At 25.1% G+C, this 72,089-nt stretch overlaps 2 pseudogenes; both read left to right on the top strand.

Moving 5' to 3' along the window:
* The first annotated feature begins 19,099 nt into the window (after positions 1 to 19,099).
* Positions 19,100 to 32,644, top strand: LOC131170306 (protein DOG1-like 4; annotated as a pseudogene).
* Positions 32,645 to 46,448: 13,804 nt separating this feature from the next.
* Positions 46,449 to 47,995, top strand: LOC110650401 (protein DOG1-like 4; annotated as a pseudogene).
* Positions 47,996 to 72,089: the final 24,094 nt, after the last annotated feature.

Below are 72,089 nucleotides of genomic sequence, written 5' to 3'. Positions count from 1 at the left end.
TGTATATTCTAATTAAAATTGAATTATATATATATATATATAGAGAGAGAGAGAGAGAGAGGAGAGGTCTACTTCAAAATTAAAAATTATAACAAAATTTCTGTAAAATGAATTTTAAAAAATAAATTTAAAAGGGAAAAAATAAATTTATATTATTAATATTTATAATAATAATTTTATTAGTTTAAAAAGTTTGTCTCTTATTCGTACCAATATATATATTCTAATGCATAGTCTATTATTATAAATGCACTATATTTATTACTTATTTAAGTTTTTATTATATTAAAATTATATTATATTTATAAAAACATCATAAAAAAATATTTTTATAAAATTAATTTCATTTTTAATTATTTCTTTATTTGGTATTTAGTATAATTAGGTATAATATTATTCTTGATTCAATTATTAATAGAAAATTAGAATTATATTAACACAATAAAACAAATTTAGTCAAATACAGTTTAGCTTCTCCAATATTTTTTTTATTTCAATTCTTCTTTTCATTCAAAAGAATAAGGATTATAAATAGTACTATTTTTAACACTAAAAAGAATAAAAACAAAAAAATATTAATATCATAATAATATAAATATAAATCTAATTAATATATTATCAATATTATCTTTTATTTATTATTACTGCAAGAGATAATATTTTATATAGGTGGTATAATGCTAGCTTTATAATAATAATTTTTAAGAAATTATACCTGTAATAATATAAATATGTATATGAATAAATTAATTAGGTTTAAATTTAATTATCTTTAATTTTTTTGTTAGTATTGATCATCAATTAAAATTAAATAATTCCTTTTAAGTTCTTCATTTAACAAATTTTAAAATTATTAATAATCTTCTAATGATTTATATTATTTTTGTTTTCATTTTTATAAATTATAGTCATTAAATATTTAATTTTAATTAATATTGATAATTTTATAAATATTAATATATTGTTTTATTGAAATTAAAATATACTTCCAATAATAAAGATTTACATAATGAATAAATTAATTAGGTTTAAATTTAATTATTTTTAATTTCTTTTGTTAGTATTAGTCTTCAATTATGATTAAATAATTTTTTTAAGTTGTTCATTTAACAAATTTTAAAATTAGAAATAATGTTTGGATGATTTATATTATTTTTATTTTCATTTTTAAAAATTATAGTAATTAATATATAATTTTAATTAATATTCATAATTTTATAAATATTAATATATTGTTTTATTAAAAAAAATATTAGATGGAAATTAACTAAAAAATAATATGTAACTAATAAATATTTTAAAACATATATAAAAAATAATTAATTGTAAATAAAAATTAAAAAAAAAATAGATACTAATAAACTATTTTACTTAATTTTGTAATACGATCAAATTATATTTTTTATTTTAGTTAATTAATTCTTGTAAAATTTTATAATTAATTAAAGTTATGTATAAATAGATTAAGAATTTTAAGTTCTTATTAATTGTAAAATTAAGAATTTTAAATTTATACAAACTTTAAAAATAATTTAAATATTAAAAATATAATTATAATTAATGTTAAGAATAAATGGCAATTTGAGTGAAGTCAATGTTTCCCCTTCCCCCTTCATATATATATATATATATATATATATATATAAGAATAAATTAATTAAGTTTAAATTTAATTATCTTTAATATTTTTTTATTAGTATTGGAAATAAATAAAATTAAATAAAATTCCTTTTAAGTTGTTTATTTAATAAATTTTAAAATTAATAATAATCTTTAGATGATTTATATTATTTTTATTGTTTTTATAAATTATAATCATAAAAATATTTAATTTTAATTAATATTTTTAATTTTATAAATATTAATATATTATTTATTGAAATAAAAAATTATTATATGAAAATTAACTTATAAAAATAATATGCAACTAATAAAATATCTTTAAATTTATATAATAAATAACTAATTATAAATAAAAATTTAAAAATTAGATAATAATAAACTATTTTACTCAATATTGTAATACGATCAAATTATATTTTTTTATTTATTAATTTCTTATTTTAATTAATTACTTCATATAAAATTTTATATTTAATTAAAATTAAATATAAATAGGACTAATAATTTTAACTTTATATTAACTCTAAAATTAAGAATTTTAATTTTATAGAAACTTTAAAATTTATTTAAATAATTAAAATATAATTATAATTAATTTTAAAAATAAAAGGCAACTGGGCGAAACAAAGCTTTTATTCTCCATTCTTCATATATTTATATATAATATAGATATATCGATATAAATTAATTATTTTTTTTTTATTTTTCACTTATTAGTTTCTTACTTTAATTACTTCGTATAATATTTTATATTTAATTGAAGTTAATTATAAGTATTATTAATAATTTTAAATTTATATAATCTCTAAAATTAATAATTTTAAATTTATACAAACATTAAAATTAATTTAAATAATAAAAATATAATTACAATTAATTAGAGGAATAAATGGCATTTTTGGCAAAACTAATATTCTCCCTTTTCACATTTATATATAATATAGACTATGTGAAAATATAAATAAACCTATTTTTTAGATTAAAACAAAAATTTAAATCTTAAACATTAATTAAAAAATTAGTTATATCCCTATATTTTTATTTGAATCCACTAAATTCTTTACCTATACAAATTGCACAATTTTAAAATTATGAAAATAATATTTCCTAAAAATTTCTAAAATGAAACAGGTGGAGACTATTTTTATTGTGGTAAAATAATAATTTTATAACATTATTAAGCACATAAAAAAAAGAAGATTTTTTTAAATGTCTAAATTATAGAATAAATTTAATTAAATTTATTGATAAAATTAATTGAAATTATTAAAATTGAAAGCGATTGGATAAATTGATTGAAATTACCAAAATTAAAATTATTGAAATAATTTCAATTTAATATATATATACATACACTTATTTAATTTAATGTTATTGTAATGAAATCATTAATTTTCCTTGAGAATGTCAAAGTAAAGATAATTTCTTCTGTCCATTTTTTTTATTTTTATTTAAATCAAATATTTTAATTAAAATTTGTTTATGAAATTCAATATTTTTTTCAAATATTACTATGAATTGGTGTTAGAATAATTATTGTCATTAAAAATTTATATTGCAATATTAGAAAAAAACTTTATAATATATTTTTGGTATTTGTCAATGTGATAATCTTTTTTTTTTATTTGAGTTACTAAAACATTTTAATTTTTATTTTTTAATTAACTCGATTAATAATATATAGATTTTGACAAAATAAAATTGAAAATTTTTTGATATAAATTATTTTTAACTATTATTTATAGGTTCTACTTTTTAGTTGAATTGAATAATTATTTAATAAAAATCATGAAAATTAAAATAGAATCTATCACCTATATAACATTATTTTTATTAATCAAATATATAATTAAAAAAATTAAAAAAATTTATTTACATAGAAAGATTAGTGATATGTTAAAATAATTGATTGAGATTTGTTAAATAAAGACTTATTTTCATTCTCTCTAACTTTTTTATAAAACTTTTATTATATTAAATTATTTTATCATCAATATTTACATGACTCTTTTTTTCAATTATTTTATTAATTTTTTATAATATAAATTTAAAGGAAGTAATAATTATGGACCATCAAAATCACAAATTTTATATTATAAATATCTAACTAACTCAAAGTCATAAATTTTATATTGTTGTCGCAAGGAGTTTTGCGGTCGCCTGAACGAACCCTCACCGAAGTAGGAAAGAGTGAGGAGTCGTCATCTTAGTTTTGAGGGAAACTAAAGAAAACCATTTGTGAAAATAAATTGGAACGAAACCACTTCAAGGCAAAGATTCTAGGTTCGGGGTCCGTAAACGGGTGGGGAAGGTGTTAGGCACCCCACCTCGTCCCTTAATAAGGGTAAGTAGATTTAATTTTGCATTAGTTAGGAGGGCTTGAATGGACATGTTGATCCTTTTGACTAAAGGAGCATTTGATTTTTCACTAAATTTGGATCCCCCAGATACATGAGTAAATGAGATAACCTTAGTGAATTGACGTCGCATATCATTTTGGTTGTTGGTTAAAATTAGGTGTGAGAATCGGATAAGAACTCTCCTCCGATCTCTCTTAAATTCTGAGAGGAGATCGGATAAGAACTCTCCTCCGATCTCTTTTGGGGTATTGAAAATTTAGGATCGAGGATCGGATAAGAACTCTCCTCCGATCTCTTTTAAGTATTCATAAAAATTTTAGCTTAGGGATCGGATAAGAATTTTCCTTCGATCTTTATTTAATGTTTAAAATTTTGAGTTGAGACCGGATAAGAACTCTCATCCGATCTCTATTTAATGTATTTAAATTTTGATTTGAAGACGGATAAGAACTCTCCTCCGATTCCTATTTAATTAAAGTTTTGAGTTGAGAATCGGATAAGAAACCTCTTCCGATCTCTTTTTAAATTAACAGGAACCTTAATGGGATCTTTCCGATCTCCTAAATTTTAATTCCAGCTACATGTCATAAGGTCCTAAAGCTAAAGATTCTGGCGCTCTAAGGTGCTGGGGATAAGGCTTCTTTTAACTAATTGATATTTGGTGACTAAATAAGAAAAGCTGGAATAAATTTTGCTGACCTCCCCTAAGGTCACTTTACCAGTACCTATGAATGTCCGATCTATTCTGTTTCGTTTACTTTGATTTTATCCCACTTTATGGTATCTTGCCGAATTGCCATTTACGTCAGCCTAATATTGTGGCTATTTTCCTGACGTATTATTCAGGCTCTCTCTCTTAAGAGAGACCCGCAAGTTGCAGTTATCTATATTTTACCCAACCACTTACACTCTACTAGGAACTAGAAAATTTGCGTTCAGAAACGACGAGGGTTAATAAAACGATACTAAAGAAATAAACTCGAGAGTAACATTTTTAAGGTTCTTTGGCACTAAATGAACTTGGAGAAAATCACATGCATAAAAAGGACAAAGAGAATGCGGAAAGTAAACGTAAACGCTTAACAAAATGGCGATATGAGCTCTTACCTGTAAGGAGCCAAATCTATTGAAATGACTACGGGGTGACAAATAGTAATAAGACAGCAGACTGATTAGCTTGAGGGCTAATGTTCTTTGTGAACTGAAGGGTGCTTAGCTAAAATGCCGTAAGATTGAGATAAAAACCGAATGAAATGAAGTTGAGCTTGGATAATGGGAATGAAGACAGATATGATAAAAGGCTGAGAGTGAGAGTGTGACCGGATGATGAACAAGCTGAAAATGCAGAGTTTCAGTATTCAGAATCCTTTTCAAGAAAACACTTCAGAAAACTAGTTTCAAAAGTCTTTCTAATCAAAACTTCAAAGTAGCAGAGTAACAAACTGAATCAAATTTCAGAGTTCTTCCGCTATAATAACCACCTCTCTTTTTTGCCCGTCCCTTGAACAGTTTTTCATGCAGGTTTTTATAGGAATCGGGTGCTCCCCATGAAGGGTCAGGATTTATTTTGAGGGAGATGGAGAGTCAAGATTTCGAAGGACATGATCGGATGTTCAGGAATTAAAGAGAATCAAAATGAATGGCTGAGATCACTCTTCAGAATATTTGTCCTTTTCTTCTTTCAATCTGACGGTCCCAAATCTTCTCGTCCGGAACGATCTGAGGGCTAAGAGCGAAAGACGCTGGTATTGTCGTCTTCTCTCTTGATCCAAGGGTTCCGGGTTTGTCCTTACCAGTGAGATCAACGGTGGGGATTGGGATGTACAGGACTGTCATGACATACCCTGGCACCTGTCAGCATTGCGGGCGATTCTTAGGCGTGCGGTGGAGATCTCGTCTGCCACGCTTTAACTACCTCGGCTCTGATTCTGACGACGGTTATTTGGGATTTGTCTTATTCTTTTTGCCTTCCGATCCCTCCCACGCTCTTATTCCGATCTCTCATGATGATCTCCCATCTTCCGATCTCTTATTCCGATCTTTCCCTTTCTCTGGTCCGGTCTGGTCAAAGCATTAATTTCCCCTCGATTCCCGAGGCGTTCGCTTCGTTTTCTGCTCAGCAATAAATGCCCGTTTTCCCCTATATATACCCCTGACGACAGAGACATTTCCTTCATCTGATTTTTCTCTCTTCCTTCTTTCTTTTCGATTCTATTTGCTCGTGATCGTTAAGCCATGATTGTGGTTTTTGATCCCCCTCCGATGGACTTCCTCATTCCTCAACTGAAAATTTACGACCCCGGTGATTGCATAACCTTGCTCGATGCTCGTGGCGGCAGCGGTTGCTTCCTCAAGTTCATTCGGCTTCTCACCACATTGAGTGTTCCGACAGCGGTTTCCTCCCACATTGGGTGTTCCGACAGCGGATTAAGCTCCGATCGGCGACACCCTTGGGATCAGTTATAAACCTGGGACTCTTTAGATAGGATGTCCCGCCGGTCTCTAGAGATCGCCCAAATGATGTAATCCTTCAATGTAATCAGATCTGTAGAGATCGCCCAAATGATGTAGTTAGACCTTTATTGTAATCCGATCCCTAGAGATCGCCCAAATGATGTACTCCGATCTTTTGGAAATAAAAATCTTGTTTCTCCAATTATTATCTTATTGATTATTTTCCGATCTCTGATATATTTGTCCGATCTGGTTTCTAACAAAACAACTCTTAACTAATCCTTCATTCAAAATATTCAACTTATTATGCCAATCTCCATTTAACCGATCTCCTTGGAATGTTCGAGAGACGTGTCAGAACAGCTGGCGAATCTCGTTAACCGATGCACTGCCTAGAACCTTGCGAGCATTAAATGCTCGGACAAGTATAAATAGGGGTGAGGGGTTAGCCATTTGCTCCTGTATGTCATTTTCAATCTTTCGCTCACAACCTCAAAGTTCTCTCGTCTGCTCAAGTTCTTCCGACGCCGATCAGACTCTGGTAAGGGCTTTGATCTTCTTTTTAGTTTAAGTTCTTTGTTTTCTTTGAAAATGAGCGGTGCCGAGGGTCAAAGAGCGGCGAGTCCTCCTTCCATTCAGTTCTCGTGGTCGTCTGACGAAGAAGAGGTGGTTGGGTTAAACGCGCAAACAGAACCTCCTAGGGCCTCTGTTCCAGCTCGAGGGTGGATCGGACCATCAAGGCACGTACCTTCTTCAGGGAGGGAGAATCTCCCTATGGACGAGCTGCCATCGATCTTACAAGAGTCCGATCTACAATCATTTAGCCAGGAGTACAATATTCGCCCGATTAAATGCGAACTTATCCGGTGCCACGGCGATCACCGAGCCGATCACTTCTTTGAAGAGAATGACCTGGTTATGGTATACGAGGAACAGTTAAAGGCCGGTCTTCGGTTCCCTCTGGACGACTTCTTCAAGGAGGTCCTAAAACTTCACCGGGTGTGCATTGCTCAAATTCACCCTAACTCGTGGCGGATCTTAGTAGCCTTCCGAGGTCTATGCCGATCTAAGGGAATCAGACCTACGGCTAAGGTGTTCGCCAATCGCGACAGCTAACTTCGCGAAGGGCGGCGATCACTGGTTCTTTCAGGCGAAGCCTCATTGCGGGCTCTTCACCGACCTGCCCTCCTCCCTTAAAAATTGGAAGAACCGCTTCTTCATTCTGAGGAGCAAAAATCCGACCTGCTTTGAGGACTTCCCTCGTAGCTGGTGGCACCAGGGGCCCTTGCTTTCGAAGCGCGTTAACCTAAATCAGGAGGAAAGCTTAATAGTGATGGATCTGAAAAATCAGGCTGCCACTCAAAAGTATTCCTGTTTAGATGCGGTGACTGCCGAGCTGCACCATTGGACCATACAGCTGCTCACCGGCCAAGATCGCGAACTTCCGCTCTCTGACCTCGGCACTGGTATTTTCTAAATCTCAGATCTCAGGACCTTAGCGATCTCACTGACCTCTTCTTTGTGCAGGTATGGCGGGTGATGAGGGTTCTAGGAAGCGGAAGAAAGAAAGAGATCTCCCGGAAAGTAAAGGAGATGAAGCGTTCGGAAATGCTTCGAACTCCCGGCCATGAACCAGGGGAGACGCAAGGAGGCCCGTCCCGACCTTCGGGGCCGCCGATCACTGAAGCTGTCCGATCTCCTCCTCAACAGGAAGAGCCGGCTCCACCTCCTCCAGCTGCTCCAAGCACAGAAAGGGGGCCTTCTCAATCTTCTGTGAGAGCCTCTTCTCGTGGCGCTCAAACGTTGATCGAGTCCCTGAAGAATAACCGGACTGTTCGGGAGAACCCCGGTTTTGCCAAAGTCTTGGGGTCTTCCATCTGCCTTCGAGAGGATCGGGACAGGCTATCCCCGGACAGTCTTGACGATATCTTGACTCGCGCCATGAGCCTGAACGTGGAGTGCCTGGTGAACCAGACCATAGTTCGGGAAAAGGCTCATCGCCTGGGCAAGGAGGTCGAGAAGAAGAATCAGGAAATGGCTTCCCTCCGATCCCAACTCGCATCCGCTCAGGATTACATATCTCAAGTTGAGGGGCGGGCGAAGTTCTATGAAGACAGAGTGGCCGAACAGAATCATGTTCTGGCTGAAAGGGATCATGCTCTCAGGGAAGTCGAGGCGCTCCGGGCCAACGATGCTTCTCAGGTCGCCCAACTTATCGAGGAGCTTAAGGCGAAAGACGAAGAAATGGTGACAGGGATAGCTGGTGCCTATGTGAATGCTCACAAGGACCTCTTGGCTGAACTCCAGAAGCGTTACCCAGAAGAGGACTTCTCTTGGATGGCGACGGCTCCGAGGCGGGTGAGGATAGTGAAGAGGAAGGAGAGGATGAGCAAAATGTAGATCAGGCTGGGGGATCACCCCCAGCCGAATAACTTGTACAAATTTGTGATGAAATGAAATGAAATGACTCTTTTGTTCAATGAATGGTTGTGATCGGAAAATTTCTAAACACTGGATTGTCTGAGTATATTGAAATAACTGAAAGCGATTATTATCCTAAGTGTGAGAGATCGGAAAACATGACATGCATGAAACTGGTAAGGAACCAACGCTAAACGGAACTTAATTGAAAATTTGAACATCTAAGATCGGGATCTTCATTAAACCGGATTAGAACCTTGGCTTGGTTATTTCTAAACTTTTAAAAGAGAGGTCGATTATAAATATTGGCAGCAAGGTTCTGGTGTTAATTCAATCTTGTCTGACAAGAGAGATCGGGAATACAGTTAACTGGTCAGGATATTTGACAATTGGCTTGAGAGATCGGTGAATGATTTGAGAGACCGATAAAGCTTAGCATTGACTCAATTCTTGTGAAGAGAGATCGGAACTGTAGTTAAATGGCAAGGAGAGACTTAGTGCTAGGGATCGGTTTCAAGGTTTATTGATTCTGGGGATCGGCCAAAATATGGTGTCGACAATTGTAAATATCTAAATAACTCAAAATTACAAATTTTATATTATAAATATCTAACATATCATATATACGTGATATATTCATTTTACTCACCTATATATTAGAAGAAACTTATTAATTTGTTAAATAAATTAATTAATAAGATACTAGAGAAAATTAATTATTATCTAATATATTTGTCATATATATAAAAGTGAGAAGGGAATAATGGGATTATCAAAAACATCTTTAATTTTTAAAATTATTTATAATTATTTTTTTATTATTTAAAAAATGTATTTTAAGTAAAATAAAAATTAAATATTATTAGTTATAAAATTCTTATTGTATTAGGTCTCAAAATTAACTATCATAATTTTCATTAAAAATAATTTAAAAAAATTAAAATAGAAGGGATATTACGATTGAAGGCTACCTAAACTATTCAGATATTTCAAGAGGCTAATTGTCCCAGTATTTTTTCTCATTTTATTGTCACTTGCATATTCATTTTTGTATAATTTTCTAAACTTATTTATTTAATTTTATTTATTTCATAGATATTTTTGGAATCGCTGAGATTAATTCTGGTAAGATTTTGTATTCACCTATTATGTTTATAGTATTTTATTTATATTATTTTAATTGATTAATTTAATATTTCTTATTAACTTTATTTTCTTATAATTTTTTGAACTAACATTAATTAAAAATAAAATATCATGATGGTAATTTAATATTAATAAAATAAAAAAAATTAAATTTAACTAGATATTAAAAATAATTAAATTATGACAATATAATATTATATAAAAAATTATTTATTAAAAATTTAAATAACAAATATTTAAAATAAATACAAACAACATACAATGCACGTTTTAAAAAAAATAGTTATTTTAAAATTTTAAAACACAAATTATATTTTTTTAATTATTTTCTCACTTTCATTAATAAAAAAATATATTTTTTTAACAGTGACACTATATTGTAGATAGATTTAAAATTAAGTAAATAATTTTAATAAAATAAAAATAAAGATATTTTATTATAATTTTGTCAAACTTTGAATCAAATTATATTTTATGCTAAAATTTTATTGAAATTAATCCATTTTGGACTCTATATTGGCTAACCAAAGCACAATTGAAAATAAATTTTAATTTATGAAAATTTATTTTTAATTTTATTATTTTAAATCTTTATATATATATATATATATATATATATATATATATATATAATTTTTAAAAAAGCATACGTTGCACATGAATTAAATAATTTATAACTAGTAATTAATTTTGTCTTTATAAATAAATAAAATCTAATCATAATAAATTTTAAATTTTTATGTAGTTAAATTAGACTTTATTTTAATATATTAAATGATAATTCTAAAAAAATAATTTTATAAAAAATAAAATAATAGTAAAAATACTCATAATTATTTAAAATTTTTTAGTTAAAAAATTTGTTCACCTTATAACATACTTATTTTTCAAATAATTTCATTTAATCTATTATTCATTATAATACTAACAATTATATTTCAAACATTTGTAAACATTTATGATTTACAAAAAAGAAATTAATCTCAAGTAATAAAAGCCATGCTCTTTATTTTAAAAATTGATTAAAAATAGTTGTAAAAAACTATCATAATTTTAAAATAATCTTAAATTTTGCAGTTGTTCATATATATAATATGAATAAGAAAATCCAATAGCAAACATATTTAATATCAATTAAATAAATTTTTGCTAAAAATTTTATTCTCGATATCATTTTTTACATATACTAATAATAATATAAATTAAATAACCAAAAAAGAGAAGAAAAACTCCAAATAAACAATTTGTATAATATGTAATATTTTTTTAAACCATTTAATAAGAAAGAAATTTTGAAAAAAAAAGTTAAAAAACCTAAGTTTTTATATTTTTTCGTGAATTTTTTCAAATATAATACACTTTTATTATTTTTAATTTATAATTATTTTTGAAAAATTTAAAATTTTTTTATCTAAAATGTAAATATGTTCAATTTATTTGATTTTATTATGTAATTATAAAAAATATTAAAGAATTTAATAATATTTAAATTATAGGGGGGTGGAAGCTGAGCATTGATGGTATTCACTAATGTAGGGGAAGCACAAATACAAAAGCTAAATTTTAGATTTTTGGCATGAAGTCTAAGAGAGACTTGACTTACAATACATAAAAGAAGAGAGTGAGACAAAACTTATGTCGCCTTGACAAATAATATTTCAAGTTTAGCCCACCATAGTGGAGAAAGTCTTGGAGTTGCTTGATCAGGTGATATAGCAATCACTTCCCTCAACTTGGAAGTGATATCCTTCATTGTTGGTCTTTGCCTTGGATCTGGTTGTATGCACTCTTGGATAATCTTGCATATGAGGTCAAGCTCATTCTTTTTGAAAGACTTGAGGGTTGGGTCAATCAGGTAATTGATACTACGTTTGTCATTTAAATATTCAGCAGCCTGCAAATTTATAGTTAAATTATATGCTTGTCAACCAGCTATGCATGCAGCTAGAACACAAATGTTATTTAGCCATAAAGCAATTTCCAGAGATATGAGAGTATAGGATTTCATAAAAGATTTACCAATTTTTCAAGGGGCCCTTGTTCTTCCAAGTATTGGAGCTTTCCAGAAATGCTTGTCGAGCTTTTCTTAAAGTATTGAAGTGTGCCTTTGAGGCAACTTCTTAGTATGCCTGAACCAATTGCCACACACTCTCCTCCGAGTATAATGCAATGTAATTAATTGAAATTAAAGTTATATATTATATTATTTTATTTAGAAAAATAAAAGTGTAATATAATTATTAATACAATCTCGTATATATATATATATATATTGATAAAATATAATTAAATTAATAATAAAATTTTAATATATAATATTATTTTATTAAAAATTATTTTAATTTGAAATTATTAATATTTTTATTACTAGTGATGGTGGCAGCAACAATAATGATCAAATAGTGGTGGTGGTAATAGAGTATGAGTGATGATAATAGTAATGGTGGTAGCTAAGTGGTGATGAAAACGATCAAGTAGTAGTAGTGGTGTTGATAGTGGTGATGGCTGTGTGGTGATAATAATAGAGGTGATGACAATAGCGGACCTTGGATGATAATATTGGGGATCAACTACTTGCTATTTGCACAATAATTATATGATGATGCATTTTAAAAGTTATTAAAGTGCATATTCATTTTCAAATTTCATAAAGGGTGTTCAAATATAAAATAATTTTAAAGAAATAAACACCAATAACACTAGTAGAATGATATACCTCTTCTAGAGTGCTCTTGACATCTTTTTTTTAAATCTCAAAATTCATCAATAATGAAACCCGAATTAAAAAGTTCAACAATTTCTCTTTCAATATTTATAACTAAATTATTTTTATATTTTCATCCAATTTATCATGCTTTGAGTAGAAAACCAAGCAAGTATCATATTTAGTAAGAGCTGAATGCATTCATTTTACAAAACTTCAATTGAGCACCCATTTTCTAGTTTTGCTTGTGGTGCTTCAATGCCTTGGGGCACAGTCTCTCTCTCTATATGCATACTCCTAAAATACTTTTTGCACATAACCCAGAAAATGTCCATATTGAACGTAACATTTTGGATTTTAAAGCTTTTATGTATGCTTGAATTGTTGATTGAAAAAAAAAATGGCTATTATTATTTTTAGGGGCTTTTTGTGAGTTAGAATTGATGTTCATTGGTCTTCATAACCATAACCATTTTTAGCAATACATAAATTAATAATTACTCAAATGATAAATTCGCCGATTGAAGCAACTACAAGCAACGAGAAATGATCAAACTCAAATCAATAAAATCAAAAGCTTAAAGCAAGTTGTTGGCTTGTAGCCATTGAAACATGTTAGCAAAAGAAGGAAGTTGCATGGAATTGTATATTACCTCAGAGGAGGGTTAAGTTGAGAGAGACAATGAAGGAAGAGGAAGATATCTGGGTTCCACGTTGAACTCAACATAGTTTATTTTACTGGCACGTTCTCCAACATAAGAAACATAAAACACCAGGTGGTGGGGTGCATGAGTAACTCATCAACATGGTCAAAGCCAAACCCAAACCCAAATCCATCAGGCTCATGTCGTTCTTCGAGAGAGGCTCTCCCTATTTGCAAAGCATCACTCGTCCCTTGACACCCACCACTGACTCATTGCTGCACGTAAGCCAAGCACAAGCATACCTTTTCTTATATATAAAAACATATAACTGTATTCATCTCTCTCTATCTCCCACCTAGTCCTAGTTAGATAGCTATCCCTCTTTTTTCTCCATCTCTTTACTTAAACAAAAGGGGAAAGATATGAAAACTAAAGTTAAAGAAAGGTTCTCTAAGTTTTTTGAGGATGAGAATCTGCAACACATGCAAAGGGCTTCTAAAGATTATTGAGCTAAAACTGGGTGTGAGTGTGAGCAAGAGCTACAAGCTTTACTGTCCAAAGTCACACAACATTACAAAGACTACTACACTATAAAATGGGCCTTAGCCCATGAAGATTGTGCTTACTTTCTTTTGTCCAATTTCGATTTCCCCTTTAAAGAATGCGTATTCTTGGGTTACTGGGTGGAAACCTTGAGCAATGTTTAAACTGGTTAACTCAATAAGGACAAATGGTGTTCCCAGTTCGAGTCTAGTTGAATTGACACAAGAACATATGAGAAAGATTGAGGCTTTGAGGGTGAAAATAAGGTAAGAAGAGGATAAGGTAGAGAGGGAAATGGAGAGGCAACAAGTGGCTGTAGCAGACAGGAAGATGGCGAAATTGGTAAGGTTGGTGGTTCGAGTGAAGAATGGGGAGCAAGTGAGGCAGGTGGAGGGACTGGTGCAGGTGGCACTGAAAGGAGTAATGGCGGGACAAGAGAAGGTGATGAAAGCGACAGACTGTGTAAGGCTTAGGACTTTGAAGGGAGTTTTGGATGTTTTGAACCCACTACAATGTGCGGAGTTCTTGGCTGGGATTAGCATGCTTCAAATTCAGTTAAGACAATGAGGAAAGAAAAGGGCTTGCACCATTAATTAGAAACTTCTAGTTGCAGAGTTTTAGGGGTTTCGATTTTCCCTTTTAGACTTGTTTTCTTTTGTCTTAATTTGGTTTTATCTTAATTAATATGCATGTACTATTCAGTGGTAATTTAACTTTTTTTTTCATACTTAATATAAAAACTCATAATTTAATTTTTTTATATAATTTTTTATTAATTTTATATTATATAATATTATCATTATATTACAAATATTATATTTAATTATTTAAATAAAATATTAATTTTAATGTCATTTTAATTAATTATATAAATAAAAATATTTATCAATTTCAAATTATTTTTTATTCGATCATATTTTTAAAAAAATTATGTGTTGTAATATTAATATAATAAAAATAATAATAAATTTTTAAAATTAAATAGGTAAAAATATTTAAAAATTAAAATAAATTAATAATAACTATAAATAAGCCCATGAATTTAATTCATTTAAATTCTATTATTTTATTTTTTTTAAGAAAAATTGATTTGCATATATTTTATTTTAATTTTTTATAATTTAAAATCACATTAACTTGCATAATAAAATTGTATACCTAAATTAATGTGAAAGAGAATTACTTATAAAATTAGAAAATAAAATAATTTTTAAAATAAATTTTTATTAGTTTGGTGCATTATTGTTACAAAATTTTTATTTTTATTATATTGATATTTTGAAATTTTATATTGTCATATTATTTAATAGAAAAAATTTAAAATCTACTTAATATATTTATAGATTATATTATATATGTTATAAATACATTATTAACATATAAATTTAATCATGTATAGTCTAATTAAAATTGAATTATATATATATATATATATATAGAGAGAGAGAGAGAGAGAGAGAGAGAGAGAGAGAGAGAGAGAGAGAGAGAGAGAGAGAGAGAGAGAGAGTTAAATAATTTTTAAAAAATAAAATTTAAAAGGAAAAAATTAATTTATATTATTAATATTTATAATAATAATAATTTATTAGTTCAAAAAGTTTGTTCCTCATTTATACCCATATATATATATATATTATGGTGCATAGTCTATTATTATAAATGCACTGTATTTATTACTTATTTATATTTTAATAATATCAAAATTATATTATATTTCTAAAAACATTATAAAAAATATTTTTATAAAATTGACTTCAGCTTTAATTATTTCTTTATTTAGTATTCAGTATAATTGGCTATAATATTTTTCTTGATTTAATTATTAATAGAAAATTAAGATTATATTAGCACAATAAAATAAATTTAGTCCAATACGGTTTGGTTTATATAATATTTTTTTTATTTCAATTCTTGTCAATTCTTCTTTTCATTCAAAAGAATAAGGATTATGAACACTACTATTTTTAACACTAAAAGAAATAAAAATAGAAAAAAAAATTAATATTGTAATAATATAAATATAAATCTAATTAATTAATTAATATATTATTAATATTATCTTTTATTTATTATTCATGCAAGAGATGATATTTTATATAGGTATAATGCTAGCCCTATAATAATAATTTTTAGGAAATCATACTTGTAATAATATAAATATGCATATGAATAAATTAATTAGGTTTAAATTTAATTATCTTTCATTTTTTTGTTAGTATTGATCTTCAATTAAAATTAAATAAAATTCCTTTTAAGTTCTTCATTTAACAAATTCTAAAATTATTAATAATCTTCTAATGATTTATATTATTTTTGTTTACATTTTTATAAATTATAGTCATTAAATATTTATTTTTAATTAATATTAACAATTTTATAAATATTGATATATTGTTTTATTGAAATAAAAATGTCCTTGTAATAATAAAGATATAAATAATGAATAAATTAATTAGGATTAAAATTAACTGTTTTTAATATTTTTTTGTTAGTATTAGTCTTTAATTAAGATTAAATAATTTTTTTTAAGTTGATCATTTAACAAATTTTAAAATTAAAAATAATGTTTGGATGTTTTATATTATTTTTATTTTCATTTTTAAAAATTATAGTCATTAATATATAATTTTAATTAATATTCATAATTTTATAAATATTAATATATCGTTTTATCAAAAAGATCTTGGATGGGAATTAATTAAAAAATAATATGTAACTAATAACTATTTTTAAATATATATAATAAATAATTAATTGTAAATAAAAATTAAAAAATTAGATACTAATAAACTATTTTACTTAATATTTTAATATGATCAAATTATATTTTTTATTTATTAATTTTCTATTTTAGGTAATTAATTCTTGTAAAATTTTATATTTTATTGAAGTTAAGTATAAATAGGATTAGGAATTTTAAGTTTATATTAACCATAAAATTGGGAATTTTAAATTTATACAAACTTTAAAATTAATTTAAATAATAAAAATATAATTATAATTAATTTTAAGAATAAATGACAATTTAAGTAAAGCCAATATTTCCCCTTCCTCCTTGATATATACATAAGAATAAATTAATTAGGTTTAAATTTAATTGTCTTTAAATTTTTTTATTAGTATTGAAAATAATTAAAATTAAATAAAATTCTTTTTAAGTTTTTTATTCAATAAATTTTAAAATTAATAATAATCTTTGGATAATTTATATTATTTTATTGTTTTTATAAATTATAGTCATAAAAATATTTAATTTTAATTAATATTTACAATTTTTAAATGTTAATATATTATTTATTGAAATTAAAAGATCTTATATGAAAATTAACTTATAAAAATAATATGCAACTAATAAAATATCTTTCAATATATATATATATATAATAAATAACTAATTATAAATAAAAATTTGAAAATTAGATGCTAATAAACTAATTTACTTAATATTGTAATACAATCAAATTATATTTTTTTATTTATTAATTTCTTACCTTAGTTAATTACTTCATATAAAATTTTATATTTAATTAAAATTAAATATAAATGGGACTAATAATTTTAAATTTATATTAATTCTAAAATTAAGAATTTTAAATTTATGCAAATTTTAAAATTAATTTTAATAATAAAAATATAAGTGTAATCAATTTTAAGATTGAAAGGCAACTTAGGCAAAACTAAGCTAATATTCTCCCTCCTTTATGCATTTATATATAATATAGATATATCAATATAAATTAATTGCATTTTTTTTTGTTTTTCACTTATTAGTTTCTTACTTTAATTAATTACTTCTTATAATATTTTATGTTTAATTGAAGTTAATTATAATTATTATTAAGAATTTTAAATTTATATGACTTCTAAAATTAACAATTTTAAATTTTCACAAACATTAAAATTAACTTAAATAATAAAATATATAATTACAATTAATTTGAGGAATAAATGGCATTTTTAGCAAAACTAATATTCTCTCTTCCCACATTTATATATAATATAGACTATGTAAAAATATAAATAAACCTATTTTTTTGATATGAAAACAAAATTTTAAATCTTAAACTTTAATTGAAAAATCAGCTATATCTATATATTTTTATTTGAATCCACTAAATTCTTCACCTGTACGAATTGCATAATTTCAAAATTATGAAAAAAAAATTTCCTAAAAATTTTTCAAATGAAACAGATGGAAACTATTTTTATTATGGTAAAATAATAATTTAAAATATTATTAAGCACATAAAAAGGAAAGAAGATTTTTTTTAATGTCTAAATTATAGAATAAAATTAATTAAATTTATTGATAAAATTAATTGAAATCGTTAAAATTAAAAACAATTAGATAAATCGATTGAAATAACCAAGATTAAAATTATTTGCTGGTGGTGCTGCAATGCCTTGGGGCACATTCTCTCTCTCTATATGCATACTCTTTTTTCTCCTAAAACACTTTTTGCACATAACCCAGAAAATTCCTATATTGAACGTAACATTTTGGATTTTAAAGCTTTTATGTATGCTTGAATTGTCGATTGCAAAAAGACAAAAGATTGGCTATTGTTATTTTTGTGAGTTAGAGTTGTTATTCATTGGTCTTCATAACTATAAACATTTTTGGCAATACATAAATTAATAATTACTCAAATGATAAATTCGTCAATTGAAGCAACTGCAAGCAACAAGAAATGATCAAACTCAAATCAATAAAATCAAAAGCTTAAAGCAAGTTGTTGGCTTGTAGCTATTTAAACATGTCAGCAAAAGAAGCAAGTTGCATGGAGTTGCATATTACCTCAGAGGAGGGTTAAGTTGATAGAGACAGAGAAAAAAGAGGAAGATATCTACGTTCCATGTTGAACTCAACGTAGTTTATTTTACTGACACGTTTTCTAACATAAGAAATATAAAACACTAGGCGGTGGGGTGCATAAGTGACTCATCAACATGATCAAAGCCAAACCTAAATCCATCAGACTCGTGTCCCTCTCCGGGAGAGGCTCTCCCTATTTGCAAAGCGTCACTCATCCCTTGACACCCACCACTGACTCATTGCTGCAGGTAAGCCAAGCATAACCACACCTTTTCTTATATATAAAAACATATTGCTCTATTCATCTCTCTCTATCTCCCACTAGTCCTAACCAGCTAGCTATCCCTCTTCTTTCTCCATCTCTATGCTCAAATGAAGGGGGAAAGATATGAAAACTAAAGTTGAAGAGAGGTTCTTTGAGTTTTTTGAGAAGTGGATGTGTCAACTCGATGAGTATCTGTAACACCTGCGAAGGGCGTCTGAGGATTATCGAGCTAAAACTGGGTGTGAGCGTGAGCAAGAGCTACAAGCTTCAGTGTCCAAAGTCACACAACATTACAAAGACTACTACACTATAAAATGGGCCTTAGCCCATGAAGGTGTGCTTGCTTTTTTTTGTCCAATTTGGATTTCCCCTTTAGAGAATGTGTATTCTTGGGTTACTAGGTGGAAACCTTCAGCAGTGTTTAAACTGGTTAACTCAATAAGGACAAATGGTGTTCCCATTTTGAGTCTGGTTGAATTGACACAAGAACATATGAGAAAGATTGAGACTTTGAGGGTGAAAATAAGGTTAGAAGAGGAGAAGGTGGAGAGGGAAATGGAGAGGCAACAAGTGGTTGTAGTAGACAGGAAGATGGCGGAGTTGGTAAGGTTGGTGGTTAGAGTGAAGAATGGGGAGGAAGTGAGGCAGGTGAAGAGACTGGTGCAGGTGGCACTGAAAGGAGTAATGGCAGGACTGGAGAAGGTGATGAAAGCGGTAGACTGTGTAAGGCTTAGGACTTTGAAGGGAGTTTTGGATGTTTTGAGCCCACTACAATGCGTGGAGTTCTTGGCTAGGATTGGCATACTTCAAATTCTGTTAAGACAATGGGGAAAGAAAAAGGTTTGCACCATTAATTAGAAACTTCCGGTTGTAGGGTTTTAGGGGTTTTGATTTTCACTTTTAGACTTGTTTTCTTTTGTCTTGATTTGGTTTTATCTTAATTAATATGCATGTACTATTCAGTGGTTTTAATTTAACTTTTTTTTATCCTTATTATAAAAACTCATAATTTAATTTTTTTTATATAATGTTTTATTAATTTTATATTATATAATATTATCATTATATTACAAATATTATATTTAATTGTTTATATTAAAATATTAATTTTAATGTAATTTTAATTAATTATATAAATAAAAATATTTATTAATTTAAAATTATTTTTTATTTGATCGTATTTTAAAAAAATTTTGTGTTATAATATTAATATAATAAAAAAATAATAATAAGTTTTTAAAATATAAATAGGTGAAAATATTTAAAAATTAAAATAAATTAATAATAAATATAAATTAGCCCATGAATTTAATTCATTTAAATTCTATTATTTTGTTTTTTTAAGAAAAGTTTGATTTGCGTATATTTTACTTTAATATTTTGTAATTTAAAATGATATTAACTTGCATAATAAAATTGTATGCCTAAATTAATGTGAAAGGGAATTAATTATAAAATTAGAAAATAAAATAATTTTTAAAATAAATTTTTATTAGTTTAGTGCATTATTATTATAAAATTATCATTTTTAGTATATTGATATTTTGAAATTTTATATCATCATATTATTTAATACAAAAAATTTTATATCTATTTAATATCTTAATTATTTAATATATTTATTGATTACATTATATATGTTATAAATACATTATTGATTAATATATAAATTTAATCATGTATATTTTAATTAAAATTGAATATTATATATATGTATATATATATATATATATATATAGAGAGAGAGAGAGAGAGAGAGAGGTCTGCTTCTAAATTAAAAATTATAACAAAATTTCTATAAAATAAATTTTAAAAAATAAAATTTAAAGGAAAAAAAAATAAATTTATATGATTAATATTATAATAATAATTTTATCAGTTTAAAAAGTTTGTCCTTCATTCGTATCTGTATATATTTTCTAGTGCATAGTCTATTGTCATAAATACACTATATTTATTACTTATTTAAGTTTTAATTATTTTAAAATTATATTTTATTTCTAAAAACATCATAAAAAAATATTTTTATAAAATTAATTTTAGCTTTAATTATTTCTTTATTTGGTATTTAGTATAATTAGGTATAATATTATTCTTGATTTAATGATTAATAGAAAATTAGAATTATATTAACACAATAAAATAAATTTAGTCAAATATGGCTTGGTTTATCCATTTTTTTTTTATTTCAATTCTTATCAACTCTTCTTTTTATTCAAAAGAATAAGGATTATGAACACTACTATTTTTAACACTAAAAAGAATAAAAATAGAAAAATATTAATATCATAATAATATAAATATAAATCTAATTAATTAGTTAATATATTATCAATATTATCTTTTATTTATTATTAGTGCAAGAGATAATATTTTATATAGGTGGTATAATGCTAGCTCTATAATAATAATTTTTAAGAAATCATACTTGTAATAATATAAATATGCATATGAATAAATTAATTAGGTTTAAATTTAATTATCTTTAATTTTTTTGTTAGTATCGATCTTCAATTAAAATTAAATAATTCCTTTTAAGTTCTTCATTTAACAAATTTTAAAATTATTAATAATCTTCTAATGATTTATATTATTTTTGTTTTCATTTTATAAATTATAGTCGTTAAATATTTAATTTTAATTAATATTAATAATTTTATAAATATTAATATATTGTTTTATTGAAATAAAAATATACTTGCAATAATAAAGATATACATAATGAATAAATTAATTAGGTTTAAATTTAATTATTTTTAATATTTTTTGTTAGTATTAGTCTTCAATTAAGACTAAATAATTTTTTTAAGTTGTTCATTTAACAAATTTTAAAATTAATAATAATGTTTAGATGTTTTATATTATTTTTATTTTCATTTTTAAAAATTATAGTCATTAATATATAATTTTAATTAATATTCATAATTTTATAAATATTAATATATTGTTTTATTAAAAAAATCTTAGATGGAATTTAAATAAAAAATAATATGTAACTAATTAATATTTTTAAATATATATAATAAATAATTAATTGTAAATCAAAATTTTAAAAAAATTAGATACTAATAAACTATTTTACTTAATATTGTAATACAATCAAATAATATTTTTTATTTATTAATTTTTATTTTAGGTAATTAATTCTTGCAAAATTTTATAATTAATTGAGGTTAAGTATAAATAGGATTAAGAATTTTAAGTTCATATTAACCATAAAATAAAAAATTTTAAATTTATACAAACTTTAAAGTTAATTTAAATAATAAAAATATAATTATAATTAATTTTAAGAATAAATGACAATTTGGGCAAAGCCAATGCTTCCCCCTCCTCCTTCATATATATACATAAGAATAAATTAATTAGGTTTAAATTTAATTATCTTTAATATTTTTTTATTAGTATTGAAAATAATTAAAATTAAATAAAATTCCTTTTAAGTTGTTTATTTAATAAATTCTAAAATTAATAATAATCTTTAGATCATTTATATTCTTTTTATTGCTTTTATAAATTATAGACATAAAAATATTTAATTCCATTAACATTTATAATTTTATAAATATTAATATATTATTTATTGAAATAAAAAAAAAATCTCATATGAAAATTAACTTATAAAAATAATATGCAACTAATAAAGTATCTTTAAATATATATAATAAATAACTAATTATGAATATAAATTTGAAAATTATATACTAATAAACTATGTTATTTAATATTGCAATACGATCAAATTATATTTTTTTATTTATTAATTTTTTATTTTAGTTAATTGCTTCATGTAAAATTAAAATTAAATATAAATTGGACTAATAATTTTAAATTTATATTAATTCTAAAATTAAGAATTTTAAATTTACATAAATTTTAAAATTAATTTAAACAATAAAAATATTATTGTAATTAATTTTAAGAATGAAAAGAAACTTGGGAAAAACTAAGCTAATGTTCTCCCCTCCTTTATACATTTATATATAATACAGATATATCGATATAAATTAATTGCATTTTTTTTTTATTTTTCACTTATTAGTTTCTTACTTTAATTAATTACTTTTTATAATATTTTATATTTAATTGAAGTTAATTATAAGTATTATTAAGAAATTTAAATTTATATGATTTCTAAAATTAATAATTTCAAATTTATACAAACATTAAAATTAATTTAAATAATAAAAATATAATTGCAATTAATTAGAGAAATAAATGACATTTTTGGCAAAACTAATATTCTCTCTTCCCACATTTGTATATGATATAGACTATGTAAAAATATAAATAAACCTATTTTTTTGAGATGAAAACAAAAATTTAAATCTTAAACTTTAATTAAAAAATCAGTTATATCTCTATTCTTATTATGGTAAAATAATAATTTTAAAATATTATTAAGCACATGAAAAAGAAAGAAGATTTTTTAATGCTTAAATTATAGAATAAAATTAATTAAATTTATTGATAAAATTAATTGAAATCATTAATAATTAAAACGATTGAATAAATCAATTGAAATTACCAAAATTAAAATTATTGAAATAATTTCAATTTAATATATATATATATATATATATATATATATATATATATATATATATATATATATATATATATATATATATTTAATTTAATGTTATTGTAATGAAATCATTAATTTTCCATGAGAATGTCAAAGTAGAGATAATTTCTTATGGCTATTTTTTTTTTATTTTTCATTTAAATCAAATATTTTAATTAAAATTTGTTTATGAAATTCAATATTTTTTTTCAAATATTACTACGAATTGGTGTTAGAATAATTATTCTTATTAAAAATTTATATTGCAATATTACAAAAAAAAACTTTATAATATATTTTTAGTATTTGTCAATGTAATAATCTATGTTTTTCTTATTCAAGTTACTAAAATATTTTAATTTTTATTCTTTAATTAGCTTGATTAATAATATATAGATTTTGACAAAACAGAATTGGAAATTTTTAGATATAATTATTTTTAGCCATTATTTATAGGTTCTACTTTTTATTTAAATTGAATAATTATTTAATAAAAATCGTGAAAATTAAAATAGAATTTATTACCTATATAACATTATTTTTATTAATCAAATATATAATTAAAAAATAAAAAATTTATTTTCATAAAAAGATTAGTGATATGTTAAAATAATTGATTGGGATTTGTTAAATAAAGAGTTATTTTCACTCTCTCTAACTTTTCGATAAAATTTTTATTTTATTGAATTATTCTATTATCAATATTTACATGACTCTTTTTTACAATTATTTTATTAATTTTTTATAATATAAATTTATTTTACAATTATGGACCATCAAAAGCATAAATTTTATATTGTAAATATCTAACCAACTCAAAATCACAAATTTTATATTGCAAATATCTAACTAACTCAAAATCACAAATTTTATATTGTAAATATCTAGCTAACTTATCACATATACATGATATGTTCATTTTATTCACCTATATATTAGAAGAAATCTATTATATTGTTAAATAAATTAATTGATAAGAAATTGGAAAAAATTAATTAATATCTAATATATTTGTAATATTTATAAAAGTGAGAAGGGGAATAATGGGATTATAAAAATATCTTTAATTTTTAAAATTATTTAAAATTATTTTTTTATTATTTAAAAATGTGTTTTAAGTAAAATAAAAATTAAATATTATTAGATATAAAATTCTTATTTTATTAGGTCTCAAAATTAACTATTATAATTTTTATTAAAAATAATTTAAAAAAAACTAAAAAAGAAGGGATATTACTATTGAAGGCTACCTAAACCATTTGGATATTTCAAGAAGCTAATTCTCAGGTATTTTTCTCATTTTGTTGTCATTTGAATATTCATTTTTGTGTAATTTTCTAAATTTATTTATATAATTTTATTTATTTGATAGATATTTTTGGAATCGCTGAGACTAATTCTAGTAAGATTTTGTATTCTTCTATCATGTTTATAGTATTTTATTTATATTATTTTAATTGATTAATTTAGTATTTCTTATTAATTTTTTTTCTAACAATTTTTTAAACTAACATTAATTAAAAATAAAATATCATGATGGTAATTTAATATTATGGCAATAAAAAATTAAATTTAACTAGATATTAAAAATAATTAAATTATAACAATATAATATTATATGAAAAGATTATATATAAAAATTTAAATTACAAATATGTAAAATGAATACAAATAACATAAAATTCATGTTTTAAAAAAATAGTTATTTTAAATTTTTAAAAGACAAATTATATTTTTTTAATTATTTTCTCACCTTCACTAATAAAAAAATATATTTTTTAACGATGACACTATATTGTAAATAGATTTAAAATTGAGCAAATAATTTTAATAAATTAAAAATAAAAACATTTTATTATAATTTTGTCAAACTTCGAATTAAATTATAATTTATGCTAAAATTTAATTGAAATGAGTCCATAAAGCACAATTGAAAATGAATTTCAATTTATAAAAATTTATTTTTTATTTTATTATTTTAAATCATGATATATATATATATATATATATATAATTTAAAAAAAAATACGTTGCACATGAATTAAATAATTTATGACTCATAATTAATTTTGTCTTTATAAATAAATAAAATCTAATCATAATAAATTTTAAATTATTATGTAGATAAATTAGACTTTATTTTAATATATTAAATGATAATTCTAAAAAGATAATTTTATAAAAATACTCATAATTAATTACTTATTTAAAATTTCTTGGAATTGCTTGATCAGGTGAGATAGCAATCACTTCCCTCAACTTGGAAGTGATATCCTTCATTGTTGGTCTTTGCCTTGGATCTGGTTGTATGCACTCTTAGATAATCTTGCATATGAGGTCAAGTTCATTGTTTTTGAAAGACTTGAGGGTTGGGTCAATCATATAATTGATACTACGTTTGTCATTCAAATATTTAGCAGCTTGCAAGTTTCTAGTTAAATTATATGCTTGTCAGCCAGCCGTGCATGCAGCTAGAACACAAATATTATTTAGCCATAAAGCAATTCCCAGAGATATGAGAGTATAGGATTTCATAAAAGATTTACCAATTTTTCGAGGAACCCTTGTTCTTCCGAGTATTGGAGTTTTCCAGAAATGATTTCTAGTAATAGAATCCCAAAACAATAGACATTTGTCTCTACATCAGCCAAAGGTGGCAATGTAGAATGCACTAACTCATTGTCACCTGAGCTCTTCAACTTGGAGTAATCTTGTGGCAAGAAAGAGATGTCAGCAATCTAAGATGGACCATAGATACAGTGAGAAGGCACATTAAAGAAACAAAATAGAATGAAGCCAACCCATGAAGGAGATTACCGTAGCTGCATAGTCATCAGTTAGAAAGATATTATGTGAATTCAAGTTAGAATGTGCCACCGGTGGATTTAAATCATGGTGCATGTTTTGTAAGTAATAAGCAATGTCCATGATAATCCTCATTCTTGCACTCTAGTCAAGATCTTCAATTTCTTTAACTGAAGATACAGAATAAATGTTTCAGCCTCTAAATTTCCACAGGAGAAATCTATCGAAATTTTCATCGTTAAATTAATATACAGAGAGTATTACCATGTAGATGCTCAAAGAGGGTTCCATTAGGAGCGTATTCAAATACCATCATCCTATTGAAGGGTTCATCCTCCTCACAGTAGCCAATGAGATTGACAAAGTTCTTATGGTTAACTCGAGATAACATGTAATTTTTTTTTGAAATTATTTAATTGGTAGACATATATAAATCTATTCAGACAAAGAGCATTTTTTTTATTTTTATTATTTTTAAAATTTATAAATTTTATTTTTAAAAAAATAATTTTGACATTTCAACAACATTATTAAACGGGTACTAAATTATTAGAGTCAATAGTCAATTTATTTGTTAATATAATTAAATTTTAAAATTAAATTATTATTAAAAATATATATAAAAAAATTACTATATAAATTTTACTATATCTCAAAGATTTAATTATACATTGTCCTAAAATAAATAAAAATAATATAATGAATAGATTTGAAGAGACACAGATGATAAAGAATGGGCTAATTAGCAGGTGATATATATATACACACACACACACACACGTAGGTATCTCCTCCTTCCACCCAAGAGCTGGTGAACAGGTCTAGTTTATAGTAAAATTATATGCTTGTCAGCCAGCCATGCATAAAGCTAGAACACAAATGTTATTTAGCCATAAAGCAATTCCGAGAGATGTGAGAGTACAGGATTTCATAAAAGATTTCATAAAATTATTTTTAGATGTTAATCAATTTCTAAACTACCTATTTTGGACCTTTTTCAATGGGCTATTGATCTAGGAAAAGATTATTGAATCGATGTACCACAAGAGACCTTGTTTGGATCAAACACATGGATAAAGTTCCCAAAATATATATTATGCTTACTTGAGCACATTCTTGGATTTTCCTTTTTAATTTCATCGAATTTATCATGCTTTGAGTAGAAAACCAAGCAAGTATCATATTTAATTAGAGCTAAATGCATTCATTTTACAAAACTTCAATTGAGCACCCACTTTCTAGTTTCGCTGATGGTGCTGCAATTCCTTAGGGCACAGTCTCTCTCTCTATATGCATACTCTTTTTTCTTCTAAAACACTTTTTGCACATAACCTAGAAAATTCCTACATTAAACGTAATATTTTGGATTTTAAAGCTTTTATGTATGCTTGAATTGTCGATTGGAAAAAACAAAAAATTGGCTATTGTTATTTTTAAGGGCTTTTTGTGAGTTAGAGTTGTTATTCATTGGTCTTCATAACCATAACCATTTTTGGCAATATGTAAATTAATAATTACTCAAATGATAAATTCGCTGATTGAAGCAATTGCAAGCAACAACAAATGATCAAACTCAAATCAATAAAATCAAAAGCTTAAAGCAAGTTGTTGGCTTATAGCTACTGAAACATGTCAGCAAAAGAATCAAGTTGCATGGAGTTGTATATTACCTCAGAGGAGGGTTTTATTGATAGAGATAGCGAAGGAAAAAGAAGATATTTGGGTTCCACATTGAACTCAACATAGTTTATTTTACTGACAGGTTTTTCAACATAAGAAACATAAAACACCAGGTGGTGGGGTGCATGATTGACTCATCAACATGGTCAAAGCCAAACCTATATCCATCATACTCATGTCCTTCTCCGGGAGAGGCTTTCCATATTTGCAAAGCATCATTCGTCCCTTGACACTCACCACTAACTCATTGCTGCACGTAAGCCAAGCACAAGCATACCATTTCTTATATATAAAAACATATCACTCTATTCATCTCTCTCTATCTCCCACCTAGTCCTAACTAGCTAGTTATCCCTCTTCTTTCTCCATCTCTTTGCATAAACGAAAGGGGAAAGATATGAAAACTAAAGTTGAAGAGAGGTTCTCTGAGTTTTTTGAGAAATGGATGTGTCAACTCCATGAGTATCTGCAACACCCGCGAAGGGCATTTGAGGATTATCGAGCTAAAACTGGGTGTGAGCGTGAGCAAGAGCTACAAGCTTCAGTTTGGATTTCCCATTTAGAGAATGCGTATTCTTGGGTTACTGGGTGGAAACCTTCAGCAGTGCTTAAACTGGTTAACTCAATAAGGATAAATGGTATTCTCAATTCGAGTCTAGTTGAATTAACTCAAGAATAGATGAGAAAGATTGAGGCTTTGAGGGTGAAAATTAGGTTAGAAGAGGAGAGGGTGGGGAGGGAAATGGAGAGGCAACATGTGACACCTCTTACCCGTCTACAGTGTAGCCGAGTAAAGCATACCACATTCGGTGCTGTAGCACCTATCTTATCTTGTTCTATCCATTATTAATTTTATACTTCATAGAAAACCTATAGTAAATTTTTTTTTAATCATAAATTATTTCTGTGAAAACTCGAGCAGAGCCTCCTTTGTTTTATTTGCATCTGGCGGGTTTTAATATTTACCTGTTAAAAACAATTTCATATCCATCTCATATTTCCATATGTCATATCATTCACAACTTTTTGTGTAATTTCAAGAAAATAACATAACTCATTCATATGAAAATTTATATACAAAAGCTCACAGCTTTATTTACAATCCAAAATATAATTACAATTTATTTACAATGTTCAAAATGATTTACACTGTATCTACTTATGCACAATAAACCAAAATACAAAATCTAATAACATGGGCCCTACCAAAATAAATACTACAGAGGTGACTAGCAGACACTGTCAGATCTAGTCAATCTCTGTCAGGGCACTATTGCTGCGGCTGCTGCTATGGTTGTGTCTGGTCTCCAGTACCTACATGATGGAAAACCAACGTGCTAAGCGAATTGCTTAGTGGTGCATAACTTTAAAGAAAAATAACTGAATAATTAAAAATGATAATTCTATGTAAATTTCATAAATAAATTCTAAGTCTTTACAGATTTATTTAACTTTGGGATCAATTTATTTATCAGGATCTTATCTGTGTATTTATTTCATTTTCAGTCTTTTTAAAATCATATCAGTGCCCAAGTAACTTATAGCAGACTATAAAGGCCGGATACACAGGAGTATACTGGTTAGACAACCATATGTCTACCATGTATATAACTATCATGTCAGGCACAAGGCTAGCGAGCAGGCTTTTAAAGCTAGAAATGAAATTAGACTCAATGGCCAACGGGCTGACATATAGCTTGTAGAACAATCATATCAGACATATTTTATCGATCAATGATTATTTATGTAGGCAGTACTGCTATCTGTAGTCCCTAATTGGTATACCAATCGTTCCAAACTATATACATAAGCCTAGGTTTACTTTGGACAATTAAGCATTATCAACTACTTATTAGAAATTTCATGTCAAGTTGTAGTGGGAAAGTGGGTCCCACATACCTATTTCATGTAATTTAGTGTTTAGCAACATATTAGGGTTAAAACCCTACTATAAATTTATTTGTCTTATGAACCTTTCTTTAGGTTTAATTTTAATATCTTAACTTTACCTATCAATTTGATCAACTTGTGGCCACTGTTTGGCCATACTTCCTTCATGAAAGTTGTTCCTCCATGTCTTATCTTCGTTTTCCTTTTTAAATTATATCATTTGGATTTCTATAACTCAAATTATGGTCAAATAACCATAACTGGTTTATTTCCTAATTCTGGATCCTTAGTTAGGTAGATTTTAGAGTTACAATTTACCAATTTAATTGAACATGTTGTAGTCACTTTTAGGCTTAGTGTTCTTCATATAATTTGTTTCCCTATGTCATATGGTTACTCATAATTTTTTATTGTAATTTTTCAAGTCTTGTAGAACTACTTATAGCCAAATAACTGGACTAGACTCGTGCATCCTGTGCCAACAGGATTCCAGGTCAGGTTAGTGGCTTTGACTCAACTTTAGGATTCTTACATTTATAATTTGAGGAATGTGTATAAAACAAGGTTGGAGCCCTATCCGTTAGGTTTCTAGAAAATATGGCTCATCCAAATTGGATTTTTCTAGTGGGAGATATGACTAAAAGACCATTCGGGGATCAAGTGGTCACTTAGGTAATTTCCAGAATTTGCATACTAATTTGACCTAGCCAATTGACCTAGTTCTCTTGATTTTTGGGTTTTGGTTAAAATATCAATATTTTAGATTGATGTCTTGTGGAAACTTTTCCACTAATTTCATTGCAGTTGGATTTTTGTAGACCAAGTTATGGCCTTTTTGCCAAAACTGGTCAAGCAAGCCTATGTCTAGCAATTTTTGGGCAATATGGTTCTAGACAGTTTTGTGACCTAATTTTGGCCAACAATTTAGTTTGGTTAGAGACATTTCTGGGCTCTGTGTCCTTGTATTCCTATGTATAAGCTTTCCAATGGTACAAAATTCAGGTCATTTGGACCTGTCTAGAGGAAGTTATGGCCAATTGAATGTGTACTGTTCATTTGGTCATTTTTCTGGGTTCATTATATGGTCATCTGGATTGGGACAGAATTTAGGTCATTTTATAAATAGAATTTGGGCATAGTTTCTTCATGAAAAATGGAGCATTTTAGGTCTAGTTTTATCTCCAATTGGCCTCATACCAATTGGAGCAACACAAATTTAGTTATGGCTTAAAATATTCACTGGATTACAAAGTCTCAAACCTGCATAGAAAAGTACACTTTCAAATTTCATTTCCACCAACTCCTAAACTACAAATTGACATTCATGGCACTTATAAACATCATCCATTCAACTCAACAAAGTTAAATTCCAGCAATTACATAAAGTATCCAATAGTTAGGTCAAAAACCTAACTCCAGTTTGTCAATCACAACAAACACATACAATCAAATTTCTAACACATATAACTTCATCTACTTATCCATCAACATCACTAAACACCATTTACATGCAAGAATTTATCAAACTCCCATAATTTCTAAGGCTGCCGAAATGAGGGTTCTAAAGTTTCTTATCATTTGCTTTCAATTTCATGTTATACTTACTCATTTCAAACTCAATTCAAGATTTAATAAAGAAAGGAAAAGAAAACATGCACTAACCTTTAATGACTACTTCTCAACCTTGTAAAAACTTCAAGATTTCTCTTTTCCTTTGCTGCTTAAAGCTTCCTTAAGGTGTGGGGATGAATTTTAATGAAGGAACTTGTGAAGATTATAGTGAGAATGGAAGGGATTTAAAGCATGGAAGTGAGAAATCTATGGAGGAAGAAAGGGAAAGGGTTTCGGCATGGGAGATGAGATGAGGAAGATGATGTTAAGTGGATGCATTTTTATCACCTTATGCCTATTTATTTCCCACTAAGATTTGTTTATTAATTATAATAATTAAAGTTTTAATAATTCTAATAATTCCTCTTATGTCCTTTAATTACATTACATATAGTTTCATGTTTTCATAAGATTTTCAAAATTTTAATATTACTAATTTTAATTGACATTTAGGTCAAAAGTCGACTCTAGGTGCCAAATGACCAAAATGCCCCTCTTCGGGTTATAGTCAAACTTTTTCGGTAATACCGACTGAGTTCCTGACCCAACGGTTCCTTTAATTTTTATAATGTTTATTTCATTTTTTTTATTTTCATCTATACCGATTAACTAAATTTTTTTTGACATTTATAATGTCATTTGTACCTCGGTAAACTTTTAATTAAGTCCCAGAAATTATTTCCTAGGGTTCCTAGCGGGTCTGGGGTCATCAACTGTCTACGCAGTGACTTCCCGGTACAGTCACCCATCGCTGTGGTTCCAGCTCCTTTAACCTAGTTACATTTCATTTCTTTTATTTTCTCTTAATTTTTCTTAGTCTTTATTTCATCCATTTATATCTCATCATTTTAGTTTAAGTGTAGCTTCAGACATTCTGGCTGTCCGAATAGACGTTAGTCATCGGAACAGTAGAACGTACAGACTACCTACAATGAGGGCGTTACACAACAAGTGATTATAGCAAACAGGAAGATAGCGGAGTTGGTAAGGTTGGTGGTTCGAGTGAAGAATGGGGAGGAGGTGAGGCAAGTGGAGGGATTGGTGCAGGTGGCACTGAAAGGAGTAATGGCAGGACTATAGAGGGTGATGAAAGCGGCAGACTATGTAAGGCTTAGGACTTTGAAGGGAGTTTTAGATGTTTTGAGCCTACTACAATGCATGGAGTTCTTAGCTGGGATTGGCATGCTTCAAATTCTGCTAAGACAATGGGGAAAGAAAACGGTTTGCACCATTAATTAGAAACTTCCAGTTGTAGGGTTAAATAGATTTTCACTTTTAGACTTGTTTTCTTTTGTCTTGATTTGGTTTTATCTTAATTAATGTGCATGTACTATTAAGTGGTTTTAATTTAACTTTTTTTTTCATACTTATTATAAAAACTCATAATTTAATTTTTTTTATATAATGTTTTATTAATTTTATATTATATAATATTATCATTATATTACAAATATTATATTTAATTATTTAAATTAAAATATTAATTTTAATGTCATTTTAATTAATTATATAAATAAAAATATTTATTAATTTAAAATTATTTTTTATTTGATCGTATTTTAAAAAAATTATGTGTTATAATATTAATATAATAAAAAAATAATAATAAGTTTTTAAAATATAAATAGGTGAAAATATTTAAAAATTAAAATAAATTAATAATAAATATAAATTGGTCCATGAATTTAATTCATTTAAATTCTATTATTTTATTCTTTTAAGAAAAGTTTGATTTGCATATATTTTGCTTTAATTTTTTGTAATTTAAAATGATATTAACTTGCATAATAAAATTGTATGCCTAAATTAATGTGAAAGGGAATTACTTATAAAATTAGAAAATAAACTAATTTTTAAAATAATTTTTTATTAGTTTAGTGCATTATTATTATAAAATTTTCATTTTTATTATACTGATATTTTGAAATTTTATATCGTTATATTATTTAATACAAAAAATTTAAAATCTATTTAATATATTTGTAGATTATATTATATATATTATAAGCACATTGTTAACATATAAATTTAATCATGCATATTCTAATTAAAATTGAATTATATATATATATATATATATATATATATATATATAGAGAGAGAGAGAGAGAGAGAGAGAGAGGTCTACTTCTAAATTAAAAATTATAGCAAAATTTACGTAAAATAATTTTTAAAAAATAAAATTTAAAAGGAAAAAAATAAATTTATATTATTAATATTTATAATAATAATTTTATTGGTTTAAAAAGTTTGTCCCTCATTCGTACCTGTATTTATATTCTAATGCATAGTCTATTATTATAAATGCACTGTATTTATTACTTATTTAAGTTTTCATTATATTAAAATTATATTATATTTCTAAAAATATCATAAAAAATATTTTTATAAAATTAATTTTAGTTTTAATTATTTCTTTATTTGGTATTCAGTATAATTGAGCATAATATTATTCTTGATTCAATTATTAATGGAAAATTAGAATTATATTAACATAATAAAATAAATTTAGTCCAGTACGGTTTGGTTTATATAATATATTTTTTTATTTCAATTCTTATCAATTCTTCTTTTCATTCAAAAGAATAAGGATTATGAACACTATTATTTTTAACACTAAAAGAAATAAAAATAGAAAAATATCAATATTGTAATAATATAAATATAAATCTAATTAATTAATTAATATATTATTAATATTATCTTTTATTTATTATTAATGCAAGAGATAATATTTTATATAGGTGGTATAATGCTAGCTCTACAATAATAATTTTTAAGAAATCATACTTGTAATAATATAAATATTCATTTGAATAAATTAATTAGATTTAAATTTAATTATCTTTAATTTTTTTGTTAGTATTGATCTTCAACTAAAATTTTAAAAAAATTCCTTTTATGTTCTTCATTTAACAAATTTTAAAATTATTAATAATCTTCTAATGATTTCTATTATTTTTGTTTTCATTTTTGTAAATTATAGTCATTAAATATTTAATTTTAATTAATATTAATAAATTTATAAATATTAATATATTGTTTTATTGAAATAAAAATATACTTGTAATAATAAAGATATACATAATGAATAAATTAATTTGGTTTAAATTTAATTATCTTTAATTTTTTTTGTTAGTATTAGTCTTCAATTAAGATTAAATAATTTTTTTAAGTTGGTCATTTAACAAATTTTAAAATTAATAATAATGTTTGGATGATTTATATTATTTTTATTTTCATTGTTAAAAATTATAGTCATTAATATATAATTTTAATTAATATTCATAACTTTACAAATATTAATATATTGTTTTACTAAAAAAATCTTAGATGGAAATTAATTAAAAAATAATATGTAACCAATAAATATTTTAAATATATATAATAAATAATTAATTGTTCATAAAAATTAAAAAATTAGATACTAATAAACTATTTTACTTAATATTGTAATACAATCAAATTATATTATTTATTTTTTATTTATTAATTTTTTTATTTTAGGTAATTAATTCTTGTAAAATTTTATATTTTATTGAAGTTAATTATAAATAGGATTAAGAATTTTAAGTTTATATTAACCTTAAAATTAAGAATTTTAAATTTATACAAACTTTAAAATTAATTTAAATAATAAAAATATAATTATAATTAATTTTAAGAATAAATGGTAATTTGAGTAAAGCCAATATTCCCCCTCCTCCTTCATATATACATAAGAATAAATTAATTAGGTTTGAATTTAATTCTCTTTAATATTTTTTTACTAGTATTGAAAATAATTAAAATTAAATAAAATTCCTTTTAAGTAGTTTTATTAATAAATTTTAAAAATAATAATAATCTTTAGATGATTTATATTATTTTTATTGTTTTTATAAATTATAGTCATAAAAATATTTAATTTTATTTAATATTTATAATTTTATAAATATTAATATATTATTTATTGAAATAAAAAAATCTTATATGAAAATTAACTTATAAAAATATTATGCAACTAATAAAATATCTTTAAATATATATATATATATATATATATATATATATATATATAACAAATAAGTAATTATAAATATAAATTTGAAAATTAGATACTAATAAACTATTTTACTTAATATTGTAACATGATCAAATTATATTTTTTATTTACTAATTTCTTATTTTATTAATTACTTCATGTAAAATTTTATATTTAATTAAAATTAAATATAAATAGGACTAATAATTTTACATTTATATTAATTCTAAAATTAAGAATTTTAAATTTGTATAAACTTTAAAATTAATTTAAATAATAAAAATATAATTGTAATTAATGTTATGAATGAAAGGAAACTCAGGTAAAACTAAGCTAATATTCTTCCTCTTTTATACATTTATATATAATACAGATATATTAATATAAATTAATTGCATTTTTTTTATTTTTCACTTATTAGTTTCTTACTTTAATTAATTACTTCTTATAATATTTTATATTTAATTGAAGTTAATTATAAGTATTATTAAGAATTTTAAATTTATATGACTTCTAAGTTAATAATTTCTAATTTATATAAATATTAAAATTAATTTAAATAATAAAATATTATTGCAATTAATTCGAGGAATAAATGTCATTTTTGGCAAAACTAATATTCTCCCTTCCCACATTTGTATATAATATAAACTATGTGAAAATATAAATAAACCTTTTTTTTTAGATGGAAACAAAAATTTAAATCTTAAACTTTAATTAAAAAATCAGTTATATCTCTGTTCTTATTATGGTAAAATAATAATTTGAAAATATTATTAAGCAAATGAAAAAGAAAGAAGATTTTTTAATGTTTAAATTATAGAATAAAATTAATTAAATTTATTGATAAAATTAATTGAAATCGTTAAAATTGAAAACGATTGGATAAATCGATTAAAATCACCAAAATTCAAATTATTGAAATAATTTTAATTTAATATATATAATGTTATTGCAATGAAATCATTAATTTTCTATGAGAATGTCAAAGTAAAGATAATTTCTTAAGGCTATTTTTTTTAATTTTTTAATTTAAATCAATTATTCTAATTAAAATTTATTTATGAAATTCAATATTTTTTTCAAATATTATTATGAATTGGTGTTAGAATAATTATTGTTATTAAAAATTTATATTGCAATGTTTGTAACGCCCTCACCGTAGGTAGTCCGTACATTTTACTGTTCTGACGACTAATGTCAGTTCGGACAGTCAGAATGTCTAGAACTACACTTAAACTATAGTGAGGAGACATAAATTAATGAAATAATTATTAAAAAAATATAGGAAAAATTTTGAGAAAAATAAATTAAAGTTTAGAGAATTTATAAATTGGTATAAAATAATAAAAATAACCCGATGAGCATCATGAAAGGCATTTTGGTCATTTTACCCCTAGAGGTGAATTTTGACTTAAATGTCAAATTAAAATTAGGAAATAAAATAATTAACATAAATTAAATTTATGAATTTGAATTTGAAAAATGAGAAGAGAAAGAAGAAGAAAAGAAAAGAAAAGGAAAGAAAAGAAAAGAAAGGAAATAGACTTATGGAATTTTAAAAAAAATAAAGTACAATAATTATAGAATATATATATATAAGAAACAAGAGACAAAAATTCACCAACCACAAGTCTTCTTCATTTCCTCTTCTCTCTCCTTGCCGTCTCCATGTTCTCTCCCCTCCACCATTTTTGCTCAAGCTTTGAGCTTGAGTTTCTCTTCATTTATCTACCAAAACCCATGGTCCCCTTCATTAAAAATTTAGCCCACATCATAAGGAAGCTCTAGGTACCCATAAGGAGAAGGAAAGTTAAAGTTTTGGGAAAATTTTCAAGTTGGGTCACAAGAGGTTAGTGCTTTTCTCTCTTTCTTCTTCTTTAATACTTGAAAGTGACTTGAGATAAGTGGAAATTTCAAGAAATTAACAAGAAATTCATGAACCCATGACGTCCCCAAATTTTGGCAGCCATGAAATGTGTTGGGCTTTATTGTGTTCAAATAATGTAAATGAGTTTAGAGATGATGATTGATATGATTATATGTATGAGAAGTGAAAAGGGATTGAATTGATTGAGTTTGAAACTTGGAAATTAGGGTTTGTGTACATGACTTTGAGATTTTGTGTAAATGCTTGAAATTTGACCTAATTGGGATGAGATTATTGCTTATAGAAGTGTATTGCATGCAAATTGAAGTAAGAAAGTTGGAGGAGATTGAGTTTTGGAAGTGTCAATTTTCTACAGGTTGTGTTTGTTGAGGGCAGTGTACATTTTAAGCCATAAATAAAATTGTGTGACCCCAATTGGTATGAGGACAAATGGAGGTGAAACTAGACCCAAAATAGCCCATTTTCCATAAAGAAACTATGCCCAAATTCTGTCCAAAACTTGACCTAAATACTGCCCAAAATCGGATTTCCCTGCACCCAACCCAGAAAATGACCAAATGGACAATACGTGTTCATTTGGTCATAACTCTCTCTATACTGGTCCAAATGACCTAAAATTTTACCCATGGAAATTTTAGACATAGGGCTACACTTTTCATGAAGAACACTTAACCCAGTTTTGCCTTTAACAAATTCAAATTGTTAGCACAAGTTGGGTCACTAAAATTGCCAACCCAGAAAATGACCAAATGAACAGTACGTGTTCATTTGGTCATAACTCTCTCTATACTGGTCCAAATGACCTAAAATTTTACCCATGGAAAGTTTAGACATAGGGCTACACTTTTCATTAAGAACACTTAACCCAGTTTTGCCTTTAACAAATTCAAATTGTTAGCACAAGTTGGGTCACTGAAATTGCCAACCCAGAAAATGACCAAATGAACAGTACGTGTTCATTTGGTCATAACTCTCTCTATACTGGTCCAAATGACCTAAAATTTTACCCATGGAAATTTTAGACATAGGGCTACACTTTTCATGAAGAACACTTAACCCAGTTTTTCCTTTAACAAATTCAAATTGTTAGCACAAATTGGGTCACTGAAACTGCCAACCCAGAAAATGACCAAATTAACAGTACTTGTTTATTTGGTCATAACTCTCTCTATACTGGTCCAAATGACCTAAAATTTTAACCATTGAAAGTTTAGACATAGGGCTACACTTTTCATGAGGACCACTTAACTCAGTTTTGCCTTTAACCAATTCAAATTGTTAGCACAAGTTGGGTCACTGAAACTGCCAACCCAGAAAATGTCCCAAAATACTATTCCTTTGGTATTTTGACCATAACTTGAGTTCTATAACCCCAAACTCAGTGATTCAAAAACTAAAATTCAAGTTTAAACATAGAGGAGCAATTGTTATGAAGGAATTGTGACTAAATACACATCCCAACCTAGTCAAATTCCTAGATAGAGATAACACATCAACATGAACCTAAAGAAAGGTTCATGGGAAAAATACTATATAGGATAATTAAAATACTCATAAGGAAAAATTTAATATTAAAAATGATATGAATATGTAAATTAGGACTAATGTCCTATTAATATGAAATTTATGGTACCAATGAACAGTACTAGAAAATAATAAAAGTGAATAGTGCTAAATTAATTAAAAATATTTAATTGCCCATAGTATACCTAGACTTATTTATTTAGTTGGATAAATTGGTATACCAATTAGGGACTACAGATAGCAGTACTGCCTACCGAGAAAATCATGAACTGACAATATATGTCTGGTATGATTGTTCTACAGGCTATATGCCTACTTTATTTCTGGCTTTACAAGCTCGACAATGGTCTCGTGCGACGGTGGCCTCGTGCCTAACAGACGTATACTGGATAGACATATGGCTGTCTAACCAGTATAAACCCGTACATCCAGCTTTTATAATTTGTTATAGGTTTTCTTGGGCATTGATAATAATTAATTAATACTGAATATACAATAAGTAAACAGGAAAGATCCCAATAATGTTAATTGTTTCCAAAGAGCAATAAAAATGTAAAAGACCCAGAAATTATGATTTGCAGATATTAATTCAATTGTTTAATTATTGTTATTATAAATTATGCACCACTAAGCATTATGCTTAGCGCGCGTTGGTTTTCCATCGCGTAGGCACTGAAGATCAGCAGCTGCCACAGTAGTATTCGAACAGAGTTCCGACCAGATCTGCCACCGACTAGAGTCACCTCACCAGTCTTTTGTATTTTGGTAGGGCCTATGTGTAGACTAGTATTTTGGTTCATTATGTCTAGTCATGATGTAATTACTAATTTATGATGTATTTTATTTTGGACTTGAAATGAAAACTTATAATTTATTATCTATAAATTTCCATATGAATGCAATAGATGACACTTCATTTTGAGATCTCATAAATAGTTGTGAATGATATGATAAAAGAGAATATGATATGGAAATATGTAAGATGACTATGAATATGTTAACAGGTGATAGTGGAACCCACCAGATGTTAATAAAACAGAGGAGGATCTGTTCAGGTCTCCACAAAAATAAGATATAAAAAAAAAATTTCTACACTTAAATTACCTTATTTAAAGGACATTAAAATTTACAATAGACATGACAAGACAAGATAGGGTGCTCCGGCACTGAATGTGGCACTTCTTGCTTGGCTATACAATAGACGGATAAGGGGCGTCACACTAGTGATATTGTCCGCTCTGAGCTGAAGCCCTCACAGTTTTAAAATGCGTCAATAGGGGTTAGGAACCTCCATCTTATGAACCCAGCATCTCTCCTGTGTTTTGCCAATGTGGGATTTGCCTAGGGTGTTACAATCCACCCCCCTTATGGGACTCAGCGTCCTCGCTGAGGTTTGCCCCACCATCGTTCAAGGTTGCACGCGGAGCGGCTCTGATACCACAACTGTAATGGCCCGGCCTACTAGTGATATTGTCCGCTCTGGGCCGAAGCCCTCACGGTTTTAAAACGCGTCGCTAGGGGTTATGAACCACCAACTTATAAACCCAGCATCTCTATCGTGTTTTGCCGATGTGGGATTTGCCTATGGTGTTACAATCCACCCCCCTTATGGGACTCAGCGTCCTCGCTGAGGTTTGCTGTAACAGCCCGATCCTTCTCTAGTTAGTATTGTCCGCTTTGGCCCATGGGCCTCACGGATTTGTCCCTTGGGAGGTTTCATTACCAAAAGCGCGCTGACCATGTGAGGAAAGCTCCCACATATATGGCCCAAATCTTTTCTTCCCGTTTCCGATGTGGGACACGAAGTTTTCACCCCAGTGCGTAGCTGGTTGAACAAGCACGTCCCAACCCCATCCCTGGGTCGTGACAAGCCCACCAGCTTCCGCCTGGTGCGTCCTCGCACCACACACCGTACTAAAGGGAGTCCAGCTCTGATACCAAATTGTAACGATCGGGCTCAAACCACTAGAGGAATTGTCTGCCCGATCCTTCTCCAGTTAGTATTGTCCGCTTTGGCCCATGGGCCTCACGGATTTGTCCCTTGGGAGGTTTCATTCCCAAAAGCGCGCTGACCAGGTGAGGAAAGCTCCCACATATATGGCCCAAATCTTTTCTTCCCGTTTCCGATGTGGGACACGAAGTTTTCACCCCAGTGCGTAGCTGGTTGAACAAGCACGTCCCAACCCCATCCCTGGGTCGTGACATTTGCCCCACCATCGTTCAAGGTTGCACGCGGAGTGGCTCTGATACCACAAATGTAATGGCCCGGCCCACTAGTGATATTGTCCGCTCTGAGCTGAAGCCCTCACGGTTTTAAAACGCGTCAATAGGGGTTAGGAACCTCCATCTTATGAACCCAGCATCTCTCCCGTGTTTTGCCGATGTGGGATTTGCCTAGGGTGTTACAATGTTACCAAAAAAAACTTTATAATATATTTTTAGTATTTGTCAATGTGATAATCTAAATTTTTCTTATTTGAGTTACTAAAATATTTTATTTTTTATTTTTAAATTAGCTCGATTAATAATATATAGATTTTGACAAAATAGAATTGAAAATTTTTAGATATAAATTATTTTTAACCATCTCTACTTTTTAGTCAAATTGAATAATTATTTAATAAAAATCATGAAAACTAAAATAGAATTTATCACCTATATAACATTATTTTTATTAATCAAATATATAATTTAAAAATCAAAAAAATTCATTTACATAGAAAGATTAGTGATATGTTAAAATAAATGATTGGGATTTGTTAAAGAAAGAGTTATTTTCACTCTCTTTAACTTTTTGATAAAATTTTTATTAAATTGAATTATTTTATCATCAATATTTATATGACTCTTTTTTAAAATTATTTTATTAATTTTTTATAATATAAATTTATAGGAAGCAATAATTATGGACCATCAAAATCACAAATTTTATATTGTAAATATCCAACTAACTCAAAATCACAAATTTTATATTGTAAATATCCAACTAACTCAAAATCACATATAAATGATATGTTCATTTTATTCACCTATATATTAGAAGAAACTAATTATTTTGTCAAATAAATTAATTGATAAGATATTGGAGAAAATTCATTATTATCTAATATATTTGTAATATATATAAAAGTGAGAAGGGGAATAATTGGATTATCAAAAATATCTTTAATTTTTAAAATTATTTATATTTATATTTTTTTATTATCTAAAAAATGTATTTTAAGTAAAATAAAAATTAACTATTATTAGTTTTAAAATTCTTATTGTATTAGGTCTCAAAATTAACTATCATAATTTTTATTAAAAATAATTAAAAAAACTAAAATAGAAGGGATGTTAGTATTGAAGGCTACCTAAACCATTCAGAGATTTGAAGAGGCTAATTTTCAGGTATTTTTTCTCACTTTATTATTTTTTGCATATTCATTTTTGTGTAATTTTTTGAACTTGTTTATATAATTTAATTTATTTGATAGATATTTCTAGAATCACTGAGACTAATTCTGGTAAGATTTTGTATTCTTCTATCATATTTATAGTATTTTATTTATATTAATTTAATTGATTAATTTAATATTTCTTATTAATTTTATTTTCTTATAATTTTTTGAACTAACATTAATTAAAAATAAAATATCATGATGGTAATTTAATATTATGACAATAAAAAATTAAATTTAACTAGATATTAAAAATAATTAAATTATGATAATATAATATTATATAAAAAATTTAAATTACAAATATGTAAAATGAATACAAATAACATACAATGCATGTTTTAAAAAAATAGTTATTTTAAAATTTTAAAAGACAAATTATATTTTTTTAATTATTTTTTCACTTTCATTAATAAAAAATATATATTTTAACAGCGACACTATATTATAGATAGATTTAAAATTGAGCAAATAATTTTAATAAATTAAAAATAAAGATATTTTATTATAATTTTGTCAAACTTCGAATCAAATTATAATTTATGCTAAAATTTTATTGAAATGAATCCATTTTATACTCTATATTGGCCGACCGAAGCACAATTGAAAATGAGTTTCAATTTATGAAAATTTATTTTTAATTTTATTATTTTAAATCATGATATATATATATATATATATATATATATATAATTTAAAAAAAATACTTTGCACATGAATTACAAAACTTATAACTCATAATTAATTTTGTTTTTATAAATAAATGAAATCTAATCATAATAAATTTAAATTATTATGTAGATAAATTAGACTTTATTTTAATATATTCAATGATAATTCTAAAAAGACAATTTTATAAAAAAATAAAATAATAGTAAAAATACTCATAATTAATTACTTTTTTAAAATTTTTTTAGTTAAAAAATTTGTTCACCTTATAACATGCTTATTTTTCAAATAATTTTCATTTAATTTTTTATTAATTATAATACTAACAATTATATTTCAAAGATTTGTAAACATTTATGATTTATAAAAAAAAAAATTAATCTCAAGTAATAAAAGCCATGCTCTTTATTTTAAAATTTCATTAAAAATAGTTGTAAAATATTATCATAATTTTGAAATAATCTTAAATTCTACAATTGTTCATATATATAACATGAATAAGAAAATCCAATAACAAACATATTTAAAATCAATTAAATAAATTTTTACTGAATATTTTATGCTTGATGTCATTTTTTATATATACTAATAATAATATAAATTAAATAACTAAAAAAGAGAAGAAAAACTCCAAATAAATAATTTGTATAATATGTAATATTTTTTTAAACCATTTAATAAGAAAGAAATTTTGAAAAAAAAAATTAAAAAACCTAAGTTTTGATATTATTTAGTGAATCTCTTAAAATATAATATGCCTTTATTATTTATAATTATTTTTCAAAAAATTTAAAATTTTTTATCTAAAATATAAATATGTTCAATTTATTTAATTTATTATGTAATTATAAAAAATATTAAAGAATTTAATAATATTTAAATTATACTATAAAAATTAGAATTACATTAAAATTTCATTAAAAGTGTAAAATAGTTTGAAATAAATATTTTGCATGAGTAACATGTAACTTTTTTTTTCAAATCATTTAATTGGTGGACATATTGATAAATCTATTCATACAAAGTCCATTTTTATTATTTTTAAATCTTGTAAATTTTATTTTTTAAAAAATAATTTTAACATTTAAACCACAGTATTAAACATGTATTAAATTATTAGAGTCAACGCTCAATTTATTTGTTAATAGAATTAAATTTTAAAATTAAATTATTATTAAAAAAATATATATAAAATTAATAGATAAATTTTAGTATATCTCAAAGATTTAATTATACATTATCCTAAAATAAATAAAAATAATTTAATGAATAGATTTGGAGAGACACAGGTGGCAAAGAATGGGCTAATTAGCAGGTGATATGTATATATGTAGGTATCTATCTTAGCTCTTCCTTCCACACAGGAGCTGGTGAACAAGTCTAGTTGAATCTTAATATAAATAGGCATTATAATTTTGTCTTAAAAAAAAGTGTTACAAATTTAATAAAATTTTATGATTTAATTAATTATAATTATTTTATGTTAGATTATTGGAACTTTTAAATGTGTAGGTTTTTTTTTAGTAAGTAGTAAAATCTAAATATGTCAAGCGAAAGGTGTAAGTTGAATAGTAGTTGATATCACACTCTTTTAAATTCAAATAAAAATATCTTCATCTACATAATTAAATATTCATATTGTATCGTAATCAAAATTTTTCTGCTTTTTCAGAAAATCATTTGCCAAAACACATCAACTCAAATTACAATATCAAAAAGCTAAATTTTAGATTTTTGGCATGAAGTCTGAGAGAGACTTGACTTACAATACAAAAGAAGAAGAGAGTGAGACAAAACTTAATATTTCAAGTTCAACTCACCAAAGCAGAGAAAGTCTTAGAGTTGCTTGATCAGGTGAGATAGCAATCACTTCCCTCAACTTGGAAGTGATATCCTTGATTGTTGGTCTTTACCTTGGATTTGGTTGTATGCACTCTTGGATAATCTCGCATATGAGGTCAAGCTCATTGTTTTTGAAAGACTTGAGGGTTGGGTCAATCAAGTAACTGATACTACGTTTGTCATTCAAATATTTAGCAGCCTGCAAGTTTATAGTTAAATTATATGCTTGTCAGCCAGCCATGCATGCAGCTAGAACACAAATATTATTTAGCCATAAAGTAATTCCCAGAGATATGAGAGTATAGGATTTCATAAAAGATTTACCAATTTTTTGAGGGACCCTCATTCTTTTGAGTATTGGAGCTTTCCAGAAATGATTTCTAGCAATAGAATCCCAAAACAATAGACATTTGCCTCTACATTAGACAAAGGTGGCAATGTAGAATGCGCTGACTCATTGTCACCTGAGCTCTTCGACTTGGAGGAATCTTGTGGCAAGAAAGAGATCTCAGCAATCTGAGAGGGACCATAGATACGGTGAGAAGGTACGTTAATGAAACAAAATAGAATGAAGCCAACCCATGAAGGAGATTACCTTAGCTGCATAGTCATCAGTTAGAAAGATATTATGTGAATTCAAGTTAGAATGTGCCACTGGTGGATTTAAATCATGGTGCATGTATTGTAAGCAATAAGCAATGCCCGTGATAATCCTCATCCTTGCACTCCAGTCAAGATGTTCCATTTCTTTAACTGAAGATACAGAATAAATGTTTCAGCCTCTAAATTACCACAGGAGAAATCTATCAAAATTTCCATCGTTAAATTAATATATAGAGAGTATTACCATGCAGATGCTCAAAGAGGGTTCCATTAGGAGTGTATTCAAATACCATCATCCTATTGAAAGATTCATCCTCCTCACAGTAGCCAATGAGATTGACAAAGTTCTTATGGTTAACTCGAGATAACATGTAATTTTTTTTTTCAAATCATTTAATTGGTGGACATATTGATAAATCTATTCATACAAAGTGTATTTTTATTATTTTTATTATTTTTAAATTTTATAAATTTTATTTTTAAAAAAATAATTTTAACATTCAACCACAGTATTAAACAGGTACTAAATTATTAGAGTCAATGGTCAATTTATTTGTTAATAGAATTAAATTTTAAAAGTAAATTATTATTAAAAATATATATAAAAAATTAATATATAAATTTTACTATATCTCAAAGATTTAATTATACATTGTCCTAAAATAAATAAAAATAATATAATGAATAGATTTGGAGAGACACAGGTGGCAAAGAATGGGCTAATTAGCAGGTGATATATATATATATATATATATATATATCTTAGCTCCTCCTTCCACCCAGGAGTTGGTGAATAGGTCTAGTTTAATCTCAATATAAATAGGCATTACAATTTTGTCTTAAAAAAAATTTTACAAATTTAATAAAATTTTATGATTTAATTAATTATAATTAATTTATGTTAGCTTAAACGAAGGGGGAAAGATATGAAAACTAAAGTTGAAGAGAGGTTCTCTGAGTTTTTTGAGAAGTGGATGTGTCAACTCAATGAGTATCTGCAATAACTGCAGAGGGCGTCTAGGGATTATCGAGCTAAAACTGGGTGTGAGTGTGAGCAAGATCTACAAGCTTTAGTGTCTAAAGTCATACAACATTACAAAGACTACTACACTATAAAATGGGCTTTGGCCCATGAAGATGTGCTTGCTTTCTTTTGTCCAACTTAGATTTCCCCTTTAGAGAATGCGTATTCTTGGGTTACTGGGTTGAAACCATCAGCAGTGTTTAAACTGGTTAACTCAATAAGGACAAATGGTGTTCCCAGTTCAAGTCTGGTTGAATTGACACAAGAATATATGAGAAAGATTGAGGCTTTGAGGGTAAAAATAATGTTAGAAGAGGAGAAGGTGGAGAGGGAAATGGAGAGGCAACAAGTGATTGTAGCAAACAGGAAGATGGCGGAGTTGGTAAGGTTAGTGATTCGAGTGAAGAATGGGGAGGAAGTGAGGCAGGTGGAGGGACTGGTGTAGGTGGCACTGAAATGAGTAATGGCAGGACTAGAGAAGGTGATGAAGGTAGTAGACTGTGTAAGGCTTAGGACTTTGAAGGCAGTTTTAGATGTTTTGAGCCCACTACAATGTGTGGAGTTTTTGGTTGGGATTGGCATGCTTCAAATTCTTCTAAGACAATGGGGAAAGAAAAGGGTTTGCACCATTAATTAGAAACTTCCAGTTGTAGGGTTTTAGGGGTTTTGATTTTCACTTTTAGACTTATTTTCCTTTGTCTTGATTTGGTTTTATCTGAATTAATGTGCATGTACTATGCAGTGGTTTTAATTTAACTTTTTTTTTACTTATTATAAAAAATCATAATTTAATTTTTTTTATATAATGTTTTATTAATTTTATACCATATAAATTTATCATTATATTACAAATATTATATTTAATTATTTAAATTAAAATATTAATTTTAATGTCATTTTAATTAATTATATAAATAAAAATATTTATTAATTTAAAATTTTTTTTATTTGATCGTACTTTTAAAAAATTATGTGTGTTATAATATTAATATAATAACAAAATAATAATAAGTTTCTAAAATATAAATAGGTGAAAATATTTAAAAATTAAAATAAATTAACAATAAATATAAACTAGTCCATGAATTTAATTCATTTAAATTCTATTTTTTTTTTTTTAAAGAAGAGGAGAAGGTGGAGAGGGAAATGGAGAGGCAACAAGTGATTGTAGCAGACAAGAAGATGGCGGAGTTGGTAAGGTTGGTGGTTCGAGTGAAGAATGGGAAGGAAGTGAGGCAGGTGGAGGGACTGGTGCAGGTGGCATTGCAAGGAGTAATGGCAGGACTAGAGAAGGTGATGAAAGCGGTGGACTGTCTAAGGCTTAGGACTTTGAAGGGAGTTTTGGATATTTTGAGCCCACTACAATGTGTGGAGTTCTTGACTGGGATTGGCATGCTTCAAATCCTGCTAAGACAATGGGGAAAGAAAAGGTTTTGCACTATTAATTAGAAACTACCAGTTGTAGGGTTTTAGGGGTTTTGATTTTCACTTTTAGATTTGTTTTCCTTTGTCTTGATTTGATTTTATCTGAATTAATGTGCATGTACTATTCAGTGATTTTATTTTAACTTTTTTTTATACTTATTATAAAAAATCATAATTTAATTTTTTTATATAATGTTTTATTAATTTTATATTATATAATATTATCGTTATATTACAAATATTATATTTAATTATTTAAATTAAAATATTAATTTTAATGTCATTTTAATTAATTATATAAATAAAAATATTTATTAATTTAAAATTATATTTTATTTGATCGTATTTTAAAAAAATTATGTGTGTTATAATATTAATATAATAAAAAAAGAATAATAAGTTTCTAAAATATAAATAGGTGAAAATATTTAAAAATTAAAATAAAATAATAATAAATATAAATTAGTCCATGAATTTAATTCATTTAAATTCTATTATTTATTTTTTAAGAAAAGGTTGATTTGCATATATTTTACTTAAATTTTTTGTAATTTAAAATGATATTAACTTGCACAATAAAATTGTATGCCTAAATTAATGTGAAAGGGAATTACTTATAAAATTAGAAAATAAAATAATTTTTAAAATAATTTTTTATTAGTTTAGTGCATTATTATTATTATAAAATTTTCATTTTTATTATATTGATATTTTGAAATTTTGTATTGTCATATTATTTAATACAAAACATTTAATATCTCTTTAATATATTAATTGTTTAATATATTTATATATATTATATTATATATGTTATAAATACATTATTAATTAATATATAAATTTAATCATGTATATTCTAATTAAAACTGAATAATATATATATATATAGAGAGAGAGAGAGAGAGAGAGAGAGAGAGAGAGAGAGAGAGAGAGGTCTACTTCAAAATTAAAAATTATAACAAAATTTCTGTAAAATAAATTTTAAAAAATAAATATACATACACACACACACATGTAGGTATCTATCTTAGCTCCTCCTTCCACCCAGGAGCTGGTGAACAGGTCTAGTTTAATCTTAATATAAATAGGCATTACAATTTTGTCTTAAAAAAAGTGTTACAAATTTAATAAAATTTTATGATTTAATTAATTATAATTAATTTATGTTATATTATTAGTGTGGTAAGGTAAAAAAAAAAAAAAAAAACTTTTGAGTGGGTAGTTTTTTTTTTTTTTTAGTAAGTAGTCAAATCTAAATCTATCAAGCGAAAGGTTCAAGTTGAATAGTATTTGATATCACACTCTTTTAAATTCAAATGAAAATATCTCCATCTATATAATTAAATATTCATATTGTATTGTAATCAAAATTTTCCTGCTTTTTCAGAAAATCATTTGCCAAAACACAGCAACTCCAATTACAATATCAAAAAGCTAAATTTTAAATTTTTGGCATGAAGTCTGAGAGAGACTTGACTTACACTACAAAGAAGAAGAGAGTGAGACACAACTTAAGTAGCCCCGATGGATAATATTTTAAGTTCAGCCCACCAAAGCAGAGAATGTCTTGGAGTTGCTTGATCAGGTGAGATAGAAATCACTTCCCTCAACTTGGAAGTGATATCCTTCATTGTTGGTCTTTGCCTTGGATCTGGTTGTATGCACTCTTGGATAATCTCTCATATGAGGTCAAGCTCATTGTTTTTGAAAGACTTGAGGGAGGACAGATAATATTTTAAGTTCAGCCCACCAAAATAGAGAATGTCTTGGAGTTGCTTGATCAGGTGAGATAGCAATCACTTCCCTCAACTTGGAAGTGATATCCTTCACTGTTGGTCTTTGCCTTGGATCTGGTTGTATGCACTCTTAGATAATCTCGCATATGAGGTCAAGCTCATTGTTTTTGAAAGACTTGAGGGTTGGGTCAATCAGGTAACCGATACTATGTTTGTCATTCAAATATTCAGCAGCCTGCAAGTTTATAGTCAAATTATATGCTTGTCAGCCAGCCATACATGCAGCTAGAACACAAATGTTATTTAGCTATAAAGCAATTCGCAGAGATATGAGAGTATAGGATTTCATAAAAGATTTACCAATTTTTCGAGGGACCCTTGTTCTTCCAAGTATTGGAGCTTTCCAGAAATGATTTCTAGCAACAGAATCCCAAAACAATAGACATTTTTCTCTACATCAGCCAAAGGTGGCAATGTAGAATGCGCAGACTCATTGTCACTTGAGCTCTTCGACTTGGAGGAATCTTGTGGCAAGAAAGAGATCTCAGCCATCTGAGAGGGATCATAGATACGATGAGAAGGTACATTAAAGAAACAAAATAGAATGAAGCCAACCCATGAAGGAGATTACCGTAGTTGCATAGTCATCAGTTAGAAAGATATTATGTGAATTCAAGTTAGAATGTGCCACTGGTGGATTTAAATCATGGTGCATGTATTGTAAGCAATAAGCAATGGCCATGATAATCTTCATCCTTGCACTCCAGTCAAGATGTTCCATTTCTTTAACTGAAGACATAGAATAAATGTTTCAACCTCTAAATTAGCACAGGAGAAATCTATTGAAGTTTCCATCATTAAATTAATATTTAAATACCATTATCCTATTGAAAGGTTCATCCTCCTCACAGTAGCCAATGAGATTGACAATGTTCTTATGGTTAACCCAAGATAACCTGTAATTTTTTTTTTCAAATCATTTAATTGGTGGACATATTGATAAATCTATTCATACAAAGAGCATTTTTATTATTTTTAAATTTTAGAAATTTTATTTTTAAAAAAATAATTTTAACATTTCAACCATAGTATTAAATGGGTACTAAATTATTAGAGTTAATGGTCAATTTATTTGTTAATAGAATTAAATTTTAAAATTAAATTATTATTAAAAATATATATAAAAAAATTAATATATAAATTTTACTATATCTCAAAGATTTAATTATACATTGTCCTAAAATAAATAAAAATAATATAATGAATAGATTTGGAGAGACACATGTGATAAAGAATGGGCTAATTAGCAGGTGATATATATAGACACACACACACACACACACACATGTAGGTATCTATCTTAACTTCTCCTTCCACGCAGGAGTTGGTGAACAGGTCTAGTTTATAGTTAAATTATATGCTTGTCAGCCAGCCATGCATGCAGCTAGAATACAAATGTTATTTAGCCATAAAGCAATTTCCAGAGATATGAGAGTATAGGATTTCATAAAAGATTTCATAAAATTATTTTTAGATGTTAATTAGTTTCTAAACTACCTATTTTGGACCTTTTTCAATGGACCATTGATCTAGAAAAAGATTATTTGATCGGTGTACCACGAGAGACCTTGTTTGGATCAAACACGTGGGTCAAGTTCCCAAAATATATATTATGCTTACCTGAGCACATTCTTGGATTTTCCTTTTTAATTTCATTCAATTTATCATGCTTTGAGTAGAAAACCAAGCATCATATTTAGTGAGAGCTAAATGCATTCATTTTACAAAACTTCAATTGGCACCCACTTTCTAGTTTTACTGGTGGTGTTGCAATGCCTTGAGGCACAGTCTCTCTCTCTCTATATGCATACTTTTTTTTTTCTCCTAAACTCTTTTTGCACATAACCTAGAAATTTCCTATATTGAATGTAACATTTTGGATTTTAAAGCTTTTATGTATGCTAGAGTTATCGATTGGAAAAAATAAAAAATTGGCTATTGTTAATTTTAGGGGCTTTTTGTGAGTTAGAGTTGTTATTCATTGGTCTTCATAACCATAACCATTTTTGGAAATACATAAATTAATAATTACTCAAATAATAAATTCGTTAATTGAAGCAATTGCAAGCAACAAGAAATGATCAAACTCAAATCAATAAATTAAAAGCTTAAAGCAAGTTGTTGGCTTGTAGCTATTGAAACATATCAGCAAAAGAATCAAATTTCATGGAGTTGTATATTACCTCAGAGGAGGGTTAAGTTTATGGAGATAGCGAAGGAAGAGAAAGATATCTGGGTTCCACATTGAACTCAACATAGTTTATTTTCCTGACACGTTTTCCAACATAAGAAACATAAAACATCAGGTGGTGGGGTGCATGATTGATTCATCAACATGGTCAAAGTGAAATCTAAGTCCATCAAACTCATGTCCCTCTCTAGGAGAGGCTTTCCATATTTGCAAAGCGTCACTCGTCCCTTGACACTCACCACTAACTCATTGCTGCACGTAAGCCAAGCATAAGCATACCTTTTCTTATATATAAAAACATATCACTCTATTCATCTCTCTCTATCTCCCACCTAGTCCTAGCTAGCTAGCTATCCCTCTTCTTTCTCCATCTCTTTGCATAAACGAAAGGGGAAAATATGGAAACTAAAGTTGAAGAGAGGTTTTGTGAGTTTTTTGAGAAATGAATGTGTCAACTCGATGAGTATCAGCAACACCTGTGAAGGGCGTCTGAGGATTATCGAGCTAAAACTGAGTGTCAGCATGAGTAAGAGCTGTAAGCTTCAGTGTCCAAAGTCATACAACTTTACAAAGACTACTATACTATAAAATGGGCCTTAGCCCATGAAGATGTGCTTGTTTTCTTTTGTCCAATTTGGATTTCCCCTTTAGAGAATGCGTATTCTCAGGTTGCTGGGTGGAAACCTTCAGCAGTGCTTAAACTGGTTAACTCAATAAAGACGAATGGTGTTCTCAGTTCGAGTCTGGTTGAATTGACACAAGAGCAGATGAAAAAGATTGAGGCTTTGCGGGTGAAAATAAGGTTAGAAGAGGAGAAGGCCGGGAGGGAAATGAAGAGGCAACAAAGTAGTTGTAGCAGACAAGAAGATGGCGGAGTTGGTAAGGTTGGTGGTTCGAGTGAAGAATGGGGAGGAAGTGAGGCAGGTGGAGGGACTGGTGCAGGTGGCACTGAAAGGAGTAATGGTAGGACTAGAGAGGGTGATAAAAGCGGCAGACTGTGTAAGGCTTAGGACTTTGAAGGGAGTTTTGGATGTCTTGAGCCCACTACAATGCGTGGAGTTCTTGGCTGGGATTGGCATGTATCAAATTCTGCTAAGACAATGGGGAAAGAAAAGGGTTTGCACCATTAATTAGAAACCTCCGGTTGTAGGGTTTTAGGGGTTTTGATTTTTACTTTTAAACTTGTTTTCTTTTGTCTTGATTTGGTTTTATCTTAATTAATTGCATGTACTATTCAGTGGTTTTAATTTAACTTTTTTTTATACTTATTATAAAAACTCATAATTTAATTTTTTTATATAATGTTTTATTAATTTTATATTATATAATATTATCATTATATTACAAATTTTATATTTAATTATTTAAATTAAAATATTAATTTTAATGTCATTTTAATGAATTATATAAATAAAAATATTTATTAATTTAAATTTATTTTTTATTTGATTGTATTTTTTAAAAGAAATTATTTGTTATAATATTAATATAATAAAAAAATAATAAAAAGTTTTTAAAATATAAATAGGTGAAAATATTTAAAATTAAAATAAATTAATTATAAATATAAATTAGTCCGTGAATTTAATTCATTTAAATTCTATTATTTTATTTTTTTAAGAAAAGTTTGATTTGCATATATTTTTTTAATTTTTTGCAATTTAAAATGGTATTAACTTGCATAATAAAATTATATGCCTAAATTAATGTGAAATGGAATTACTTATAAAATTAGAAAATAAAATTATTTTTAAAATAAATTTTTATTAGTTTAGTGCATTATTATTATAAAGGTTTCATTTTTATTATATTGATATTTTGAAATTTTATAGTGTCATATAATTTAATACAAAAAATTTAAAATCTATTTAATATATTTGTAGATTATATTATATATATTATAAATACATTATTGATTAATATATAAATTTAATCATGTATATTCTAATTAAAATTGAATTATATATATATATAGAGAGAGAGAGAGAGAGAGGTCTACTTCAAAATTAAAAATTATAACAAAGTTTCTGTAAAATTAATTTTAAAAAATAAAATTTAAAAGGGAAAAAATAAATTTATAGTATTAATATTTATAATAATAATTTTATTAGTTTAAAAAGTTTGTCTCTCATTCGTACCAATATATATATTCTAATGCATAGTTTATTATTATAAATGCACTATATTTATTACTTATTTAAGTTTTCATTATATTAAAATTATATTATATTTATAAAAACATCATAAAAAATATTTTTATAAAATTAATTTCATTTTTAATTATTTCTTTATTTGGTATTTAGTATAATTAGGTATAATATTATTCTTGATTCAATTATTACTAGAAAATTAGAATTATATTAACACAATAAAACAAATTTAGTCAAATACAGTTTAGTTTATCCAATATTTTTTTATTTCAATTCTTATCAATTCTTTTTTTCATTCAAAAGAATAAGGATTATAAATAGTACTATTTTTAACACTAAAAAGAATAAAAATAGAAAAATATTAATATCGTAATAATATAAATATAAATCTAATTAATTAATTAATATATTATTAGTATTATCTTTTATTTATTATTAATGCAAGATATAATATTTTATATAGGTGGTATAATGCTAGCTTTATAATAATAATTTTTAAGAAATTATACTTGTAATAATATAAATATGTATATGAATAAATTAATTAGGTTTAAATTTAATTATCTTTAATTTTTTTGTTAGTATTGATCATCAATTAAAATTAAATAATTCCTTTTAAGTTCTTCATTTAACAAATTTTAAAATTATTAATAATCTTCTAATGATTTATATTATTTTTGTTTTCATTTTTATAAATTATAGTCATTAAATATTTAATTTTAATTAATATTGATAATTTTATAAATATTAATATATTGTTTTATTGAAATAAAAATATACTTCCAATAATAAAGATTTACATAATGAATAAATTAATTAGGTTTAAATTTAATTATTTTTAATTTTTTTTGTTAGTATTAGTCTTCAATTAAGATTAAATAATTTTTTTAAGTTGTTCATTTAACAAATTTTAAAATTAGTAATAATGTTTGGATGATTTATATTATTTTTATTTTCATTTTTAAAAACTATAGTAATTAATATATAATTTTAATTAATATTCATAATTTTATAAATATTAAAATATTATTTTATTAAAAAAAATTAGATGGAAATTAACTAAAAAATAATATGTAACTAATAAATATTTTAAAACATATATAAAAAATAATTAATTGTAAATAAAAATTAAAAAAATAGATACTAATAAACTATTTACTTAATATTGTAATATGATCAAATTATATTTTTTATTTTAGTTAATTAATTCTTGTAAAATTTTATAATTAATTAAAGTTATGTATAAATAGATTAAGAATTTTAAGTTCTTATTAATCGTAAACTTAAGAATTTTAAATTTATACAAACTTTAAAATTAATTTAAATATTAAAAATATAATTATAATTAATGTTAAGAATAAATGGCAATTTGAGTGAAGTCAATGTTTCCCCCTCCCCCTTCATATATATATATAAGAATAAATTAATTAAGTTTAAATTTAATTATCTTTAATATATTTTTATTAGTATTGGAAATAAATAAAATTAAATAAAATTCCTTTTAAGTTGTTTATTTAATAAATTTTAAAATTAATAATATTCTTTAGATGATTTATATTATTTTTATTGTTTTTATAAATTATAAGCATAAAAAATATTTAATTTTAATTAATATTTATAATTTTATAAATATTAATATATTATTTATTGAAATAAAAAAAATATTATATGAAAATTAACTTATAAAAATAATATGCAACTAATAAAATATCTTTAAATTTATATAATAAATAACTAATTATAAATAAAAATTTAAAAATTAGATAATAATAAACTATTTTACTCAATATTGTAATATAATCAAATTATATTTTTTATTTATTAATTTCTTATTTTAATTAATTACATCATGTAAAATTTTATATTGAATTAAAATTAAATATAAATAAGACTAATAATTTTAACTTTATATTAACTCTAAAATTAAGAATTTTAATTTTATAGAAACTTTAAAATTTATTTAAATAATTAAAATATAATTATAATTAATTTTAAAAATAAAAGGCAACTGGGCGAAACAAAGCTTATATTCTCCATTCTTCATATATTTATATATAATATAGATATATCGATATAAATTAATTGTATTTTTTTTTATTTTTCACTTATTAGTTTCTTACTTTAATTAATTACTTCATATAATATTTTATATTTAATTGAAGTTAATTATAAGTATTATTAATAATTTTAAATTTATATAATCTCTAAAATTAATAATTTTAAATTTATACAAACATTAAAATTAATTTAAATAATAAAAATATAATTACAATTAATTAGAGGAATAAATGGCATTTTTGGCAAAACTAATATTCTCCCTTTTCACATTTATATATAATATAGACTATGTGAAAATATAAATAAACCTATTTTTTTAGATTAAAACAAAAATTTAAATCTTAAACATTAATTAAAAAATTAGTTATATTCCTATATTTTTATTTGAATCCACTAAATTCTTTACCTATACAAATTGCACAATTTTAAAATTATGAAAATAATATTTCCTAAAAATTTCTCAAATGAAACAGGTGGAGACTATTTTTATTGTGGTAAAATAATAATTTTAAAACATTATTAAGCACATAAAAAAAAGAAGATTTTTTTAAATGTCTAAATTATAGAATAAATTTAATTAAATTTATTGATAAAATTAATTGAAATTGTTAAAATTAAAAGCGATTGGATAAATTGATTGAAATTACCAAAATTAAAATTATTGAAATAATTTCAATTTAATATATATATATATATATATATATATATATATATATATACACTTATTTAATTTAATATTATTGTAATTAAATCATTAATTTTCCTTGAGAATGTCAAAGTAAAGATAATTTCTTCTGTCCATTTTTTTATTTTTATTTAAATCAAATATTTTAATTAAAATTTGTTTATGAAATTCAATATTTTTTTCAAATATTACTATGATTTGGTGTTAGAATAATTATTGTCAGTAAAAATTTATATTGTAATATTAGAAAAAAACTTTATAATATATTTTTGGTATTTGTCAATGTGATAATCTAAATTTTTTTTTATTTGAGTTACTAAAACATTTTAATTTTTATTTTTTAATTAACTCGATTAATAATATATAGATTTTGACAAAATAAAATTGAAAATTTTTAGATATAAAATATTTTTAACCATTATTTATAGGTTCTACTTTTTAGTTGAATTGAATAATTATTTAATAAAATCATGAAAATTAAAATAGAATCTATCACCTATATAACATTATTTTTATTAATCAAATATATAATTAAAAAAATTAAAAAATTCATTTACATGGAAAGATTAGTGATATGTTAAAATAATTGATTGAGATTTGTTAAATAAAGACTTATTTTCATTCTCTCTAACTTTTTTATAAAACTTTTATTATATTAAATTATTTTATCATCAATATTTACATGACTCTTTTTTTCAATTATTTTATTAATTTTTTATAATATAAATTTAAAGGAAGTAATAATTATGGACCATCAAAATCACAAATTTTATATTATAAATATCTAACTAACTCAAAGCCATAAATTTTATATTGTAAATATCTAACTAACTCAAAATCACAAATTTTATATTATAAATATCTAACATATCATATATACATGATATATTCATTTTATTCACCTATATATTAGAAGAAACTTATTAATTTGTTAAATAAATTAATTAATAAGATATTGGAGAAAATTAATTATTATCTAATATATTTGTCATATATATAAAAGTGAGAAGGGAATAATGGGATTATCAAAAACATCTTTAATTTTTAAAATTAATTATAATTATTTTTTTATTATTTAAAAAATATATTTTAAGTAAAATAAAAATTAAATATTATTAGTTATAAAATTCTTATTGTATTAGGTCTCAAAATTAACTATCATAAGTTTCATTAAAAATAATTAAAAAAAATTAAAATAGAAGGGATATTACTATTGAAGGCTACCTAAACTATTCGGATATTTCAAGAGGCTAATTCTCCCAGTATTTTTTCTCATTTTGTTGTCATTTGCATATTCATTTTTGTGTAATTTTCTAAACTTATTTATTTAATTTTATTTATTTGATAGATATTTTTGGAATCGCTGAGACTAATTCTGGTAAGATTTTGTATTCACCTATTATGTTTATAGTATTTTATTTATCTTATTTTAATTGATTAATTTAATATTTCTTATTAACTTTATTTTCTTATAATTTTTTGAACTAACATTAATTAAAAATAAAATATCATGATGGTAATTTAATATTAATAAAATAAAAAAATTAAATTTAACTAGATATTAAAAATAATTAAATTATGACAATATAATATTATATAAAAAATTATATATTAAAAATTTAAATAACAAATATTTAAAATAAATACAAACAACATACAATGCACGTTTTAAAAAAATAGTTATTTTAAAATTTTAAAACACAAATTATATTTTTTTAATTATTTTCTCACTTTCATTAATAAAAAATATATTTTTTAACAGTGACATTATATTGTAGATAGATTTAAAATTGAGCTAATATTTTAATAAATTAAAAATAAAGATATTTTATTATAATTTTGTCAAACTTTGAATCAAATTATATTTTATGCTAAAATTTTATTGAAATTAACTCATTTTGGACTCTATATTGGCTGAAAATTTATGAAAATTTATTTTTAATTTTATTATTTTAAATATATATATATATATATATATATATATATATATATATATATATATATAATTTTTAAAAAAGCATACGCTGCGCATGAATTAAATAATTTATAACTAGTAATTAATTTTGTCTTTATAAATAAATAAAATCTAATCATAATAAATTTTAAACTATTATGTAGTAAAATTAGACTTTATTTTAATATATTAAATGATAATTCTAAAAAATAATTTTATAAAAAATAAAATAATAGTAAAAATACTCATAATTATTTAAAATTTTTTAGTTAAAAAATTTGTTCACCTTATAACATACTTATTTTTCAAATAATTTCATTTAATCTATTATTCATTATAATACTAACAATTATATTTCAAACATTTGTAAACATTTATGATTTATAAAAAAGAAATTAATCTCAAGTAATAAAAGCCATGCTCTTTATTTTAAAAATTGATTAAAAATAGTTGTAAAAAACTATCATAATTTTAAAATAATCTTAAATTTTGCAGTTGTTCATATATATAATATGAATAAGAAAATCCAATAACAAACGTATTTAATATCAATTAAATAAATTTTTGCTAAAAATTTTATTCTCGATATCATTTTTTACATATACTAATAATAATATAAATTAAATAACCAAAAAAGAGAAGAAAAACTCCAAATAAACAATTTTTATAATATGTAATATTTTTTTAAACCATTTAATAAGAAAGAAATTTTGAAAAAAAAAGTTAAAAAACCTAAGTTTTTATATTTTTTCGTGAATTTTTTCAAATATAATACACTTTTATTATTTTTAATTTATAATTATTTTTGAAAAATTTAAAATTTTTTTATCTAAAATATAAATATGTTCAATTTATTTGATTTTATTATGTAATTATAAAAAATATTAAAGAATTTAATAATATTTAAATTATAGTGTAAAAATTAGAATCACATTAAAATTCCACTAAAAGAGTAGACTAGTTTGAAATAAATATTTTGCATGAGTAACATGTAATTTTTTTTTCAAACCTTTTAATTGGCAGGCATATTAATAAATCTATTCATACAAAGTGCATTTTAAATATTTTTATTTTTTTAATTATTTTTAAATTTTATAAATTTTTTTAAAAATAATTTTAACATTTCAACCACAGTATTACACGGGCACTAAATTATTAGAGTCAATGGTCATTTTATTTGTTAATAGAATTAAATTTTGAAATTAAATTATTATTAAAAATATATAAAAAAATTAATATGTGAATTTTACTATATCTCAAAGATTTAATTATACATTGTCCTAAAATAAATAAAATAATATAATGAATAGATTTGTTGTTGGAGAGACACAGGTGGCAAAGAATGGATTAATTTGCAAGTAATATATGTAGGTATCTATCTTAGCTCCTCCTTCCACCCAGAGGCTAGTGAACAGGTCTAGTTTAATCTCAATATGAATAGGTATTACATTTTTGTTTTTAAAAAAATGTGTTACAAATTTAATAAATTTTTTGAATTAATTAATTATAATTAATTTATGTTAGATTATTAGTGTGGTAAGTTGAAAAAATAAAAAACATTTAAGTGGGTAGGTTTTTTTTTTCTTTTTATAGTAAGGAGTCAAATCTAAATCTGTCAAGCGAAAGGTGCAAGTTGAATAGTACTTGATTTCACACTCTTTTAAATTCAAATGAAAATATCTCCATCTACATAATTAAATGTTTATATTGTATTGCAATTAGACTAATAGCTCATGATAAAAATTTTCCTGCTTTTTTAGAAAATCATTTGCCAAAACATAGCAACTCCAATTACAATACAAAAAGGCTTTGCTTCCATTAATGCTGTGGGCGAGAAGGAATCTTGAGAATACTAATAGCCTATTTATAAAAATAAGGCAAGTAATTAGTTTTTTACACCACAAACTTCATTCACAAAATCCATATGACATGTACCAGCTGGGAGTTTAGCACCCCATCAAGGGAACAAATATATTACACTCTCGTTCTGATGGAAATGCTAGGGAGAAATTATAAAAAAAAAATGGAATACAATGAAATCAGAGGACAAATATAGAACAACTGATAAAAAAAAAGGGGGTGGAAGCTGAGCATTGATGGTATTCACTAATGTAGGGGAAGCACAAATACAAAAGCTAAATTTTAGATTTTTGGCATGAAGTTTAAGAGAGACTTAGACTTACAATACATAGAAGAAGAGAGTGAGACAGAACTTATGTCGCCTTGACAAATAATATTTCAAGTTTAGCCCACCATAGTGGAGAAAGTCTTGGAGCTGCTTGATCAGGTGATATAGCAATCACTTCCCTCAACTTGGAAGTGACATCCTTCATTGTTGGTCTTTGCCTTGGATCTGGTTGTATGCACTCTTGGATAATCTTGCATATAAGGTCAAGCTCATTCTTTTTGAAAGACTTGAGGGTTGGGTCAATCAGGTAATTGATATTATGTTTGTTATTTAAATATTCAACAGATTGCAAATTTATAGTTAAATTATATGCTTGTCAACCAGCTATGCATGCAGCTAGAACACAAATGTTATTTAGCCATAAAGCAATTTCCAAAGATATGAGAGTATAGGATTTGATAAAAGATTTACCAATTTTTCAAGGGGCCCTTGTTCTTCCAAGTATTGGAGCTTTCCAGAAATGCTTGTCGAGCCTTTCTTAAAGTATTGAAGTGTGCCTTTGAGGCAACTTCTTAGTATACTTAAACCAATTGCCACACACTCTCCTTTGAGTATAATGCAATGTAATTAATTGAAATTAAAGTTATATATTATTTTATTTTATTTAGAAAAATAAAAGTGTAATATAATTATTAATATAATCTCGTTTATATATATATATATATATATATATATATATTGATAAAATATAATTAAATTAATAATAAAATTTTAATATATAATATTATTTTATTAAAAATTATTTTAATTTGAAATTATTAATATTTTTATTACGAGTGATGGTGGCAGCAACAATAATGATCAAATAGTGGTGGTGGTAATAGAGTATGAGTGATGATAATAGTAATGGTGGTAGCTAAGTGGTGATGAAAATGATCAAGTAGTAGTAGTGGTGTTGATAGTGGTGATGGCCGTGTGGTGATAATAATAGAGGTGATGACAATGGCGGACCTTGGATGATAATATTGGGGATCAACTACTTGCTATTTGCACAATAATTATATGATGATGCATTTTAAAAGTTATTAAAGTGCATATTCATTTTCAAATTTCATAAAGGGTGTTCAAATATAAAATAATTTTAAAGAAATAAACACTAATAATACTAGTAGAATGATATACCTCTTCTACAGTGCTCTCGACACTTTTTTTTTAAATCTCAAAATTCATCAATAATGAAATCCGAATTAAAAAGTTCAACAATTTCTCTTTCAATATTTATAACTAAATTATTTTTATATTTTCATCCAATTTATCATGCTTTGAGTAGAAAACCAAGCAAGTATCATATTTAGTGAGAGCTGAATGCATTCATTTTACAAAACTTCAATTGAGCACCCATTTTCTAGTTTTGCTGGTGGTGCTTCAATGCCTTAGGGCACAGTCTCTCTCTCTATATGCATACTATTTTTTCTCCTAAAATACTTTTTGCACATAACCCAGAAAATTTCCATATTGAACGTAACATTTTGGATTTTAAAGCTTTTATGTATGCTTGAATTGTCGATTGAAAAAAAAAATAGCTATTGTTATTTTTAGGGGTTTTTTGTGAGTTAGAATTGATGTTCATTGGTCTTCATAACCATAACCATTTTTAGCAATACATAAATTAATAATTACTCAAATGATAAATTCGTCGATTGAAGCAACTACAAGCAACGAGAAATGATCAAACTCAAATCAATAAAATCAAAAGCTTAAAGCAAGTTGTTGGCTTGTAGCCATTGAAACATGTTAGCAAAAGAAGGAAGTTGCATGGAATTGTATATTACCTCAAAGGAGGGTTAAGTTGAGAGAGATAGTGAAGGAAGAGGAAGATATCTGGGTTCCACGTTGAACTCAACATAGTTTATTTTACTGGCACATTCTCCAACATAAGAAACATAAAACACCAGGTGGTAGGGTGCATGAGTGACTCATCAACATGGTCAAAGCCAAACCCAAACCCAAATCCATCAGGCTCATGTCGCTCTCCGACAGAGGCTCTCCCTATTTGCAAAGCATCACTCGTCCCTTGACACCCACCACTGACTCATTGCTGCACGTAAGCCAAGCATACCTTTTCTTATATATAAAAACATATAACTCTATTCATCTCTCTCTATCTCCCACCTAGTCCTAGTTAGCTAGCTATCCCTCTTTTTTCTCCATCTCTTTACTTAAACAAAAGGGGAAAGATATGAAAGCTAAAGTTAAAGAAAGGTTCTCTGAGTTTTTTAAGGATGAGTATCTGCAACACATGCAAAGGGCGTCTGAAGATTATTGAGCTAAAACTGGGTGTGAGTGTGAGCAAGAGCTACAAGCTTTAGTGTCCAAAGTCACACAACATTACAAAGACTACTACACTATAAAATGGGCCTTAGCCCATGAAGATTGTGCTTACTTTCTTTTGTCTAATTTCGATTTCCCCTTTAGAGAATGCGTATTCTTGGGTTACTGGGTGGAAACCTTCAGCAATGTTTAAACTGGTTAACTCAATAAGGACAAATGGTGTTCCCAGTTCGAGTCTAGTTGAATTGACACAAGAACATATGAGAAAGATTGAGGCTTTGAGGGTGAAAATAAGGTAAGAAGAGGAGAAGGTAGAGAGGGAAATGGAGAGGCAACAAGTGGCTGTAGTAGACAGGAAGATGGTGAAATTGGTAAGGTTGGTGGTTTGAGTGAAGAATGGGGAGCAAGTGAGGCAGGTGGAGGGACTAGTGCAGGTGGCACTGAAAGGAGTAATAGCGGGAAAAGAGAAGGTGATGAAAGCGACAGACTGTGTAAGGCTTAGGACTTTGAAGGGAGTTTAGGACCCACTACAATGTGCGGAGTTCTTGGCTGGGATTAGCATGCTTCAAATTCAGTTAAGACAATGAGGAAAGAAAAGGGCTTGCACCATTAATTAGAAACTTCTAGTTGCAGAGTTTTAGGGTTTTCGATTTTCCCTTTTAGACTTGTTTTCTTTTGCCTTAATTTGGTTTTATCTTAATTAATATGCATGTACTATTCAATGGTTTTAATTTAACTTTTTTTACATACTTAATATAAAAACTCATAATTTAATTTTTTATATAATTTTTTATTAATTTTATATTATATAATATTATCATTATATTACAAATATTATATTTAATTATTTAAATAAAATATTAATTTTAATGTCATTTTAATTAATTATATAAATAAAAATATTTATCAATTTCAAATTATTTTTATTCGATCATATTTTATTTTTAAAAAAATTATGTGTTGTAATATTAATATAATAAAAAATAATAATAAATTTTTAAAATTAAATAGGCAAAAATATTTAAAAATTAAAATAAAGTAATAATAAATATAAATAAGCCCATGAATTTAATTCATTTAAATTCTATTATTTTATTTTTTTTAAGAAAAATTTGATTTGCATATATTTTATTTTAATTTTTTATAATTTAAAATCACATTAACTTGCATAATAAAATTGTATACCTAAATTAATGTGAAAGAGAATTACTTATAAAATTAGAAAATAAAATAATTTTTAAAATAAATTTTTATTAGTTTGGTGCATTATTGTTACAAAATTTTTATTTTTATTATATTGATATTTTGAAATTTTATATTGCATATTATTTAATACAAAAAATTTAAAATCTATTTAATATATTTATAGATTATATTATATATGTTATAAATACATTATTAACATATAAATTTAATCATGTATAGTCTAATTAAAATTGAATTATATATATATATATATATATATATATATATATATATAGAGAGAGAGAGAGAGAGAGAGAGAGAGAGAGAGGTCTACTTCTAAATTAAAATTATAACAAAATTTCTATTAAATAATTTTTTAAAAATAAAATTTAAAAGGAAAAAATTAATTTATATTATTAATATTTATAATAATAATAATTTATTAGTTCAAAAAGTTTTGTCCCTCATTTATACCCATATATATATTATGGTGCATAGTCTATTATTATAAATGCACTGTATTTATTACTTATTTATATTTTAATTATATTAAAATTATATTATATTTCTAAAAATATTATAAAAAATATTTTTATAAAATTAACTTCAGCTTTAATTATTTCTTTATTTAGTATTCAGTATTATTGGCTATAATATTTTTCTTGATTTAATTATTAATAGAAAATTAAGATTATATTAGCACAATAAAATAATGTCACGACCCAACCTATGGGCCGGACCGGCACTAGGACCTGGGCCGGCATGAAGCCCCCGAGACCCGTAGTAAGCCTTACTGTTCTCAAATCCATAACCAAGCCCACAATTTAGGCCCAATATGCGTATAAAATAATTTAAATCAAACTGTTATAATTTCATTTCGGGCCAACTTAATCCAGTAATTATCAGAAACTGAAATTAGGGGAGCCCAGCTCAACCCTGTTACATCATTTACAAACTATTTAAAACTCATAAAAATTTTTCATTTATTAATACAAAAACTTAAATTCACGCAGTCCCTGACAGGATTAAACTACTACTAGTACATGCGGAGTCCTAATTTACAAATTTGGAGAATAATAATACAATTAAGTAATCTTTTCATAACCTGAGAGGAAAGGGACAGGTTATTTTAAAAAATTTCTCCTCCTGTAGCCTAGAAAAATATGGTGAACAGGAGTGAGCGTTCGACTCAGAGAGTAAAATATCAATTTTAACCATAATCTCTATAACTATCTAAAGCTAATGCACCCTGTAGAGTGAAATGCAACATCAGTAATATTTTCACATCATAATAGCAAAAAGGTAATTTGGAGCACTCACGCACCCAGTAATATCAAATCATAAATATATGGGAGCTGATCCCCTATACAGCTCTCTTAAATCCAACCTGTGCCGGCGAAGAACTCAGCTCGGACTTCCACTTAATAACCAAATCGGGGTCTCAGCGAAGAACTCAAGCCATGTCTACCCCGAAGGACCGGGTCCCAGCAAAGATCTCAAGCCGTGTCTACCCGTCCTATCCATAGTCAATACCACATCACACGCACACCAACACACGCACACTGCTCCAAATTACCACAACAAAATCCATGGCACTTTAACAGTTATGAATGCAACATAAAACGTGCCTAGAGTTTAACTACATAGATACATACATATAAGTGATGCATGGGCATACTTAAACATATAATAATATCAAAATTACAATTAAAATTAATATTTTACTCACAGTATACCGATGACTATTGTGGCTGCTGGATGCAGAAAAATAACTGATCTCGATCACCTAATAATTAAATTATAAATTTATTAGTACTAAGTTAGAATAAAACTCTAAAGAGGTAATAGACAGCCTAATTTATGCCGAAAATCCGGTAGAGTTTTTCCTATACCTGGGACCTACTCAACATGCAAAAGGCTCAAATAACACTTCTAAATTCAACTCATATCTCATCATCATTATATGGCCCCTCCTGGGCCCTCTAAACCAAGCAATACTCAAAACCTTAAAAATTACGTTTTAGTCCCTATAATTGATATTTTGTAAAAATCCACTCAAACATGCTCTAAAAATTCTAAAAATTTGTCCCGCGGTCCTTAATAATATTATAAGGCTATTGCAAAATGAATTGTAATTTTCTAATCACCCATGAATATTTTATTCAAGAATTTTACTCGATTCTATAAGTTTTCAACAGTTAACATATTCTTAATTCAACCCAATTCAATATCCACATATTTAAACCTCCATCCTCAAGCTTCAACCAATTATATAAAATTTAAATATCTTAATTTCAAATAATCTTATATGCCCATATGCTAAAAATCTAACTAAAATCTATCTATATTTTTCAAAAATATTCTACAATCACTCAAAAATGCAACAAATACCATAGAATATCTCCAAATAATTTTATTTTCATCATATATTTTTCTTAGAATTTTTCTCCAATTTTTTCTTATTTAAGAAACACTGTATTTATGCCCCACAGACAGAGAAATAATGAAAATAGTCTTACTCGAAGTTTGTCTGTGTCTCAAAAATTCCAAAAATTTATGAGGAAGCCTTTGGAAGTTGAATCATCTCCATAGCCCACCAGAGCCACCACGAACCACGCGACGATGGTGGCCGCCATCGATCGCCATGACTTTTGCCGGATCTGATCATACCACTATGTTCCTCTCGTCTTCCTCAGTCCATAGGTGGTCTCGGATCGTCGATCCAAAGGTCGGATCGTCCTAGATCTGACAAAAAAGCTTGAAAAATCTGAAACTTCTTTCCTCCATATCTCACTCATTCGATCTCTATTTGCTGCAAAATTGATATCAAAAGAAAGGTCTCGGAACAAGCTTTCCAACGCCACCTGAATCGCCTCGATTGGACGTCGGATGAAGCCGGAATCGCGTCGGAAAGCCGCTGCCCACTGTGCGCGAGTTTTCTCTCTCTTCTCCCTCTCTTGCCGCCGTTTCTGGTGGTTCTGGCCGTCGCTGGAGGGTCGCCGGTTGGGTGGGGAGCCGCTTGGGAAGTCGCTGGCCGGTCACCGGAGAAAGAAAGAAGAAGAAGAGAGGGGAGGAGAGGAGAGAAGAGAAAATGGGAGGGGGGGGGGTCCTCCTCCCGATTTTGGACCTTTTTTTTTTTTTAAACTTGGCAGTGACAGTGGAAATCCACTGTCACATGCCAAGTCCCATCCTTTGACCCCTTTTTTTTTTTTTGTTACAAATAAATTTAGTCCAATACGGTTTGGTTTATATAATATTTTTTTATTTCAATTCTTGTCAATTCTTCTATTCATTAAATAAATTTAGTCCAATACGGTTTGGTTTATATAATATATATATATTTTTCAATTCTTATCAATTCTTCTTTTCATTCAAAAGAATAAGGATTATGAACACTACTATTTTTAACACTAAAAGAAATAAAAATAGAAGAAAAATTAATATTGTAATAATATAAATATAAATCTAATTAATTAATTAATATATTATTAATATTATCTTTTATTTATTATTCATGCAAGAGATAATATTTTATATAGGAATAATGCTAGCCCTATAATAATAATTTTTAGGAAATCATACTTGTAATAATATAAATATGCATATGAATAAATTAATTAGGTTTAAATTTAATTATCTTTCATTTTTTTGTTAGTATTGATCTTCAATTAAAATTAAATAAAATTCCTTTTAAGTTCTTCATTTAACAAATTCTAAAATTATTAATAATCTTCTAATGATTTATATTATTTTTGTTTACATTTTTATAAATTATAGTCATTAAATATTTAATTTTAATTAATATTAACAATTTTATAAATATTAATATATTGTTTTATTGAAATAAAAATGTGCTTGTAATAATAAAGATATAAATAATGAATAAATTAATTAGGTTTAAAATTAACTGTTTTTAATATTTTTTTGTTAGTATTAGTCTTCAATTAAGATTAAATAATTTTTTTTTTAAGTTAATCATTTAACAAATTTTAAAATTAAAAATAATGTTTGGATGTTTTATATTATTTTTATTTTCATTTTTAAAAATTATAGTCATTAATATATAATTTTAATTAATATTCATAATTTTATAAATATTAATATATTGTTTTATCAAAAAAATCTTGGATGGGAATTAATTAAAAAATAATATGTAACTAATAACTATTTTTAAATATATATAATAAATAATTAATTGTAAATAAAAATTAAAAAATTAGATACTAATAAACTATTTTACTTAATATTGTAATATGATCAAATTATATTATTTATTTTTTGTTTATTAAATTTCTATTTTAGGTAATTAATTCTTGTAAAATTTTATATTTTATTGAAGTTAAGTATAAATAGGATTAGGAATTTTAAGTTTATATTAACCATAAAATTAGGAATTTTAAATTTATACAAACTTTAAAATTAATTTAAATAATAAAAATATAATTATAATTAATTTTAAGAATAAATGACAATTTAAGTAAAGCCAATATTTCCCCTTCCTCCTTGATATATACATAAGAATAAATTAATTAGGTTTAAATTTAATTGTCTTTAATATTTTTTTATTAGTATTGAAAATAATTAAAATTAAATAAAATTCTTTTTAAGTTTTTTATTCAATAAATTTTAAAATTAATAATAATCTTTAGATGATTTATATTATTTTTATTGTTTTTATAAATTATAGTCATAAAAATATTTAATTTTAATTAATATTTACAATTTTTAAATGTTAATATATTATTTATTGAAATAAAAAAATCTTATATGAAAATTAACTTATAAAAATAATATGCAACTAATAAAATATCTTTCAATATATATATATATATATATATATATATATATATATATATATATATATATAATAAATAACTAATTATAAATAAAAATTTGAAAATTAGATGCTAATAAACTATTTTACTTAATATTGTAATACGATCAAATTATATTTTTTTTATTTATTAATTTCTTACCTTAGTTAATTACTTCACATAAAATTATATATTTAATTAAAATTAAATATAAATGGGACTAATAATTTTAAATTTATATTAATTCTAAAATTAAGAATTTTAAATTTATGCAAATTTTAAAATTAATTTAAATAATAAAAATATAATTATAATTAATTTTAAGATTGAAAGGAAACTTAGGCAAAACTAAGCTAATATTCTCCCTCCTTTATACATTTATATATAATATAGATATATCAATATAAATTAATTGCATTTTTTTTTCACTTATTTGTTTCTTACTTTAATTAATTACTTCTTATAATATTTTATGTTTAATTGAAGTTAATTATAATTATTATTAAGAATTTTAAATTTATATGACTTCTAAAATTGACAAATTTATATTTTCAAAAAAATTAAATTAAAATAATAAAATAAATATAATTAAAAATAATTTGAAAAAATTTTTTTTTTTTAAAAAAACTAATTCTTCTCCACATTTATATATAATATATACTATGTAAAAAACATAAATAAACCTATTTTTTGAGATGAAAACAAAATTTTAAATCTTAAACTTTAATTGAAAAATAAGCTATATCTCTATATTTTTATTTGAATCCACTAAATTCTTCACTGCATTTAATTGCACAATTTCAAAATTATGAAAAAAAAATTTCCTAAAAATTTTTCAAATAAAACAGATGGAAACTATTTTTATTATGGTAAAATAATAATTTAAAATATTATTAAGCACATAAAAAGGAAAGAAGATTTTTTTAATGTCTAAATTATAGAATAAAATTAATTAAATTTATTGATAAAATTAATTGAAATCGTTAAAATTAAAAACGATTAGATAAATCGATTGAAATAACTAAAATTAAAAATATTGAAATAATTTCAATTTAATATATATATACACACACGCACACACCTATTTAATTTAATATTATTGTAATGAAATCATTAATTTTCCACGAGAATATCAAATTAAAGATAATTTCTTATGGCTATTTTTTTATTTTTCATTTAAATCAAATATTTTAATTAAAATTTGTTTATGAAATTCAATATTTTTTTCAAAAATTACTATAAATTGGTGTTAGAATAATTATTGTTATTAAAAATTTATATTGCAACATTACAAAAAAAAACTTTATAATATATTTTTAGTATTTGTCAATGTGATAATTAAATTTTTCTTATTTGAGTTACTAAAATATTTTACTTTTTATTTTTCAATTAACTTGATTAATAATATATAGATTTTGACAAAATAAAATTGGAAATTTTTAGATATAAATTATTTTTAACCATCATTTATAGGTTCTACTTTTTAGTCGAATTGAATAATTATTTAATAAAAATCATGAAAATTAAAATAGAATTTATCACCTATATAACATTATTTTTATTAATCAAATATATAACAAAAAAATCAAAAAATTCATTTACATAGAAAGATTAGTGATATGTTAAAATAATTGATTGGGATTTATTAAATAAAGACTTATTTTCACTCTCTCTATCTTTTTGATAAAATTTTTATTATATTGAATTATTTTATCATCAATATTTACATGACTTTTTTTTGAAATTATTTTATTAATTTTTTATAATATAAATTTATAGAAAGTAATAATTATGGACTATCAAATTCACAAATTTTATATTGTAAATATCTAACTAACTTATCATATATACATGATATGTTCATTTTATTCACCTAATATTAAAAGAAACCTATTATTTTGTTAAATAAATTAATTGATAAGATATTTAAGAAAATTAATTATTATCTAATACATTTGTAATATATGTAAAAATAAGAAGGGGAATAATGGGATTACCAAATATCTTTAATTTTTAAAATTATTTAAAATTATATTTTTTATTATTTAAAAAATGTATTTTAAGTAAAATAAAAATTAAATATTATTAGTTCTCAAAATTAACTATCATAATTTTTATTAAAAAAAGAAAAGAAAATAGAAGGGATATTCTATTGAAGGCTACCTAAACCATTCGGATATTTCAATAGGGTAATTCCCAGGTATTTTTTCTCATTTTGTCGTCATTTGCATATTCATTTTTGTGTAATTTTTTAAACTTATTTATATAATTTTATTTATTTGATAGATATTTTTGGAATCGCTGAAACTAATTCTGGTAAGATTTTATATTCTCCTATCATGTTTATAGTATTTTATTTATATTACTTTATTTGATTAATTTAATATTTCTTATTAATTTTAATTTTTTATAATTTTTTGAACTAACATTAATTAAAAATAAAAAATCATGAAGGTAATTTAATATTATGGCAATAAAAAATTAAATTTAACTAGATATTAAAAATAATTAAATTATGACAATATAATATTATATAAAAAATTATATATAAAAAATTTAAATCACAAATATGTAAAATGAATACAAATAACATACAATGCATGTTTTAGAAAAATAATTATTTTAAAATTTTAAAAGACAAATTATATTTTTTAATTATTTTCTCACTTTCATTAATAAAAAAATATATTTTTTATCGGTGACACTATATTGTAGATTGATTTAAAATTGAGCACATAATTTAATAAATTAAAAATAAATATATTTTGTTATAATTTTGTCAAACTTCGAATCAAATTATAATTTATGCTAAAATTTTATTGAAAT

This window comes from Hevea brasiliensis, chromosome 11, assembly GCF_030052815.1.
Source record: "Hevea brasiliensis isolate MT/VB/25A 57/8 chromosome 11, ASM3005281v1, whole genome shotgun sequence".
NCBI lineage: Eukaryota > Viridiplantae > Streptophyta > Magnoliopsida > Malpighiales > Euphorbiaceae > Hevea > Hevea brasiliensis.
Note: the sequence above shows the minus strand (reverse complement) of the source record. Positions and strands in the feature narration are given on the sequence as shown.